We start from the raw sequence: 72089 nt of genomic DNA on the forward strand, positions 1-72089 counted from the left end.
CCTCTGCCTTGAGAGATAAGTTTCAACTACTCTTGATCCCTGATCTTTTGTATTGGAGGATTAATATTATTGTGTTTCTACATCATCATCCCTAAAAGAGGAAGTGGACTTTGATTATAAATTAGTTTTTCTATTTGAAGTATTAATGGGTTCCCCTGACTCTTGAGTGCCTTCCATCATTGCTTAATCTTGTAGAAGTTCAATAAATAGACATGAACATTGTTTCTTGATTCTGGATAAAAAATATAAGTTGCCTGTACTCTTGCAATGTGTTTATTTCTGGTTTTTGTTATTTTTGTTTGGTATGTGGGCCACACCCGGGAGTACTCAGGGCTTACTCTTGACTCTGCGCTCAGGGATCACTCCTGGTGGGCTCAGGGGACCGTATGGTGTGCCGGGAAATGAACTTGGTACACTGTATGCAAGGACTGTGACTTATCTGCTTATTTATATTCTCACTTTGGCCTGGCATCAATATTTCTTAAAATTTGTTAAAGAATAAATTCCTAGTAATCAGAATGATTGTTCTAGTCCCTTTCATTCACTTCGTTTAATGATTGCAGAAAACATGGTTCAAGTAATTTGACAGATTTACTAAGCTTAAATAGCTCTCTCTAGAAGTGACAGAAACAGAAAAAATTAGGTGTCTCATATCTACTTTATTTCATTATTTTGATCTTTTATGATTTTCAAAGACAATATTCTTTTGTTGAGATTCCTTTGTCGTGTTCTTGATGAAAATAAAGAAGATGTGGTACCTAAGCTAACTTGGTCTGAATTGCTGTCCTTTCCCTGGCCCAACGGACTAATACCTTCAACTTGCTTTTGCTGCCTTTCAGCTGCTACTCTTGGCACAATTCTGACTTGCCAACAAATACTGAACTTACATTTTGATATGTAAGATCTACTCTAGTCTTTCTGAAAGGTCTGGGTGTTGTAATAAATTCCTTGAGAGTCTTGCTCTTGTCCCAAGTGATAATGTAATAATCTATCATGTTGGACAATTGAAAATTTATATATACTAGACTGCTCTGGAACATTAGCTACACTGTCTTATTTTGTCCTCTTATGTTTCTTATTAGATAGACATTATTACTATTTTAGAGAAATTGAACGTTGATAAGATAAAGTTAACAAACACTTCACAGCTAAGTTAATTTAAGCAGAGCTGAAGATTAAATTCTAAGTATGTTGGACTCCAAAATACTTGATATTCATTTCTTCACTGTATCCAAAATAAAAATATTTTTTAAATCTCATTTTATCTATGTCATTGTAATTTCAGGAGTTACTTGTAATTTGTTTTCTTTATTTCTTTATATTCTATGTATCAGAGAAATTATGCAGCATTTGTCTTTCTTTTTCTGTTCTGTTTCACTTTAACCCTGTGTTTCAAATTAAGGAAATTTGAAGTTCAGAGAAGAAATTAATATTTCAAAGCTCTGAAATTTTAACACAAACCTCTGATTAAAAATACTACTCTTACATTCTGCTTACAGTCTAAGAATATTAATAACAAATATTTGTAAAAATACCTGAGAATGAACAAATAATTTATTTTTGGTCATTCATAAGATCATCCTATACTTTACTACTGATTCATAAAGAACAAAAAGTGACAAAGAAATTAAGCTATTCCTCAGCAAAATATAAATTCCAATGCAGATTTCTAGTCCCACATTTTATGTTATATTTTAAAATCATGCTAGCAAATACTTTAAGATAATGAGAAGGTGGGGAAGATGGCAAAGGAGTTAAAGTACTTGCCTGGCATGCTGCTACTTAGCCAGGATCCTCCTTTGATCTCTGGCATTGCATATGGTGGAGTGAGCCCTGAGCACAGAACCAAAGGTAAGCCCAAAGTACTGAAGAGTGTGGACCCCAAATAAAATCTAAAGCAAACCAACAACAGTCAAAAACAGGATTAGTGAGATAATAATCAGGACTTTAGTTTATCTTGTTGAAGTGCATAAATATATCACTGGAAGCAATTTTTCCACAGCTCTAATTGTTGCCTCAGTTGCGACAGTACTTTTAATAGATATTTCAAGAGCTTTACTAAAATGTGTTTGAACAAGTTTGGTACCATCAATATCTGCAAGGAGTGCTTGAAAAAACAAATATAAGTTGCAAGGAACATGAATATAAAAAATATAATCTATATAATTTTATACCTGTCTATATATCTCAAAACTTTTAATGGTACTTGAGGTATTTTTGCTACACTAATTTTTTAAGCACTTGCATAGAAATTCAGTCATATTTTATGTAAAATTACATATTTATATGTGCATGTATCATATGCTCTGAATATCCATGTCTATGTCTATTTAAAAAATCAATGTTGTGTGATTGGTATATGATAAATTCTATCCATTAAAAAAAGATGTTATAGAATAATGACAAAAGCTAGACTGGGTTGTATTGAAGAGTGTGTGCAAGAAGACAGTACATTAAGACAACTAGCATGAAACTTTATTTCTTAAAGAAAGAGAAAAAGGTAAGTAGCTGATGGAGTGTTTGGAGACAAAGAATTTTCTTTTTGGTCTAAGTAAGAAGGGATTTTTAAAAAAAAATTTAAAATTTTATTGAATAACCTTGAGATAGTTACAAGCTTTCATGTTTGGGTTACAATCTCACAATGATCAAACCCAATCCCTCCACCAGTGCACGTTCCCCACCACCAATATCCCAGGAACCCCGCCCCCTTTCCCACCCTCCCCCTGACTCTAAGGCAGACAATATTCCCCATACTCTCTCTACTTTTGGGTATTATAGCTTGCAACAGAGACACGGAGAGGTCATCATGTTTGGTCCATTATCTACTTTCGGTATGCATCTCCCATCCCAACTCGTTCCTCCAGCCATCATTTTCTTAGTGATCCCTTCTCTATTCCATCTGCCTTCTCCCCTCCACTCATGAAGTAGTCTTCCAGCTATGAGGCAGTCCCCCTGGCCCTTGTATGTACCGTCCTTGGGTGTCAGCCTCATGTGATGCTACCCTACACTCCACAAATGAGTGCAGTCCCTTTATGTCTGTCCCTCTCTTTCGGACTCATTTCACTTAATATGATACTCTCCATGTTTATCCATCTATAAGCAAAGTTCATGACTTCATCTCTCCTAACAGCTGCATAATGTTTCATTGTGTAGATATACCAAATTTTCTTTAACCTGTCATCTGTTCTAGGGCACTCAGGTTGTTTCCATATTTTGGCTATTGTGAACAGTGGTGCAATGAATATATAGGTACAGATGTCATTTCTACTGTGCTCTTTTGCATCCTCAGGATATATTCCCAGAAGTGGTATTGTGGGGTCATATGGAAGCTCAATTTCTAGTTTTTGAAGGACTGTCCATATTGTTTTCCAGAAAGGCTGAACCAGTCGGCATTCCCACCAACAGTGAAGGAGCGTCCCTTTTCCCCCACATCCACACCAGCACTGGTTGCTTTTGTTCTTTTGAATGTGTGCCAGTCTTTGTGGTGTGAGATGATATCTCATTGTTGTTTTGATTTGCATTTCCCTGATGACTAGTGATGTGGAGCATTTTTTCATGTGCCTTTGGGCCATTTGTATTTCCTTTTTGAGAAAACTTCTGTTCATTTCTTCTCCCCATCTTTTGATGGGGTTGGATGTTTTTTTCTTATACAATTCTACAAATATCTTGGATATCCTGGATATTAATCCCTTATCAGATGGGTATTGGGTAAATAGTCTTTCCCATTCTATGGGCTCTTTCTGTATTTTGGTCACTGTTTCTTTTGAAGTGCTGAAGCTTCTTAGTTTGATGTAATCCCATTTGTTTATGTTTGCTTCCACTTGTTTGATCAGTGCTGTTTTGTCCTTAAATGAATGCTTTTAGCTTCAATGTCATGGAGAGTTCTGCCTACATTTTCTTCTATGAACCTTATAGAATCATGTCTGATATTGAGATCTTTAATCCACTTTGATCTAACCTTTGTGCCTGGCATTTGTAGGAATGGATTTGAATATTTAAATGTTAAAAGGAAGAAGCCATTTAAGAGGAAATAGTGGGGCTGGAGCAACAGCACAGTGGGTAGGGTGTTTGCCTTGCATGCAGCAGACCCGGGTTCAATTCCCAGCATCCCATATGGTCCCCTGAGCACCGCCAGGGGTGATTCCTGAGTGCAGAGCCAGGAGTAACCCCTGTGCATCACCAGGTGTGACCCAAAAAGCAAAAAGAAAAGAAAATAAGAGGGAAGTAGCAAAGATTTCACTCCCACAGAAAGGGGAGTGAATGAGAGAAATTTTGCAGAGGGCTCTGGTGGGGTTGTTAAGTAGCTAGAGGGCACGCATGCAGAAAGGTCAGGTTCTCTTCCTGGGACCACCAACGGTTTCCTGAGCACTGCCAAGAGCAATTTCAAGGAACATGCTGGGGAAAGTCCCTAAGCAGCACCGGGCCCCCCAAACATAAAAAACAGAAGTTGCAGAGAAGATCTGGGGAGTAAGACCCAAAGAATAGATTAGTAGATAAAGTCAAGCAGAAGGGTGGATAACCTCTCTGTGCCAACTAGTAAAGGAGAGATGAAATCAGGCTCATTTAAGTTTGCAGGTTTGGCAGCTCCTGCCGGGAGTTTTGAAAAAGCGATGGTTTCAAGTATACTGCTCAGGTAGGAAGGTGAGATCCTTCAACTGAAATACAGGGCAATCTTTGTGTAAATGGTGGTAGAGGAAGGCTCCAAATTTGAAGAGAGGAAACCTCAGAAGTGTGAGTTGTTTTAAAGAGAGGAATACAATAGAATAGTAGAGCACTACAGAAAATCATTCAAAGGAGTAACCATGCATTTAAATGACTCGGATCTACCCAAAAGTTTGACTTTTTCCAATACTGTGGCTGCTCCTGAGAAAGCGGGATATTTGCTTAATCTGCTAGAGGAGAGAAGAGCAAGAGAATCTAGGGAATTAGTGTCCTGTAAACAACGTACCACGGAGCCAAAGTAGGAATAGGAATTGAAGCAAGGGCCGGAAGTTTGAACAGAGCTAGACAAAGGCAGCAACGGGAGAAACACTGAACAGTCTTGAAGAAAGGCGATGGGTCTTAGACCTAAAGATTTCTGAGTAATTTTAGCAGTGGAACAGTGTTTGATTAGTGACAACATCCAAAGGGTACTCAGTGCCATGGACCTGATGTTGGTGGTCCCCACAGGTGGCTTATGTGAGTTGGGGAGGAGAAAGACGGTCACTTTCTCCCCATCCTCCTCTGCCACCTGGGACCCAGGGTTACTGGGTTCTTGTCTCACCTAGCAGAAAAGAATTTCAGGAGTAGACAAGCAGCAAAGTAAAAGAGATGTTAATTGGAGGCTTTTGAAGGGAAAGAGGAAGAGCAAGTGGGAGAGAGGGGAGAGTAACGTGCTCAAGAAGAACCCGGACTTCTCCAAGGGCAGAGAGAGCCCCTACATACATCTCAGTATTAGACATGAAAGCATGAAAGTCCACGTCTCAAGAGGGGAGATGCAGTGCCACATGTGCTGGGTCACGTGGGCGCGAGCAGCACATGGACTTGGCAGCATATGCTCGTTCAAGGTGACTTTTATAGGGTTTCTCCAACTGCCCCCATGCGGGGCTTCTACCTAGGTCAGAGTCCATTGCTAAGGCAGTAACCGGGGCGTTGGGAGTGGTGATGGCCTTTGAAATTCCTTTCCTGGACTTTTGTTTCTGCAGGAGCTTCTCTGGGTCTGTTGCTGGAGATAGGTGAAGGTCTTATCAGGCCCTAGATCTTGCTTTTTTTCTGTTTTCTGTAAGATTGACTTTCGCCATTGCCTTGGGAGGGGGCCTTCCCTATCGGCCTTCCTGCCTCCATCACACCTATTATTCCGTGCACAAGACATCCCCAACCCATCATTGAAAAAGAGAAAATGAGATATTGCTAGATTTTGATTTCTTCTAATGTAAGAAGCAGCTTGTTGTTACTTCCACACGGATTAAAAATTTAAACTTTACACTTAAATTTCATCAGTGACACTTGGTGATTCAAATGATGTGAATGAAGTGAGTTAAAATAAAAATCCTCGAGAGATGATAAATCACGGCATTTTTGCTTTTAATCATTGAAATGTTCATTTACATCTCTAGGTGAGAGGAAATGGCTGTAGCAACTGGTCTCTGTGGAAAGTCTTTCTGACTTGCTTCTTAGCCGGTTTGATAGCCACAGCAATTGGAGTACTCATCGTCTGCCTGGTGAATAGTAAAGCAAATGGCAATCCCTCCATTATTATCCAGATACCCTCAAACAACGGACAAACTGGAACAACCTCTACGACTGCTCAGTCCACAGTAAAAACTACCCAACCCACCATCTCATCCACTAAACCTGTAGCCACCACTTCAACTGGATCAGCATCCACAGCACCCGAGTCTTCAAGTAAAGCCACAGATACAACCCCTTCAAATGGACCCACATCTTCACCCGAGTCAACATCAGCAGCAACTTCCCCTCCAAGTGAAGCCCAAACTACAACTGCTTCAAAGGAAACTTCATCCCCTCCCTCTTCACCAAAACCAACACCTGCAGCACATGACCGTTCAAAGAATCTACCCCTTTAAAGTGAATCTACATCCTCTTCCTCTTCATCTGGATCGACACCTATAGCAGCTTCCCCTTCAAGGGAAACCATGGCGGTATCCCCTTGAAATAAATCTCCACCCTCCACCTCTTCATCTGAATTGACAGCTGTGTGGCTCCCCTTTCGATTAATTAACTTTTAGTTCTTCTGATTGTCATAAATTAACCTTTAGCTCCCATTTACCGTGGGCTCTACCCCCTAATAAAAGCTATTTCTTCTGAAATAGGTGAATCTATAGGCACTACCATTACTACAAATACTTCAAACTTCAGGCCATTTGAAAAACAATAATTTAGGCACCAAATAATGCAAAAGTCATCCCAAATTTCACTGAAAATACTCAAGCATTCAAAATTATTAAAAAATTTTATTTTTAGAAAAGTGAACATTTTAAGTAATGGAAAATCTTCTTTTAGTTTAGTCAAATAGGTAGAGAACATAATTTTTGTATAAGAAAAGTCACTAATTTTTTTCATTAAGGGAAATTAAAAAATTTTGCATACAAGATTTTATAGCAAAGGACCAAACATGAGAACCTTTCAGTATCTGTATTGCAAACCATAATGCCCCAAAGAAGAGAGAGAATATGGGGGAAAATTGTCCGCCATGGAGCCAGGGGGAGGGTTGAAAAGGGGGGGGTATATTGGGAACATTGATGGTTGAGAATGTGCAGTGGTGGAGGAATGGGCATTTGATCATTGTATGACTGAAATTCAAACATGAAAGCTTATAATTGTCTCTCACGGTGATTCAATTAAAAAAAAAGGAAAGGGCCGGAGCATCCCTCACTGAGCCACACACCCCATCCCTTACTGAGCCACACACACCATCCCTTACTGAGCCACACACACCAGCCCTTACTGAGCCACACACACATCCCTTACTGAGCCACACACACCATCCCTTGCTGAGCCACACACACCATCCCTTACTGAGCCACACACACCATCCCTTACTGAGCCACACACCCCATCCCTTGCTGAGCCACACACACCAGCCCTTACTGAGCCACACACACCATCCCTTACTGAGCCACACACACCATCCCTTGCTGAGCCACACACCCCATCCCTTACTGAGCCACACACACATCCCTTACTGAGCCACACACACACATCCCTTACTGAGCCACACACACCATCCCTCGCTGAGCCACACACACCAGCACTTACTGAGCCACACACCATCCCTTACTGAGCCACACACACCATCCCTTACTGAGCCACACACCCCATCCCTTACTGAGCCACACACACCATCCCTTACTGAGCCACACACACATCCCTTACTGAGCCACACACCCCATCCCTTACTGAGCCACACACACATCCCTTACTGAGCCACACACCCCATCCCTTACTGAGCCACACACCCCATCCCTTACTGAGCCACACACACCATCCCTTACTGAGCCACACACCCCATCCCTTACTGAGCCACACACACCAGCCCTTACTGAGCCACACACACCATCCCTTACTGAGCCACACACACCAGCCCTTACTGAGCCACACACACCGTCCCTTGCTGAGCCACACACACCATCCCTTACTGAGCCACACACCCCATCCCTTACTGAGCCACACACAACATCCCTTACTGAGCCACACACCCCATCCCTTACTGAGCCACACACCCCATCCCTTACTGAGCCACACACCCCATCCCTTACTGAACCACACACACCATCCCTTGCTGAGCCACACACACCATCCCTTACTGAGCCACACACACCATCCCTTGCTGAGCCACACACACCAGCCCTTACTGAGCCACACACACATCCCTTACTGAGCCACACACACCATCCCTTGCTGAGCCACACACCCCATCCCTTACTGAGCCACACACACACATCCCTTACTGAGCCACACACACCATCCCTCGCTGAGCCACACACACCAGCACTTACTGAGCCACACACCATCCCTTACTGAGCCACACACACCATCCCTTACTGAGCCACACACCCCATCCCTTACTGAGCCACACACCCCATCCCTTACTGAGCCACACACACATCCCTTACTGAGCCACACACACCATCCCTTACTGAGCCACACACACCATCCCTTGCTGAGCCACACACACCAGCACTTACTGAGCCACAGACCATCCCTTACTGAGCCACACACACCATCCCTTACTGAGCCACACACACCAGCCCTTACTGAGCCACACACACCATCCCTTACTGAGCCACACACCCCATCCCTTACTGAGCCACACACACATCCCTTACTGAGCCACACACCCCATCCCTTACTGAGCCACACACCCCATCCCTTACTGAGCCACACACACATCTCTTACTGAGCCACACACACCATCCCTTACTGAGCCACACACACCATCCCTTACTGAGCCACACACACCATCCCTTACTGAGCCACACACACCATCCCTTGCTGAGCCACACACACCAGCCCTTACTGAGCCACACACACCAGCCCTTACTGAGCCACACACACCAGCCCTTACTGAGCCACACACACCATCCCTTACTGAGCCACACACACCAGCCCTTACTGAGCCACACACACCGTCCCTTGCTGAGCCACACACACCATCCCTTACTGAGCCACACACCCCATCCCTTACTGAGCCACACACACATCCCTTACTGAGCCACACACACACATCCCTTACTGAGCCACACACCCCATCACTTACTGAGCCACACACACCATCCCGAACTGAGCCACACACCCCATCCCTTACTGAGCCACACACACCATCCCTTACTGAGCCACACACACCATCCCTTACTGAGCCACACACACCATCCCTTACTGAACCACACACACATCCCTTACTGAGCCACACACACCATCCCTTGCTGAGCCACACACACCATCCCTTACTGAACCACACACACCATCCCTTACTGAGCCACACACACCATCCCTTGCTGAGCCACACACACCATCCCTTACTGAGCCACACACACCATCCCTTACTGAGCCACACACACCATCCCTTACTGAGCCACACACACCATCCCTTACTGAGCCACACACACCATCCCTTGCTGAGCCACACACACCGTCCCTTGCTGAGCCACACACCCCATCCCTCGCTGAGCCACACACACCATCCCTCGCTGAGCCACACACACCATCCCTTACTGAGACACACACACATCCCTTACTGAGCCACACACACCATCCCTTACTGAGCCACACACACCAGCCCTTACTGAGCCACACACACCAGCCCTTACTGAGCCACACGCACCAGTGGCTTCGCCATTTCGGAAGTTTGCTCCCTGTGCTGTCCAAGACTCTGAACTCTGAACCCGCCCTCTGGTCCTGTGACCCTGGTGGCAACTTGCTCTTCTCTGTCTGCTGCTCCTCTCTTCTCTCCCTCTCTCCCAGGGGTGGTGGGGAAGCCTCTTCCAGCCTCTTGGGTTCTCTCAGCTGGTTTTGGGGAGCACCAGCTCTTCTGGAGTAGCTCCCCCACCCCCCAACTCTCCTTAGCAGCTTTTAGCAGCCTCCGAAATGCTACTGACCGTGGCATCTCTCTGCTGGGGTCACGGGTTCTCCAAGCCTCATCTCTAGAGCAGGTGGCTTCTAACAAGGGTGTTCCTCGCAGCAGCTCTCACTGGGGGACAGTCTACTGCCTCAGTCTCTCCCAGGGACCTTTCTTGTAGTGACAGAACAAAGTTGAAATGAAGCAAGGCACCGGCAGCAAGTGTTGAAGGTCAAGTGTTGAAGGTTTTGCTATATTCCCTGGGCCTTCCCTAAAGATCCTGTCTCTAATGTCCTATTGTTCGTACCAGTACCAAGAACTCATTGTTCTCTGGGCTTCGTTGAGGTATCACATATAACCATGAACTCATTCCCATGCTAGGCTCACAAGTGCAAGTGCGTCACCAGGCACATAGCTCTTCCAGGCCTAAGCCATGACTGTGTTAAGAAACAATCCTAATACTTTCAATCAAAGGTTCATACAATCCCACTGTCTTCTGTTCTCCTTACATCCTGATGAGAAACTGTTGGTCTCATTAAGGAATCTTAGACAAGATATGTCACTTCTCTCATTTTCCATTATTGCAGATTTAAATTAATGACACCACAGACACACAACTGCCATGTGTAAAATGTACGTCCACAAGTATTCCATGCATCCTAATGTTGCCCCAAAGAAACTTTAGCACTAAATGATTTTAATAGAAGAAAATTTAAAAGCATCATATAGTGGTTGCACCCCTTTTTTTCAAAGTTGTTTTTCATAGAATCTGCAATGACTATGTGGTTAAATTAATGTAGATTAGATTTTTTTTAATTGTAGTTACTTAGTTGAAATAAACCTTCACAGGTATTTGTAATGTCAAGACAGTCTTGAGAATCACTGGTACAAAGGACAGAGTCTAAGGATTCCATTTGTTGCTGTGATGTAAGTTCTCATAGTACTAAACATCAGAACCATGTTCTAGGCATGAAAGATAAAGAATCATAGACTCAGTTATGCACACAAAATTTACTTAACCAGTAAATACAAATTTTCTATAGGTAACAAGTCTCAGCATTAGCCTATTTAATCAATTGATTTAGTAGATATTTCTTTCTACTCACAAAGACAGGAAGCAGTTCTAGTAAACAAGCTGATCCTAAGAGTAATTCATCACTGAAGCTGCATTATTCTTGTGACTTAAAGAACCTCTGACTGCTTCTCCCAGTCTCCTGCAACCCGGGGTCACACCCATAAGCCACCTCCTGCCACGCCAGGTAATCTCATCAGCCACCCTCCAGAACTCACGGCTGCTTCTCCCAGAAGGGAGCATAAAATGAGGCCCCCATAACCATACCACCGGACTTTTCACTAAGCTGTTTTCACTTGGGGCGCGGGGCGGGGGTGAGCGGCAGGGTGAGAGCCCTCCCCGCCCCAAGGGACCCAGCCCTGGCAGCCGACCTCCACTACCCAATTTCTGCCATGCTCTAGGCCACTTTCCACACACTTAGGTTGAGCCTTACACATGAGTGAACATATTCCTGGACCATGTGGCCAACACACCATCATAGAGGGAAATAAATGTATATGTCTCTCAGAGAACCTGGCAAGCTACCAAAAGTATCCTGTCCACACGGCAGAGCCTGACAAGCTCCCCGTGGCATATTTGATATGACAAATACAGTAACAATAAGAGGTCTTCCCCTGACCCTGAAAGAAGCCTTCAATCATTGGGAAAGACAAATAAGGAGAGGCTGCTAAGATCTCAGGGCTGGGACAAAGGGAGACGTTACTGCATCTGCTCAAGTAAATCAATGAACAGTGGGATGACAGTGATACAGTGATAAAGAACCTGGTAGTTCTGCTGATGTTTCCATAATTTGTAATTCTCTTGGCGGTAAGGGCTGAGCTCTCCTCCTGAACTGGGTTTGACCGTGCTAGAGATGGGGGAGATATGAATATAGATCTCAGGGATCTAGTGCTGGGCAGAGGAAATAACTCAGGTATGTGAAAAGCAAGAAGTATTGCACTGCTGACTTCCTCCTCACCTAATCAGGAATTATTATTTTGCCGTTGTTGTTTTTGGTGCTGGAGACTCAGTCCAAATTCTCATCGAGGGGAGGTAAATGGGGGAGTTTTTCTGAACCTACTTTACTATGGCCGGATTCGGTGTCAGATTGTCTTTGGTTTATATTTTTGTCCCTTTCATGTACTAATTGTATCACTCATTTATTTATTTATTTTTAAAAGGTTTGGGTCAAGTGTTTTATTTGGTTGGATGATCAAACTGACTTTCAAGTAAAAAAAAGAACTATACTAGTACATGCTATATTAAAAGTAGTTTATAAATAATTGTAAACAAAGAAAATCTCAGGGATTATAATATAAATTTTAGAAACATTATAAAAATTGTCACAATATTCACACATCACATTTATATATAGAAACTACTAGCTTTCATGTGTATTCATATGTACCACAATTAACTGGAGGAGATTACGGAAGAAAACATCTCCATGCACTAGAGAGGCAAGAAATTTATCACTCATTTAGATCTTAATTTATCCATTCAATAAATTATCCACTCAATACTTACTTCCTCAGCCACTTCTACACTGGATGTTCAGGGACTAGTAAACAAGAAAAACAGGATTCGAGCTGTCAGTTTACATCACATTAAGAGAAATGGGTCATATAAAAAAGTAAAAGCATAAATGAACATTATAAGTAGCAAGTACCATAAGGTTATTGTTGAAAATAACAAATAGTCAGACTGGAGGGGGCGATACTTCTTTCTCCAGTTTTCCCTGTCAGAAGAACACGGTCTATCTAAATTTGGGGTCACATAAGTCCTATCCTGTGCCTTGTGGCCTATTGACCAGCACCTCTGCCTTCTTGCCACTAGATGTCAGTAGCTTCCACCTCTTCCACCAAAACTTGTCTCCAGACATTTCTAAACGTGGCCAGTGGGAGGAAGCAAAACCATCCGCTGCTTAAGATGAGGTCATGGTAGCATTGGGGAGAAGGGCTTCCCCGGGCCCTGGCCATCTGCTTCTCTGGAAGGGCTTCCTGACTTTGGCTGCTGACTTGGTTTCTCTTGTGGTCTCAGACGCACAGCTTTCCCCAAGCCTCAGCTTACTAAGGCACGTTGTGGGCCTCAGAGGTGCTGGAGTTTCCTCCCCGCCCTACTGCCCCCCCCACCCCACCCCACATTTCTCATGGAAGACCGGAGATGCTCCTCCAGGTGCTCTCAGCCTCACTCTAGTCTTGAATTCTCAGGTGTGTTTCCTCTCAGAATCCTCTTCCTGGACCCGGGCGTCCCACCCCGCTTTAGCTGCCAGTGCATTTTGTTTCTGACTCTTGTGAGTCTCAGCAACCCTGGCCCTGGCACCGTCTGTGCTCCCAGGGCAGACCCTGGCAGCTGGCCCTTGCTGCCGCAGTCCCGGTTTCTCGCTCTGACCCTGACGAGGAGATGGGTCGGTTCTAGTACCAGAACTGATCACTTGAGTCCTGCCCACAAACGCCCGGGTTGCTTGCGACCTGAGCCTTGCTCACTTGCAGTGCTCTCACGCACAAGCCCAGGCATTCCTTCCCTAAAAGGCAGCCCTAGTTCTTGGCTGGTGCATCCTTCTGGAATGCTCTTCTAGTCTTTAGCGGCTGAAACTTTACTCCTTTCTGTCTGTCTCATTTCCGTGTCACTTATCTCCAGATTTCAGCATATACTATGTTGAAGCTTTATAATGTCTTTCCCTTTCTTAACATTGTCCCAGATATATACAACTTTTATGGTGAGTGCACGGAAGATAGTGCCTACTATTATTTTAGGTACCTGCCAAAGAACATTCCAGAATCTCTTCAGAATGAATCTCTAATAATTAAGCAGTGTCCACACATATTTGACCATTTGTGTTGTTGTTTTTCAGATCACGTGGGGCAGTGCTCAGGGCTTACTCCTGACTCTGTGTTCAGGTATCAGGCCTGGTGGGGTTCAGGGGACAGTATGTGGTGTGGGGACCAAACTGGGGTTGGCTGTGTGCAAAGAAAGTGTCCTACCCACTGAACTATCACTCTGGCCCCTCTATTTGACCTTTTCAAGACCATACTTTTGATCTACATTTTATTTTATTTTATTTTATTTTGCTTTTTGGGTCACACCCGGCAATGCACAGGGGTCAGTCCTGGCTCATGCACTCAGGAATTACCCCTGGCGGTGCTCAGGGGACCATATGGGATGCTGGGATTCGAACCCGGGTCGGCCGCGTGCAAGGCAAACGCCCTACCCGCTGTGCTATCGCTCCAGCCCCTTGATCTACATTTTAAATATTTTAATATTAATATGTTTAATATTTAAATATTTTAAATATTTTAATTTTAAATATTTTTAATCTTTTAATTTTATTTTGCGCGTCATCCTTGCACAGGGGCCATGCTAATCTTTTCTGTATCATTCCAATTTTAGTATATTTTCTGTCAAAGTGAGCACTAGCAGAGCGGATAGAGTGTTTGCCTTGCATGCGGCTGACCTGGGTTCGATTCCTCCATCCCTCTTGGAGAGCCTGGCAAACTATCGAGAGTATCCCGCCCTCACGAGTCTGGCAAGCTACCCATGGTGTATTCGATACTCCAAAAACAGTAACAACAAGTCTCACAATGGAGATATTACTGGTGCCCGCTCCAGCAAATTGATGAACAATGGGATGACAGTGCTACAGTGCTATAATTTTATTTTATTTTAAGACACACTCTGATCTTTATTTTAAACTCCAGTTGCCATAGGCAGGTAACGTTTGCTGAGGGAAAACAGTCTTGAAACTGGAAGCAGGTTAAAGGCATGGAGACTTTGACACAAAGGACCCATCTCGGGAGCCCAGAAAGCCATTGAGATGTGGAGTTCCAGGCCCAGTGCGGGAGTTTCCTGAGAGGAGAGATGGCTGGGCCCCCTGGGAGGAGAGGCCGGGAAGAGAATACCAAATGGCCATCAGCTGCTCCCAGCTCTCCCCCTGGGCTACCACCTTAGCAATGGCATTCAGGAGAAGTGAATATAAACCAATCTGAACAAAGGAAGCATACACATGTGTTGCCTTGATGCAGGTGGTGCTAATGCCCAGTGGCCCGGCCACATAGTGCCCATGTACATGCTGCCCACATCTTGAGATTTGGACTTTCCAATGAATGTGGGATGTGTACTGGCTCTCTCCATTTCGGAGAAGCCCATGTTCTTGCTTGACTACCTCTCTCTCTCTCTCTCTCTCTCTCTCTCTCTCTCTCTCTCTCTCTCTCTCTCTCTCACACACACACACACACACACACACACACATTCTCCCCCACCCCCATTCCCCTTTCTCAAAATTTCCAAATAAAAGCTGTTTTGATTTCACTACGTGTCTCCTCCTAAAATTCTTTTCTGTGAGGGCAAGGCAACAGACTCGAAAAGGCCTGGGTATGGTCTAACTAAGACTGACTCTCCCTTCCTGAAAAGAACTTCTTCATTTTCGCCCTGCAGCCTGAGTTCATGGCTCCTGGAGAAATCAAGTTGTAGGGATCAATTCCCCCACCTCGCAGAATGAGTAAATGTCGGGCATCGCTTGATGGCTACCTCTTGGGGTGGGCTGTAAAGTCCGTGCGGTGCACGGCAGACTTTCACCAGTCCTAGATTTCCCTGACTTTCCTGGGGTTTATAGAGGTGGATCCAATGAAAGTAGATTTTCTTTTCGAAGCTTCTGTCTCTCTCCTTCCTACCTCCCATAAGCGATGGAGGAAACTTCATTGGCAGTGCAGTGCTGGAGATCACTGGGTCTATTTTATCTTGAGCAGTGATGGCATCACTTCCTGGTGTGGGTCCATAATTCTAGCAATTTGGGGCTCATATTTCTGGTCATAGATTTTCTTCCATATTCTTATGTTTGTTTTTCAGGTTTCCAATTCCTTTGATCTCTACTTAATCTTGGCTAATTCAAATCCTTCTTACTGACTATTGTAGCTAACTTTCCAATTAATTGACTAAGAATTGGAATGCCACCTGAACTTGCCAACCTGGCTTCTGTAGCACTCAGCACGCTGGTTCTTTTAATTTTTACTGAGTCACCGTGAACTAGAGCATTACAAATTGTTCATGATAGCAGCTCAGTCATACAACGTTCCAACACCCATCCTTCCACCACTGTAATTTCCCAGCACCAGTGTCCCCAGTTTCCCTCCCGGCCCTTCACTCTTTAGCCACCCCTCCCCCAACCTGCCTCTATGGCAGACACCTCTCTTTCTCTCGCTATTTCTTTCTATCTCTCTCTCATTTTAGGCATTATGTTTTGCGATACAGATGTTGAAAGGTTATCATATATATCCCTCTACCTGCTTTCAACACTCAATTCTTGTCCAGAGTGATCATTGCCAACTAGTGTTGTCATAATGGATCCTTCTTTATCTTAACTACCCTCCACCTCCTACACCCCTGACCCACCACTGACCAGTCCTTCTGGCCCATTTTCCCTGGCCTTAGATATTAGTTTCATACTGTTTTATTTTCATATCCCACAAATGAAGTCAGTCTTTCTATATCTGCCCCTCTCCTGGCTCATTTCACTTAACATGACACTCTCCAAGTCTATCCATTTGTAGGCAAATTTCATGAATTCATTTTTCCCTAACAGCTGTGTAGTATTCCATTGTGCAGATGTACCATAGTTTCTTTATTCATACATCTGTTCTCAGGCACTCAGGTTGCTTCCAGATTCTGGCTATTATGAATCGTGCTGTAATGAACACAGAAGTGCAGATGTTGTTTCTGTCTGTTTTTGGACCCCCAGGGTATATTCCTGGAAGTGGTATTGTTGGATTGAATAGGAACTTAATTTCTATTTTTATTTTGAGGAATGTCTACATTATTTTCCAAAAAGGCTGGACCAGTCGGCATTCCTACCAGAAATGAATGAGGGTCCCTTTCTACTCACATCCATGTCAGCACTGGTTATTCCTTTTCATTTGTATGTGTGCCTGTATCTGTGGCATGAGATGATATCTCATTGTTTTGTTCTGTTTTGTTTTTGATTTTCATCTCTCTGATTAGTGATGTAGAGCATTTTTTCATGTCTTTTGGTCATTCACATTTCCTCATTTCTTCTTTGAGGAAGCTTCTGTTCATTTCTTCTCCTTAGTTTTTGATGGGATTGGGTTTTATTTTAATTTTTTTCCTAGTAAAGTTCTATAGTGCCTTGCATATCTTTGATATTAACCCCTTATCAGATTGGGTGAATAGTTTTTCCAAATCCATGGGCTGTCTTTGTATCTCTGTTGCTGTTTATTTTGAGGTGCAAAAGCTTCTTAGTTTAATAGCCCCATTTGTTAATCTTTGCTTCCACTTGCTCAGCCTGCGATGTTTAATCTTTGCAGATGCCTTGAGGTTCAATGCATGGAGGATTTTGCCTATGTATTCTTCCATGTACCTTATGGATACAGGCCTGATGTTGAGATTGTTAATCCATTTTTATCTGACTTTTGACAGCACACTGTTTCTAGAGAGAAAAAAAAAGATAACGACTAGTGACCTTAAAAGTATAATTTATGGGGCTGGAGTGATAGCACAGCGGGTAGGGCGTTTGCCTTGCACGCGGTGCACGCGGCCGACCCGGGTTCAAATCCCAGCATCCCATATGGTCCCCTGAGCACCGCCAGGAGTCATTCCTGAGTGCAGAGCCAGGAGTAACCCCTGTGCATCGCCTGGTGTGACCCAAAAAGAAAAAAAAAAAAAGAAAAAAAAAAACAAAAGTATAATTTATTCAGGATCGCCATTGCTTAAGTCATAGCAACTTCATTTATATCAAGATAAAAATGCTGCAATGCATACTATAATTTTTTCCTTCAAAGCTAATATTAAAGGCCTTTTTTCAGGAAGCTGATGTTGAAAACAATTTTATATAAAGATAAGACCAATCACATTTTGGACCACTGTCAAAGAGACTGAAATTCAAATTTTTTGCAATATCCCAGTGTAGCCAAGAACACTTTCAAAAAGGTCTTATTTCAGTCCAGTAAACATTTTAATAACTACTAACACCTTGGAGGATATAATTATATTAGGATTATCTAATATATATTATATATTTTTATATATTATATAATACATATATTATATAATATAATCCTAATATAATTATATTAGGATTAAGTCACTTAACTCTAATTTTCATTTTTAAGAATCCAGTGTTTTGAATAATTCACTTACATACCAGCAATGAATAGAATCATTGGAAATATGGAGGTATCTGGCTACTAAAAAACTACATCTTTTTGGAAAGGTTTCTCTTTTGGCACAGGGATAATTCCAAGGAGGAATTATATGATTATATATTACCATATATAATATATAATATGATATCATATATTATGTCATATATAATATATAGTGAGAGTCTCCTGCCCTCATGCCTGGCTGTCTTCACCGGGGCCCCGGCGGGGGCGAGGGGGCGTGGATTGAGTTTCCCTCCCTGCCCTGAGCAGAGCCCCAGCAGACAAAGACCTCTGGAACCGAGCCACAGCCATGCTCGAGGCCACTCTCCACATGCTCGGATGAGCCTCACACATGAAGGAACCAGAAGAGGAACCCACATGTGCAGGACCCGGGGCTGAGATCTCCAAGCCTGCTTGGATCAGGACTGATCCTCTACCCAGATCTCCCTTTTTCCAGTAGCTAGGCAGTCACACCCACAAACTGACCCGGGCCCGTGTAATCCCATCAATGGCCAAGATCCAGAGACCATAAAACAAAGTTTCCCAGAAGCAAATGCAGCCACTTGACCTCTTATTGTCTAGTTCTCCCTCTCAGAGAACCTGGCAAGCTACCGAGAGTATCCTACTCTCACGGCAGAGCCTGGCAAGCTCCCCATGGCAAATTCAATATGCCAAAAACAGTAACAATGGTGGGTCTCATTCCCCTGATCCTTAAAGAGCCTCCAATGTGGCACCATTAGGAAGGACGACGAATAAAGAGAGGCTACTAAAATCTCAGGGCTAGGATGAATGTAGACATTCCCAGCGCCCGCTTGAGCAAATCAATGATCAACGGGATGACAGTGATACAGTGATATATTATCATTATTGTTGTTGTTAATATTCTATCATTGTGATTCCTTTGTATTTAGGTCAAAATCATAATATTTGGAGTAGGCAAAGATGTACTCTTTCCCCTGAAGAGAACTTGTTAAAACCACAGAGACATAGGAAATGATTAGAATAGCTATTAAAGCAAACCAAAGCAAAATTTTGCAAAGGCTGATAAAAGCAAGGCTCAAAGGCAAAGCAGAGCAACTGGAGGGGAATGTTATTAACTGGAATGGAACAGAAGAAGGAGAAAGAAGGAAGAAAGGAAGAAATAATTGGAGGACACTTGCCACAAGAACTTAAAGGGCCCTTGATATCTCCCTAGGAAAATCAGAGCAATGGTCAATTCCTGGAGGCTATGGACCTGAGTCATTTTAGCAGAGGATAAAAAAGCTTAGGGTTGCTGAAGGTGGAAAAAAGTAGCATAGGACCTTATCAGTCGCTGGGACAGGAAAAAGACACAAATTTAGGTTATGCTAGAGAGAGACCTAATCACTTCTCTTGCAGGATACTTGGCTACTGTGGGATTGGAGGGAATCCCCCTGAAATACCCTACACCTCTCACATTCTGGGGGCCCTATAGGCATGGGTCACTGTATTCAGTAGAACTAGACATGAATGTTGTCTCTCTAAATAAGAAACAACATTTGGTCTTTTCTCTACCTCCTACCTGCTCCTAAATGGAAGATGCTAGAGTTCAGAGGAGGGAAAGGAAATGTGATTATGGTGACACAACCAGAAAAATCTCACACCTCCACATGATCTTTAGATGCCTACCATTGAAGCCCCTTGTTACCTTAGAGATATTGGGAAAGGGAATATGGAAGGGGGAGGGATGAGACAAACACTAAATTGAATAAACCATTAAAAGTGTGTGTGTGAATTTGTGTGTGTGTTTTGTATTTAATAGGCTAAGACTGGGACTTAAACACCAAAGGAGATTTTATTAGCACAAAGGAACAGGAAAGAGGTAGATGTTGCTAAGGTGTCATTAAGCACTCTGCTAACCTCTGGCAAGGAAGAATTCAATACAGTATCACTGGAAGCAGGTTTTGGAAAATAAATGCTCATTTCATGTTTATATAAACTTGGAACACCCAAGAAGTTTGTTAGATATAGTACTGTCCTACTTAGTATCACTTTGGATAATCACAGAAGTAATGGACATTAAAAATCCTGCACTGTAGCATCTTAGCACTGTCATCCCATTGTTCATCGATTTGCTCAAGTGAGCACCAGTAACATCTCCTTTGTGAGACTTGTTGTTACTGTTTTTAGCATATCGAATACACCACAGGTAGCTTGCCAGGCTCTGCCGTGTGAGCGAGATACTCTCGGTAGTTTGCTGTGCTCTCCAAGAGGGATGGAGGAATCGAACCAGGGTCGACCACGTGCAAGGCAAATGCCCTACTTGCTATGCTATCGCTCCAGTTCATTTAAAATCCTACTTACCAAAGTTTTAATTCTACTTGTAGGGTTGAACCACAGTTACATTAATCTTTAGTTATTTATTGAAATTATTTTTTTCAACTTGCAGCCTGGGAATATGGAAATATTCATTTCTACTTGATCTCTCAAACCATTCTCCCTGCTTCCATGGGGAACATGTTCAAAAATATAAATTGGATTGAATGACAGGTATTCAAGGAAATCATGTGACTTCAAATAACCTTCAGAATATAGTTTTATCAACCATTTCCTAAGCTGCCAGCTCTTCCTGGAGCATCCCCTCTTCTTTCTTCACCTGAAGCACTTCTTGCCTATCCCACAAAATTCAGCTGCTTAATGCTGCATATGGCCTCCCCCTATATCAGCATTGGGATGGATGGCTTAGCACTCCAGTGCCCAAGGAGTATCTTTAATAAAATACACACCACACTGTATTGTAATCACCATGTTTGAAAGCTCATCCACCTTCCAGAAGTTTCTTGTCCTTTGTCTCTGAACCCAGAGCACTTAGGTCCTTACCTACACAAAGCTCATATCAACAGGTGTTGAGTACATGAATTCATGGACAGATATATGAGATATGATTCTTTAGCAATCAACTGGATTTTTTTTTTGCTTTTTGGGTCAAACCTAGCGATGCTGCATAGGGATTACTCCTGGCTCTTCGCTCAGGAATTACTTCTGGCAGTGCTCAAGGGACCACAGGGGATACTGGGAATCGAACTCGGGTCGGCCATGTGCAAGGCAAATGCCCTATCCGCTGTGCTATTGCTCCAGTCCCAATCAGCTGAATTTTGCCAGCAAAGTCACCTCTCATAAAAGGTTTTATGGAGCAAAATGTTTAGCAAGATTCCCAGTTGTCAAGTTAAAACAGCTTATGACAATTTGTCCAACTCTCATAAATTTCAATTGGAAGGTGCAGTTGTCAGTGACTGAGGTCCCATTATAGATTATTCATTTAAGGGGTATGGTTTAATGGAGAATTAAATTCTTAACAAGAATTTAAATTCAAATAAATCAATCGCTTTTGAGAGCAAAGAACAAAACACTAGTGTAACTTATCTGGCAGAATTATTTAATCGATGGCACAACTTTCCAAGTCATCTTCCTTGCAGTGGGGAAGAGCGTATTCCTTCTCCATATTTCTATTTCATTGACTATAAACTGGCTTCTCAATCCACTCTATCAGTCTTCCTTCCGATTTTGTCACATATCTATAACTTTGCATAGCAACTACAACTTCTTAGAGAATGTTTAAAATAGAATTTGAAAAAGAAATCACGAGAATATAAAAGGCATTGAACAAAGTGATAATTTTCTGAGCGAGGATTTTGAAATTGGTTGCAATGGAATAGGAGGAAAATACAAGATACATACTACAGATGTGGAACAATTTTAAATTAAAACTGTGAGTAGAATAATATTTCTAACTCATAACTTATACTTGAGCTTTACATCTGTCGTGAAATAACTTTCTATTGATAAATCAATGTATTTTGCAACAGTTTTTGTTTCACTTATGTTAAGATTAAAAATAGAGTTTCACATGTAAAGATTGATATGTTTATAATTTATAGACTTCTTATGGGCTGGAGTAATAGCACAGTGGGTAGGGCATTTGCCTTGCATGCGTCCAGCCTGGGTTCGATTCCTCCACCACTCTCAGAGAGCCCGGCAAGCCACAGAGAGTATCTCGCTCACACAGCAGAGCCTGGCAAACTATCCATGGCGTATTTGATATGCCAAAAACTAGTAACAAGCGGCCCCACGCGAGATCGACCCCGGAGGCAACTGAACCACTTTGGACACGAGCGGCGCCCCCAAAATGCCTCCAAACTGTGTGCCCGGAGCTTCTGGCCCAGGCGCTGCAGGCAGGGTATGGTCTTTTCTCTCTCAACTCTTTCTTTTTGAACGCAGCGAGGCTATAGCCGGTTTTTAGACTCTACAGGAAGCCCGGGATAGCCGATGGGCGGGACTTCCGGATCCGCCCTGTGCCGGCCGACATTTAAGCACAGAGCCATGTGGGGACGCTCCTTTGCGGCCCCGCGTGAGATCGACCCCGGAGGCAACTGAACCACTTTGGACACGAGCGGCGCCCCCAAAATGCTTCCAAACTGTGTGCTCGGAGCTTCTGGCCCAGGCGCTGCCAGCGAGTGATGCAATTACCAAAAGAATTTTCCCTGGACTTCATATAGAAATCCAAAACCGCGAGGCTGCGATACAGCCGCCCGACCTAATATCTCTTGATTGTCAGCAACGTGTAAATGTTCCTTTTTGGCAGGGCTTACCGTGGGGGGAAACTCCAAACAATAGTACTAAGTTTTTTGTTGAAGGGTAAAAGATTGTAGCGATAGAATTTTAGGCAGAATTTTCCCTGGACTTTATATAGAAACCCAAAACCCCGCGGCCGCGGCAGCCTAATGTCATCTAAGCATCAGCAATATGAAATGGTTCCTTTGTAATGGGTTGGACTTTGGGGGGACCATAATAGGGTTAAAGTTTGTAGCGACGTGTAATTTCTGGCTGTACTTTCCCTGGACTTTATACAGAAATTCAAAGCCGCCAGGCCGCTGCCATGGCCGCGCAACCTATTGTCATTTAATCATCACCAATATGAAATGGTTCCCTTTTAATGGGTCGGACTTTGGTGGGAAATCCCAACAAGAATAGTAAGTCATTTGCTGAAATATTGAAGGCCACCAAAGTGGTAGCCATCTCTATAGACTGAACTAAGCCATATCCCCACGCCGGCTGAGAAGAAATATCCTTCTTTCTCGGGAAGAAACGCGGCGTGGCGTTAACCATAGTATGATGTCCATTAAGCTGACACGGACCTGGTGGCATGGGAATGGGATACAAGGGAATAAATTATTATGTACTGGGAACAGCGGGACGCTGGTGGAATCTCGAGCCGGGGCCGATACCAGCGTATTACTTTTGGTTCCAGAAACTGCTTGCAGACATTCTACCAGACTATCAACTAAGCCAGAGCCCCATGCCGGCTGATGACGAGAAATAACCATCTCTTTTGGTTTGTTTTCCCTTTGTCAGGCAGCGTGGTGATTACTAAACAGGCGTGATCTCGGTGGCTCGGGACGAGGGGGGAAAAAAATAGAAAAGTTATGTAACAAACAGCGGGACTTAATATCTCTACATTCTCAGCAATGGAGAGCCATCAAATGCTTCCTTGACAGTGGGACTGTCTTCTCGTTTTTGGGGGTAAACCCTACCAACAATAGTGAGTTATGTGTTGAAACATGGACTGTAACCAAGATAAAGCGTAAATGAAGTGAAACTTATCACTTACAAGGGCGGGGACTGGGGGGGCGGGAGGGGGCGGGAGTATAATGGGGTGGTTGGTGATGGAATATGGGCACAGGTGAAGGGAAGGGTGTTTGAGTACTGTATAACTGACATAATCCTGAGAACTTTGTAACCCTCCACACGGTGATTCAATAAAATTTAAATTAAAAAAAAAAACTAGTAACAAGAAGTCTCACAGTGGAGACATTACTGGTGCCCACTTGGCAACAGGATGACAGTGACAGTGACAGACTTCTCATTCTGGATCTAATTGATAATATTTAAAATATATTATTAAGCTGCTTCTTGAATTCAATTTTTGGTGATCATTATCACAGAATTGATATCATAGTTCTACAAAACTAACTCTGCAAACACGATGAAGTCAAGATAGAATATATGACTTCAGTGAATAATTTTTAGATAATTTTTCAGGACTTAGCCAAGATTTTAAACTATAGCGTCAGATGGATCATAATTTTTCTATACCGGACAAAAATTTATTAGAAAATAGCTTTCCTACCAGTTTATTATAAATAATTTATTGCCACCTCAATACATACACTAAAGACCACTGCCTTTTCCTGGATTCTGCACTGCAGGTATATAGATTATATTCGTGCTTGTAATTCCCATATAAGAAAGATTTTGAATTTGGAGTCAGAGTTTTGAATTCTAAGAGCTGAAATCAGATGATGGGAGACAAGCAATTCAGTCAATGTCTTATGAATAGAAACTCAATACCTACTTTCTACAACTTGTTTTTTGCTGATAGAGTGAAAATTTTCCCTAAAAGATTTCTAATTGGTTATTCAGTGTTTTTACCCCTAAGTTGAATAATCCTAAATATTGGCAAGAAAATAAAAGATTATAAAGGCTAGCAACTGTATAAACACATGCTCAATAAACTCAATAAACTGAGCATGTTGCAACTGTAAGCTAATTGTACTTACAATAAAAACCAAGATGTGCAAATGTTTAATCCCCAGATCTTAGGATAGTGCTAAGTGCTTGGTTAGGAAATATTTGCTAAACTTGTTGAATTAGACCTTGATTTCTTTCTCTAAGACATCAGACTTTGGCATATAAGGTCCTGAAACTACTTTAACCAAAGTTCTTTCTTATAACATTCAGATCTTCAAATTCTGTCTCACCCAGAAATTCTCACCAGTAATTCTTGATCTGATTGCCAGTCTCATCTTATTCTCTACTCCCTTTCTTCTAGTTCACCCCAAATTATTTTTCATCTACATAATTTTTATGTGCATAATGGCGATTTTACCTCTAAACTTAAAAGTTCAATATTTTTTTACAGCCACCACAACCACAGTATGTACATCAAAACAGAAAAAAGTGCTACTTCTCTCTCTGTCACTGATAAATCATGTCCACTTTAGTTTTATCTGTGTTGCTAATATAGGGATTTATGATAATTCATGCAGGTAATTTTATGACAACTATCGAAACAATAAAAATAGCACTCTAGGTGCCTGTCCTGTGGGCACCTGTGTGATAAAAGGGGCTCTAACAGTCACTGGGACAACTGAATCAGGAACAGTAATAGTGTCCAGTAATAATGTGTCCAGTAATAATGGACACAACCTCTCAACAATACTTTTAAAATCATCTATCACTGATGCATTTATTCATTGCTCCAACCATCAGATCATCAATACCTGGATAACTGGGATACGGTGATTTTGTATCAGTTGCTATAGTTTAGGTTTATATCATCATCGTTGTATTGTCCCTTCAGCTACGTCTCTCTGCTACAGTCCTCATGACTGTCTCTATTGTCCTATTTATGAGTCCTTAGGGGCGAGGAATTTGGTCACAGACTTACTCCAGACTCTGTGCTCAGGGCTCACTTTGGGTGATGCTTGAGGAAATCATATACAGTGCTAGGATTGAGCCTACAACATACAAGAATCTTACCCTATTACTATGGTACCCCTTACTTTTGACTCATAAAATGAATCCTGACTCTTAAAATGCTACGGTGAGTGAATTATTAAAGAGGGAGAAGAAGAAGAAGGGAGACACTGGAAAATGAAATCAGAGGACAAAGGTGTCGAAAAGAAGGAATCCTCCATGTTGTCCATCCACAGGAAGGACTAATACCAATAAGAAAAATACATAGGGGCTGGAGCAATAGCACAGCGGGTAGGGCATTTGCCTTGCACGCGGCAGACCCAGGTTCAAATCCCAGCATCCCATATGGTCCCCTGAGCACCGCTAGGCGTAATTCCTGAGTACATGAGCCAGGAGTAACCCCTGTGCATTGCTGGGTGTGACCCAAAAAGCAAAAAAAAAAAAAAGGATATGTACAAACTTAATTCAAATTAGCAAGAGGAAGTTATTAGAAAATCACAAAGCAGTTAATTTGGGTGGGGAAGCAAGGGAGGCAAAGTGGGTGGGAGGAAATGAAGGGAACAGTGTACTCAGTCTTTACAAAATTCTAGGCTACAATATTAAAAAAACAAAAAAATGCTGGGGAACTAGTACAGGAAGTAGGAACTTCATTGTACCTACCTGGCATTGCGTATGGTCCCCCAAGTTCCTCTAGAAATTACTCCTGGGCATGGTTGGATGTGGCACCCAAATAAACAAATATTCTCTCTAAACCAATACAACAATTAAAAGGAGCTAGAGAGCTAAAGTCTTGTCTATTTTTGTTGCTTTTTCTATTTATTTCTAGATCAAGAAACTTGAATATATTTGTAGATTGAGATGAATAAAGAATTAGAAGAAGAAAGAAGAATTAGAAAATACTTATTCTATATTATATGTGAGACCATCATCATGTATATAAAAGTTACTGGTGATATCAAGTCATCTAAAGTTGTTCTAGTTCATTTTTTCTTTTGATACCTAATTATTTCTTAATTGATAAACACTGTTCCTGATTTCCCCTACAGAGCATCCAATTTAGTGATAAAGGTAGAAAAAAAAGTATTTATAGATAGTAAGTTCAGCTTATGTGTTATGGGAAAAAGTTTTAAGTAAAATAATAGTATGATAGGATTTCAGAGTTATGCAGGGCACTAATTTGTAAACATTGTCCAGAAAAGCAGAGACCTTAGAGACAGACCTCTCGGGCACCTGGGAGTATGTTATGCTTAGGCTGGCCAGAGTCTAGCAACATCAGATTGAGTGAGAGGCAGGTTGGAGTAACAGAAGTGAACGGGGAAAGTAGATAGTGCAGGGCTCTGCCTACTGCTATCAGGGCCACTTTCTATCCTAAACAAAGTGGGAATTCATCAGAGGGATTTTATCCAAGCAGTAACACAAAAATATGCACTTCAGCTATATGAAAAGCTATATGGTGAATAGCCTAGAAAGGAATATGGATAGAATGAAGAAAACTAGTTCAGAGGAAAATGAAAATAATTGAGGTGAAGAAAGATTAAACTTTGGACCAGCAGGGTAGCAGTGGGGTACTCAAACATGCCAGGATTTGGGGTCTAGTCCGATGGCAGAGTCATTGGCACTTGTTGATGGACTGATTACAAGAGTGTTTTGCAACCCTTTCTCTACCTTGTCTCTTTCTAACCTTTTATTCTTTCCTGTGTCTCCCTCACACCATCCTTTATGATTTGTGGTCTGTTCTTGGGATAGTCAACAGGCCCACAGGGAGTCATATGATCTGTGGAGAAACACTGGGTATGGAGCTTAGGAGGAGGAAAACAATGTCTGAGTTAGCAAAAAGGATTCAAGAGATTTAGCAGAAACCAATACTGAAATGGATGTAGACTCCTTTGTGGACCACCCCAGTGGTAGATTGGAAACCTGTAGGGCTGCACCCAGAGATGCTTTGGGAGACAATGTCGTGGTTGGGGATGGAACTAGAACTGGTCTCAGGCGTGAATCTCAGTCCATAGGATTAATCTCAGGTTCCAAGTCTCTGAGAGTATAATGAAGTCTGGTTTCTTGAGTGACATTGGAGTGCCATCGCTTTCCAGATTCAACACTTCCCGATCCTCATCTGCCCCACAGTGGGCATTGCTATGAAAGTCCAGCTGCACTCTTTGGCACCTTCGGCAGGAAGGTCAAACTGATGCCAGCACCACCTGCATGGAGATTCTCACCCCAGTGAAAGTGAAAACATTTCCCTTTCACTAGCTCTCCTCAAACCGCTGTTTGCGTGAACACAGTGGGAACTTCTTTTCTCAATAGCCTCATACAGCCAGCCATTATTTATTCTGTCTGGTCTCATGGGGTTCGTGTGTCATTATCAGTCTTAAAATCAAGTCAAATTTTGGATGACTTGTTTCAACCCATTGCCACAGGATATCCACAAGAGACACAATAGGTTTTGTAAAGTTATTATAGAGGGGCTTTGGAGGCAAGATGGTGCCAGTGCCCCCTGAACTCCTCTAGCTTTCCCGAACCCAACTCACCATCTCGCCTTAGACAGCATGCAGCCCAGCACACCAGGCATGGAACTCTATGTGTGATCCCTGCTAGAACTCTATGTGTTATTCCTGCTAGACGTCTCCCGCTGTTTTGCAAGATTCAGACAGAATGCATGAGTCTGGGGGCGACGTGGGTTGCGCAGATTGGAGGCAAGATGGCTCTGACACTGCCTGAACCTCTCACACTCTCCTGAACCCGGCTCACTACCTTGCCTAGACAATGTGTGACTTAGCACACCAGGCATGGAACTCTACGTGTGATTCCTGATGGACATCACCAGCTGTTTTGCTTGCAAGATTTGGACAAAATGGCGTCGCCTGAGCATGGAGAAACCACAGCGGCTGCCACAGCGTTGCTGCCTGCCCTGGCCAGACCAAGTCACAGTGCTTTGGACATAGTCGTGGCGGCAGTATGTGCAGTGGCTCATCCACTGTGGGGTGCTGTTAGTCAACCACCCGGTGACCTGGGAGTCAGTGCAGGTGTTTGACCTGGCACAGACCCTTCTCGATAGGGTCCTGCTCTGCCAGCTGCTCAACAACCTGCAACAACCTGCACTCCATCAACCTCAGGAGGTCAACCTGAGGTCACAGATGTCCCAGGTGCTGCCCAGAGATGCAGGCAGGTGCATGTTTGTCAGAGTGCAGATCGTTACAACATGCCAGTCAACCAAAAGCTTTCATTCTGTAGACCGGGAATACCTGTAAAGGTGATTAGAGGCCCACTCCCAAAGCCTCTGTCCCTCTTGGAGAGCCCAGTAAGCTACTGAGAGTATCTTGCCCGCACAGCAGAGCCTGGCAGGATACCCATGGCGTACTTGATATGCCAAAAACAATAACAATGATAGTTCTCATTCCCCTGACCCTGAAAGCGCCACCAATACACTATCAGGCTACACTAGTACATGACAGGGACAAATGGAGACATTACTGTACCTGCTCGAGCAAATCAATGAACAATGGGATGACAAAAATATAGTAATACAGTGATTATGGGAGGAGGGATAGAGTAATAGTAAAGGTGGTAGGGGGTTTGCCTTGCACATGTCCCGACCTGGGTTTGTTCCCAGCATCCCATATGAGCAATGCCAAGAATATTCCCCGAGTGCAAAGCCAGGAGTAAACCCTGAGTCTCATCAGGTGTGACCCAAGAAGCTCCCCCACCCTCAAAATACATCTAAGTTGTCTGCTAATACATCAGAGGGAACATGTAAGGTGAGGTAGAGGGTATATGTGCCGGGTATTTAGAAGATACTTCCACCCTACACTTAAGGAGTCAGACTCATCAGGACAGTATTAAAAGTGATTGACTCCCTAAGCTCACCTACAATGTGAGAATAAGATGAGAGGCAGTCCAAAATCTGATCCTGGAAATTCAATAACTAGAGGCTGGAGAGAAGACGAGACATGAGCAAGGATAGGTGTTGCATCACCTCCGAGAACTAAAAACAACACTAAGGGAATCGGGGGCCAGCACTGTAGCCTGGTCTATATTCCTCTTTTCAGAGAGTTGACTGACTGAGTAGAAGAAAACAAGATTTCTGGCAATGGGGGAAATGTGCGACCATAAACACACAGGGCAAACAACCACAGGATTTTGAAGGATTTTACACATATCACGTTTGCTTTTTTCCCCTATAGCATCGCATTAACCCATATTTATTAATATCCAGCTAGTACTATGGTTTAAAGATTGAGTGTTTTTTAGTAATAGAAAAATCTGGTCTACATCACCACCTTGACTTAGTACCTGAAAATGTTTGGTAATTATATGGATACTGCATTGAACACCAAGATATCTTTTGGGGTGCTGATAAGCAGTGTGGCTGTTTGTTCGGGTGACTTGGAGAACAGAAGAGTTGCTGTAAGCAGCCACGAAGCATCAGGGTTGTGGTCTAGGTTATCAGGATGCTGACTCACTCCCAGAGCTCCCCTCTCTGGCCTGCCTTTAGGCTTGATTATGAGGCTCTTTTCTTTCTTTCTTTCTTTCTTTCTTTCTTTCTTTCTTTCTTTCTTTCTTTCTTTCTTTCTTTCTTTCTTTCTTTCTTTCTTTCTTTCTTTCTTTCTTTCTTTCTTTCTTTCTTTCTTTCTTTCTTTCTTTCTTTCTTTCTTTCTTTCTTTCTTTCTTTCTTTCTTTCTTTCTTTCTTTCTTTCTTTCTTTCTTTCTTTCTTCATTTAAGACATTAGAGCCTAGCTTCTGAAGCTGTGGGCTGCAACCCCTTATGGGACTGTGTATTCAGTCCCCGAAAATCTGGCATCAGTAAAATCTTCTGAAGGCACAGCAGACAAAATCTGTTACAAAATCAAACACGTCATGAATCAGAGGTGCGCTTACCCAGGTTTTAGGTGCAAAGGAACCACAATCAGAAAAAGCTTAGGAAGCCCTGCTATGGAGAAATGTCTCTCGGAGCTCGGGCGAGGCTGGCTTGTGGGCTGTGATCGTAGAGATGCAGGAAGTCCTGTAGGGTGGAGCAAGGGAAAGACTCTTCCTTAGGCTATGCTACTTGTTTCTCCTATTCACAAGATCCCAGGATGAGAAAAATGAGGCAGCGGGATTAAGATCATGCCTAAAGCCTATCACGATCAGTCATGTGCCGGGACCCTCAGAAATAACCTCTCACCTTGCTGCTCCTTTCTATGTGCTCTCAGTGTTGCTCTTTCTCTTTACCTTTCGAGCTCCAGGATCTCCACCATCTGTTCCTCAGTCACCCATTCATCCAGTAACCTTTTGGAGCAGAGCATTTTCTGGGGACAGTAGCAATTAAGACGGGCAGCATTGACTCAGAGATGATGTGCGAGAGAGAGTCTCAAATTCTAGGTAGGAGCTCTTTGAAGTATATGGAAAGCAAGGGTTGCAGCTGTTTTCGTTGTGACTGCAAATCAGACCTCTAATAGAGCATGCTTAGCTATCTTTTCTCCACTCCCTCCCTTTATTTTATTTATTTATTTATTTCTAATGGAATCTCTGTGAGATATAGTTACAAGTTACAGTTCATTATTGGGTTTCAGTCAAACAATGTTCTAATACACATTCCTTCACCACTATAAATTTCCCAACACCAATGTACTCCGGCCACCCTCCCACCTGCCCCCCAGCCTGCCTTTATGGCAGGCAATTTCTCTCTCTCTCTCTCTCTCTCTCTCACACACACACACACACACACACACACACAAACACACACTCACTCTCTATCTCACTCACTTTCTTTCTGGGCATTATGGTCTGCAATACAAGTACTGAGAGGTTATCATGTATGTCCCTTTACTTTCAGCTCTCAGTTCTTATCCAGAGTGATCAGTTCCAAATATCATTGTCTCACTGGCCCCTTCTCTATCCTAACTGCCCATATCACGCCCTTCCACTTCTGGAAAGATTTCTAGCATGAATCTGAGTGCCTGAGAACAGATTAATGGATAAAGAAACTATGGTACATCTACATAGTGGAATACTATGCAGCCATCAGGAAAAGCAAAGTCATGAAATTCGCTTATAGATGGATGAACATGGAGAGTATCATGCTGAGTGAAATAAGTCAAAAGGTAGACAGACATAGAATGATTGCATTTATTTGTAGTACATAAAAAAGCATAATATGAGACTAATAGCCCAGGCATTAAAAATAAGGGCCATGAAGACTGGTCCACTGATGGAAGCTTGCAAGCTTAGCTATCTTTTTTTTTTGGCTCACACCTGGCAATGCACAGGGGTTACTCCTGGCTCTGCACTCAGGAATCACCCCTGGCGGTGCACAGGGGACCATATGGGATGCTGGGAATTGAACCCAGGTCGGCCAAGTGCAAGGCAAATGCCCCACCCGTTGTGCTATTGCTCCAGCCCAGCTTAGCTATCTTAAGGTTATTATTAACCTCCTTTGTAAAATGTGACCACCATTGTATTTCATTTGCCTATTGTAAGCATTGACACACTTAAAATCCTAACAGGAGTTTTGTAGACGTGAATAAAAGAATAAGAGAGCAACGTCATTACACTGACCTTTGTAATGGATTTAATTTTTGATGCTCAGATACTACTTTTGACTCTGTGCTCTGGCATCACTCCAAGGTGAGACGCTCCATGAGATGCTCTGGCATGCAACATATGTGCTCTGGCTCATTGAGCTATCTCTCTGGCCTCACACAAGATTCATGTTTTGTCCTAAAGGGAACTTCAGTCTTTCTGGTTCATCAGATTTGTAAGTAATTAATTGAATGCTAATATTTTAAGGTTTGATGGTAATATCTTTAATAGGAATTATTTCTAACTATTATTTTAATCTTATTCCACAAAAGGTAATGTGCTCGGAATTGAAAGGCAAACACAGTAGGAGTTTCAAGAGGCTCTTCTAATGCTATGTGGTAAAGGCCGTGTCAGAAATAAGACTCGCATGTCCTGAGAGTTGGCAGAACAGTGGCAGACCTAGAAGTGAGTGACTTCATTTTGTTATTATTTTGGTGACTACCAGGCTTCTTTAGCAAAACCAAATCTAGACGCAGACACTCTTTGATTCCCATATGGGACTTTCCCTTACTGGGAATAATGACTCCCCCAAAATGCTTATGGCCAAATCCTACCCTATAAATGATTCTTCCAATGGAGAGATTTGGCGATTAGTTAAGAAACTTGGATGGGAAGATTATCTTGGTTTAGTGGGTCCCAGTGTAATCACAAGTTTCCTTTAAGAAGGAGGAAGAAAGCAAGAGTTTGTAGTAGCCTGATAATGGTGCAAGAATTAAAGATGGAACAAGGAGATAAGGAACACTGGTACTATTGAGAAACAGAAGCAAGCAAGGAAATGGACCCTCTACAAGAACTTTCCAGACTAATGTAGCAATGCATTCCTTCTCAGTGTAACTCCTTGCTCGTGGGATCTCTTTGGCTATAAGTCCCATTTTCTTTACAAATCAATTGTTATTTGCAGGCATGAGAAGTTGTCTATCTCTGGTTCTTTTCATGTCTCTTATGAAGTAATCTCAAGATGGGTAATAATTGCTGGGATGGCTGAATTACTGTGAACCACCAAATCACTGGCTTATCCTAAAATTGTGACTCACAGAATGACATATCATTTCCCAAGGTCTGTCAGGAATCCCAGGTATCCTGGGCTGGGTTATTTCTTAGGTAACCTGACCATTTAGTATACTTGCCTCCTGTTGACAAAAAAATATGAATATAAATAAATGTTTCACTCTCAGATGCATAACCATTAATTATGATAGAATTCAAATTAAAGCCACATGGATATTTTTATACTTACTGGATTGGAAATAAGTTTTTGAGGTCTGGTTTTCAGATAATTTCAAACATTGGTGATGATATAGAACAATGGTTTGCAGTCTGCAGATATAGAATGGTTGAAAGACTACTTGTCTACCTCCTTGGCTGTCATTATCAGCCATGGACCTGTATTTCATGGCAAGTGTTGATCCACAGGTATTAAAAGGTTGGTGAACACTGATCCAGTACTATGTATACTTTCATACATTCCTTGTAATAAAAAAAGAGTATAAACATTTAAAAATTATTTTGGTGTTTTCTAGTGAATTTGAGGTGTGTGCACCTTGTAACATCACAGGCAAGTTTTAGGATACATGGATAAAATGTTTGTAGGAACATCATTTTCACAGGAATAAGAACAAGTCAATAAATACACAGAAGTGTACAGTTTGATAGTTTACCACTTATGCTTCTGTAGATATGGATTTTTGTTCATTTGTTTTGGGGAGTAGATTTATGGAAATCCTGAGCCAATGATCTGTTATAGTTACCCAGTATTCATTAAAGTTGAGTAAATTGTGTTGTTTATTACTAAAAATCTTTTAATACATTTTGGGGGCCAGAGAGGTAGTACAGCGGGCTAGGAATTTGTCTTGTACGGGGACAACTAGGGTTATAGCCCTGGCACACATAAGGACCTCCATGGCCCACCAAGAATGATCCCTACAAGCAGAGCCAGGAGTAAGCCTTAAGCATCATGGGGTGTAGCTCCCAAAAACAAAACAAAAGATAGGGGTGGTCCATATCCCTGAGGAAATTACATATAAATATCTTTAATTACAATAGCTTGTGCTTAGTCTTAAAGCAGAGTTAGCTTGGGTGCATAAAATATGCAGAGTAGGAGTCACAGGATAAAAATGCTGAAATGCAGAAGGCAATTTAATTCTTTTTTAAAAAGGTGTGTCAAAAGATACAACATCTATCAAATACTGTTACTATGAATAGATGAATTAAAAAATAATTGTGCAGAAATAAAACAAGATGTTATCTGCATACTGACAACATGGGCAAAAAATGAGTAAGTAATGTATGTATATTTAGACCTTGATAAGGAAGCCTATGTCTAACAAATTATCTTGAATTGTCCTGGGTCCTTGAACAAATAACTCAACTGGTTTTTAGTTAGATTGAGTTGCTTACAATTGAGAAAAATGTGTTTTTAATGAAAAACATGTCATAAATTGGAAAGAGAGAAAATCATTTCAGAATAAATGGGTCAAGCATATGTAAATCAGATAATAATTAGATACTATCTCACAGCAGTGAGACTGGCGTGCATCACAAAAGAACAGAAATAATAAGTATTGGGGCTGCAGCCATAGTATAGCAAAGTATAATGTATGTCTTGCACCTGGCTGACACAGGTTCGATCCCCAACATCCTGTATAGTCCCTCAACCAATACCAGGAGTAGTAACTCCTGAGTGCATAGCTACAACCCCTTAACATCTCTGGATGTGACCCAAAAACCAAAAAAAAAAAAAAAAAGAAAAGAAAAGAAATGAAAGAAAGAAAGAGAAAAAAAGAAAAAATGACTTAAAAACAAAAAACCCAACCAACCAACCAAACAAACATAAAAAACCCCAATGAGTGTTGGCATGGATTCAGGGGAAAAAGGAACCTTCATTCACTGCTGGTAGGAATGTTGGCTGATCTAGCCTTTTGGAAAAACAATATGGATACTCCTTAAAAAGCTAGAAATTGAGCTCTCTATATTACCTGGCAATTTCACTTCTTGGTATCTAACCCAAGAGCCCCACAACTCTATTCAAAAAAGATATTTGCACTCCTATGTTAATTGCAAACTATTCACAATAACCCCAAATGACTCAAGTGCCAAAGAAAAGATAGCTTGAGAAAGAAATTATGGTATATGTACACAGTGGAATCCTACTTGATTGTAAGAAAAGATGAAATCAAGCAATTTGCTGTTTCCTATATGAATCTGGAGAGTATCATGCTGAGCGAAGTTTGTCACAGGAGAAGGACAGAAACAGAATATTCTCTCTCATATTCTGGATATGTATTTAAGAGAAAAGCAAAAGCACAAAGGCAACAGATACCGAGAACCGATCTTCAGGAAGTTTTCCATGGGGGAGGGGTTCTGGGATAAATAGGATGTGGGTGGACACTGGGACAATGATGGAGGGAAATGAACACTGGTGGGGATGAGATGCAAGAAACCCTAGGATTAGGAATATTGCAAAGTACCTACAATAAAATTAAAAAGCATAAATGAATAAAAAAATAAAATAAATATGGGAGAAAGCAGATATTGATTTTAAATGTACTCAGGGGACAATTATTGAAAACTTAAAATATAAAAAACAGTGTAAACTTCTAAGTTTGTTTTAACTTTTAAATCAAAACGAATGCTCTTTCAACAAAAACAGGAAAACAAAATAACTTGTTTTAAAAGTTACATGCACACCTTATGTACATTGTAGCATTTACAGTAGCTGAAATTGTTTGGAACAATCTAGATGCACATTGACAAATAAATGGACAAAGAGGTGATATATACACATAATAGGACACTACCCAGCCATTTAAGAAGACAGTGTCTAAAGGGAATTATATCAAATAAAATAAACCAGAGGCAGAATGACAAACATTATATAATTTAACTCAAATTTGGAGAATCAGAAATTGAACTATTTCCTTTTGACTTCTGGCTGAGTTTCAGAGCTGAGACGTGGAAATGCCCCCATTATCCATCTCATTTTTCACTATTATTTACTGCTCTGAACAGCTGCTATATCTGGGGTTTAAAATTGTCTCCTTAATCTTGATGCATGGATAAACTTTTTAATTTAAGATATATTTACAGTAGAACTAAGAAATTTAATTTCCCTCATTTCTCCTAAGAATCCTGAACCATTACCTCTACTTACATTTGTGAATTAAGCAAACTGAATAAATGGCACAATAAATCTAGGTAGATGCAGAGTCGTTGCTATGTTCCAATGCCTCATGATTCTGACTTATTTTTTTGGTGAACCAAGATATTTTTTATTGAAGAAAAATTTATTTAGAAAGATTTGAGGGGATAGAAAGAAAGAAATATATATTCAAGAAAGAACAGAGGCGTCCTCAGAGTGGAAGAAAGCAAAAAGAGGAAGATACATAGAAAGAATACTTCTAAAAAATGTTATTTTTAAAAAATGTATTCTCAAGGGAGAACATGGACTTGAAAAGAGCAAGCCAATTCTGACTAATTTTAATCAGCTTTATTTTCAGTACCTGGAAATGAGAAAGGTCCTGCCCTTTGTCACTCCTGAGGAATAATATTTTGGTTCCTGGTGGAGGAACCAAACAACATTTTGATTCCAAGGTCAAGATGGAGAACAATCTTTGAGAACAAAGCAAAAAGGCTCAGGAATGAGACCTTAGACAAGACCAAAAAATTGAAGATTCAAGTTCAAGGATTGACAATAGTTTACATGCTTGCTGAACCAGAGGACAAACTAGAGAAAGACGTGAGGGGATAGAAAGAGAGAAAATTCAGGAGTCTCCAGAGTAGAACAAAAGTAGAAGAGAAAGACACACACTCGGAGAGAATCTATTTTTTTTAAAAGTCATTTTAAAGTATTTTCTCAAGGAATTGAAAAGAGCAAGCCAATTCTGCTTAATTTTAATCAACTTTTTTTTTTACTAAGTAGCAAGAAAATTGGAACAGTTCTTGCCCTTGTCATCCATCACCGACCAACAACATTTTCATCTTTGAACAATCTTCAAGAATGAAGAAAGAAAGGCATGAGACCTGAGAGCAGACCAAAAATTTTGGATTCAAGTTCAAGAATTGACAATAGTTTATATACTTGAAGAACCAGAGGGCAAACCAGAAGATGAATATGGGTTCAAAGATACACAATGACTGATGCAAAAAATCTGGCGCTGCAATGCAATCCAAGTTCCCAACCGAGAAGCTTTTAAGTGCCACAGTCCCCAAAGCTTTCATGAAGCCAAGCGGAAACCTCAGGATTAGAAGCGATTTCGTCTAGTGTTGATAGAGGAGACAACATCAACCAAATTACAGCCCTAATTACCTTAAAGCCATTACATTTTCACCAGGGCACAAGTCAAGCAAGTGCCTCATTTTCTATTTGATTCTTGCTGCGCCATCAGGTCTTGACACCGGAAGTTTCTAGACATCAGTCAAGCCTAGACCAAAGGCAAATGGACCTTGCAGATGACTTGCCTAGAGTAATTCCAGATTTTTATGACTGCAGAAGAATGGTAGAAAATTGGAGAAAATCCATAATGACTTGTGTAATGTGAATTTTGTTAGAGCTTGTCTCGTATGTACTCGTCTTATATGTACTTATTAACTCAGAGACATTTTCACTTGCAGTTGAATTTATAAATAAATGCCATATTATCATAATCAGTTCAAAGATAGAATATTTCCAAATTCCCTTCCTGTGATGTCCGGTTATAATTCAACTTTTCTCCACCTCCTGCAAGGTAACTACTATTATGAGTTTTAATGGCACGACAGCACAGCGGTAGCTTTTGCCTTGCACGCAGCCAACCCGAGTTGGATTCCTCCACCTCTCTCGGAGAGCTCTCCGAGTTACCGAGAGTGTCTCGCCTGCATGGCAGAGCCTGGCAAGCTATCCGTGGCGTATTCAATATGCCAAAAACAGTAACAACAAGTCTCAAAATGGAGACATTATTGGTGCCTGCGCGAGCAAATTGATGAGCAATGAGATGACAGTGACAGTGATATTAATCATCCTCCCTAACACACATTTCTGTGTGTATCTCTAACAAGTACTTCAGTCTTAGTACGTCTCTAGTCCCTACTACCTTATATTTGTGAGACTCAAATATCTAATATACTAAGCAGTAATTTTGATGATCCCATTTTACATTTTGTTGTAACAAACAATATAAAATAAATTATTTCATGCTTTCTATGGGGGTAGGCTTGCAGGTGGGGGATATGGGAAATTGGGGACAATGGTAAGGGAAGGTCACACTGGTGATAAGCTGTTGCTTATCTAAGAAGCTTTGTATTGATCATTTAAATCTGAATGATAATCTAGCTGAATTAAATATTCTTGGTGAGGTTTTCATTTCACTTGTTTGTTTTGCTATATCTCACTATTCTCTTCTGGCTCAGAGAGACTCATTTGATAGATCGGCGGTGAATCTAATTGGCATGTGATTTCCTTTTTCGATCATGCTGCTTTCAGTATTCTGTCTCTATCTTTGGCTTTTCATTCTGGTTATAATGTCTTGGGGTTTGTCTATTTGGGTTTATTTTTGCAGGGACCCTTTAAGCCTCTTGGACCCTAATGACTGAATTTATCAACTCTGGGAAATTCTGATGTATGATGTTTTTAGTGATGATTTATCAAATTTGTCTTTATCAGGTGATTTATATATGGTTCCTCTTGAACTCACCCTCTGGTTCTCAGATGTGCTACTCATTTCTTTTGAGACTTCTGTCGGCTGTTTTTTAGAGGTTTTTTTGGTGCATCTCATCTTGGAAGCTCATCAGTCTTTTCCTCAGCTGCAATTATTCTGCTGTTCTGATCTTCTATTGACTTAAAATTTTTTTTTTAATTGAATCACGGTGAGGACAGTTACAAAGCTCTCAGGTTTAAGTCTCAGTCATACAATGATCAAACACCCATCCCTTCACCAGTGCACATGTTTCACCACCAAGAACCCCAGTGTACCCCTCATCCCACTCCTCACCCTGCCTGCGTAGCAGATGATTTTCACTTTACTCTCTCTTTACTTTGATTACATTCAATGTTTGGACAGAAAAACCATTATTATTATTATTATTATTATTTATTTATTGTTAAAAATTTTATTGAATCACCATGAGATTGCTACAAGCTTTCATGTTTGGGTTACAATCTCACAATGATCGAACATCCATCCCTCCACCAGTGCACATTCCCCACCACCAATATCCCGGGTATACCCCCCCCCTTTCCCACCCTCCCCCTGCTTCCATGGCAGACAATATTCCCCATACTCTCTCTCTACTTTTGGGCATTATGGCTTGCAACACAGACACTGAGAGGTCATCATGCTTGGTCCATTATCTACTTTCGGCATGCATCTCCCATTCCAACTGGTTCCTCCAGCCATCATTTTTTTAGTGATCCCTTCTCTATTCCATTTGCCTTCTCCCCCCCCCCCCGCTCATGAAGTAGGATTCCAGCTATGGGGCAATCCTCCTGGCCCTTGTATCTACTGTCCTTGAGTGTCAGCCTCATATGATGTTATTCTATACTCCATAAATGAATGCAGTCCTTCTATGTCTATCCCTCTCTTTATGACTCATTTCACTTAGCATGATACTCTCCATGTCTATCCATTTACAAGCAAATTTCATGACTTTGTCTCTCCTAACAACTGCATAGTATTCCATTGTGTAGATGTACCAAAGTTTCTTTAACCAGTCATCTGTTCTAGGGCACTTGGGTTGTTTCCAGATTTTGGCTATTATGAATAGTGCTGCAATGAACATATAGGTACAGATGTCATTTCTACTGTGCTTTTTTGCATCCTTGGGATATATTCCCAGAAGTAGTATTGTAGGGACATATGGAAGCTCAAATTCTAGTATTTGAATGACTGTCTATATTGTTTTCCAGTAAGGCTGGACCAGTTGGCATTCCCACCAACAGTGAAAGAGTGTCCATTTTTCCCTACATCCACACCAGCACTGTGTAAGCTCTGAACACAACTGGAGGTGGCCCAAATTGTTATTTTTGGGCCACTTCCAGCTGTGCTCAGAGCTTACTCCTGCCTCTTTGCTCAGGGACTTGGATGTGCATTCAAAGATCACTCCTGGCAGTGCTCAGGGGACGATATGGGATGCTGAAGATCAAACACAGATCGGCTGTGTTCAAGGCAAAGGCTCTATCTACTGTGCTATTGCTTGCTCTGTCTGTAGTTAATTTTAAGTTCATTGAAGATGGTTATTTTTGTCTTCTGACTTTCACTCTTGCTTTGGAGGGGTCATATAACATTTTAATATAATATAGCAAGCTACATTAAAAATATGTGGGAAGTTTGTTCTTAATGCCAGCTTTCCTAGGTGCTTTGTCTCATTCTTTATCAGTCTGCATTAGATACCACTGAGAAGTTTAGTACGATAAAGAATCTGAGTTAGCGGACCATTTCACAATAGGGGGTTTAGAAACAACCAGAGAAACTGAATTAATGAGTTAGGACTTGCCTGTGCCCAAAGACAAAAAAACGGTAAGCACTAATCTTAAGGTAAGGCATCGTCATTTAATGTTTGCCTAATGAGAAATCCCGAGATTAAGAATTCAATCACGTAACCGTATTTTAGGAATATATCTCTTACACACAAGGAGACTTGTCTGCTCTTGAAACAGGATATGTTGCAATTCTAATAATATTTTGGAAATTCACATTACTAACCCTTTCCCAAAGTTGTTGGCTAATAGGAAATGTGTAATAAAAGGATCTTTAAGGTCTTCTATTCTCTATTCTGTTTTGTATTATACCTTGTCAAAGGGTCAACACTCAGATTGGCAGGAAAAACTTATTGCCCATTCCATCTTTTGCATAATGTACATTTTAACTTGTAAGAAGCAGAAAAACACCAGGCATTCTTTCTTTTCTTGTTCCCATTTATCTAAAAGATTAGGATATAATTCTTACATAGCCTAAAGCAATATATAGTGAAGAAGCTGATGAGATTTGCCTAACATAATCCTTGATTCTTAGTCAAGAACTACTGAAATGTAATACTTCCTCTTTTTATATTTTTACTCTATCTTAAGTAACATAATATTCTTTTTCTCCTTGTTTATTTTAGTATTGTCACTTATATTAGTAGCAGGGTAGTTATTACTTGCCATTCACTTAAATTTATCATGATCTAATAATCTCAATATTGTCTAATTTTTGGACAGTTTCGACCTTAGTCATCACCATAATCCTTCTATTTGCTTAAGCACAGAACTCTGCAATATTCATAATTAAGGAGTGGCCTTGTGGGCTTTTAAAAAGCAAAATCCAAATTCCTAACCTGTGAGAAATCAAGTTTCAGTTATTTCTTTAAAAGTTTAGTGAAATAAGAAGGGCAAGGGTTCACATCTGTTCAGAATCCTGGAGACATTCTAGCAGTTTAGATAATCTCTGCACATTGTTTTTTTGATGGCAGCCAATGTTTTATTTTTCCCAAATAACATAAATCGTGTACTTTGTGGTTGAATTTGGACAGTTTCCCAGAAAATAGATGACTATTGTTTTCCATAATCCAGAATGAATAAATAAAAAGTAATTAGTTTAACATAAATCTAGTATTTCCTAATTTCTAATCCCAAAGTGAGTGCAGGCATCTTTGGAGCAGCATTGAAGATACCAGAACTTTCGGGATGGACAGAAAACAACAGCGGCAAACTATGGATATTGAACAAAATGCAACTGAGATGGTGAGTGTTGAGAATGCCTGACAATATCCTTTATGGCCAATATTCTTACTCACAACATTCAGTTTTTAGCCCTTCAAGAAAAGTTAAGCTCCTTTCCTCTCCTATGTTTGCTAGTACAGGATTGCTATAGGGATTGCTAAATTTTGATTTTTATAGCAGAAAACAATGGTAGACAATTAATAATAGACAAAGTTTTAATAGAAGACTTTAAATGTTATGTTGGTAGCAGATATTAACAGGGCTATTTAGATGTTTATATATTTTGCTCCAATTCAATAAAAACATTTGTTTTCATGGACCTATTGGTATTTAAAGTAGTAGTTGATGGATAATGTCTCATGACTGAGGGAATTGCACTTAAAATGTGTACCTCTAACAAAAAAATAAATCAAATTTACTAGTAGGTATAAAGGGTTTTTTTTTTCTTTGACCATTTAAATAAATCTGGATCTTTATGTAAAAGTCCTTACTTGTTGCTGGTGTCAGAATTAGAGACTGAATTCACATTTCTCACACAGTTTTTTTCATTATTAGATATTACATTTCCAAAAACTAGAGTTGTAAATTCAAAAAAATGAAAAAATGCAAATTGATGAAAACTCACACAAGTTTTTAGTTTGTACAAGTTCTAATTGTCATGAAATGAGTGTCCATATTTTGAATACTGTTATTTGTAAGTAAATGTAAACTAATTGAAGGTACTTATATGTATACTCTAGAATTTCTTTAAACTTGTCTTTATCCTATAGTCTATCCATGAAACTGATTACTAAATATCTTCATCTATTATTTCTTATTGCATCAAATCAGTGAATTGAATGTGTTTATATTTTGCATTATTATACCTAAGTTGGAAACAAGAAAGAAATTATTAATATGAAATGAAAGGTGAAACAATTATATATTAAATTATGCATTTAAAAACATTCCTAGGAAAGAAAAATGAATCTTATAGTTTATGTCAGCTTGCATATCTGAAACAAATGAGGAGGAAAAAAACCAAAGATAGGATTGGGTATAATAACTGCTTTACAACTTGAAGGTTCATTTGTGATCATTTGTGGGATTAAATAACAGACTATCATAATCTTAATTTGTAGATTTGTCTTATTTTAAGGAAGTTGTAAAATGTTGCTGTATTAATATTGTAATATTTATATCATACCATTTGATGTCCTTTTTCTTAATAAATGAGTTATTGTGTTCATCTAGAATGCCAAAAATATTTATGCAATTCAGTCTACCAATTCAGTTGATTAATTATGCTAGAATACTGAGATTTTGAGAAAAGAAGAAATGATTAGAAATTCTTACTTTTTACTAACATGACAAATATACCTTTTTAAATCCCCAAATAAATGTAGCCACATTTTAAAAGCCACTGGTAGAGATATATATCTGCATATTTGAAAACATTTGGGAAAAATAGAAATTTCTTGTAAAATATGATCATCTTTGATCCATTACTTTCAGAAAAATCAATTAAAATTACGCTTCCTTTACCTTTGTCCTCTGCCATTTAATTTTATTCTTTAGGTTAAATTAATTTTGCCACGTAATTTTTGGGAGGTGAATTTTACTCAAGGCTTTTCTCTACAAATTCTGTAGAGACCTTCATGAAAATTCAAAAGACTGAGAGCTTAGACAACTGACGTTTTTAAATTAATCAACTTTTTGATCATTAGTAAAGTTTTATAAATTTTATATAATTTATGTTACTGTTAAGATCAGTTTCTACTATTCATACATGCACATGAAACAACAATATAAAACATTATATAGACATCTTATATTTTAATTATCAGTTAAGTAGTTGTTACTTTTGATATAATTTGATTCTATGGGATTTTATTTATACAATCACATCATCTAGAAATAACAAATTTTATTTTCTATTTTTATTATTTCTATATACTCATTACAGCTTCTAGAAAAATTATCTAATATTTCTGGTAGAAGATAGTTCACTCTTCTGAATTTAAAGGAATCTGAGTATCTATTTTTGATGCTTCACTCTTGATGTGGCTATTGTTCTGAGATAAACTTTATATCACATTCTTTTACTTTTAGCTCTTAGATATTTGTAGTATTTGTTTTTGTCAGAGCTGGTTGCTAAAGCTTTGTTAAATGTTCCATGGACATCTGTGGAGACAATCATTAAATTTTCCTTCTTTGTTCATTTTGGTGAAAAAGAATGTATTTGTATCATTCATACCATTGGACCATTACTGAAGATTCAGATTCTTTGAGCATGTGGTTGTGTCTCATTTGATGTATGCTGGATTCATTTCATTTTCAAATGTATTTTAGATACTTTTGTTCCTAGAAAAAAATGAACTTTTTCATCCTTAGTAAGTGCTCAAGGTTATGTATTTATAGTTACTTAAAAATTCTTTCTCTGCAGTTACCCAGAAATCCATACTGCTCAAATGAAGGCCCACCACACTGTGGCTGTAAATTTCCCAATGTGACCCTCCAGCCGCAGTGGGTAAGACTAGGGACCTGGGGACGGTGGGACATCGGGTGAGAGAGAGCAGGCAGGCCCTGCGCTCTTGGTCCCTCTGCGGACCAATACTGTCCTTTCACCCTTCTTTGGCCACCTGCCCTGTACTTCTGCATTGCCATTCTGCTGTCTTCTGGCTATCATGCGTCCTGTGACCCCTAAAAGTTTCTTCTTGCTGTTTTCTATTTGTTTAGACCGTGTTCCAGTCAGAGACAATTATTTTTCTATTTAGTCTTTCCAAATCTCACGAACTTCCATTTATTATTGTTCACGAAATAAAAATGTATTTAACAAATAATTTGCTAATTATAAAGTCTCAGCACCTGAGGTGAAAATGGGAAACAATCAGTGAGACAAGAATATCTGCAATTTTACATCACCCAAAGATAATCAGCCTAAATTTTTGACATGCCTTTTCATTATTTTCTACCATGGGAAGTAATTTAATAATATATTAATTTAATGTGATATATTTATGAGGTTAAAACATTTGCATAGAAAGGAAGCTTTATTGCTTTATTTATTGTTTAATTTAAAAGGGATAATTATTGGGCTAGTTTATCTTCATGGATAAAATAGACATAAAATACACATGGATAAAACACACGCATACACATACACACACCTGTGGACAAAGTGTGTGTATGTGTATGTATGTGAGTGTGTGTGCGTGTTTGAGATATAGGGAAAGAGAGAGAGAATAATTATACATGTAAATGGCAACATTTGGTATAATAAAAAGATTAGTTTTACTGTAGTTGAAATCACCATTACGTAATTTTCTAAAATCCCATTTTACAATCCCTTACAGGTCGCATCAAAGCCATGGTCTCTCTGGAAAACATTTCTGGTGTGTCTGTTGGCTTGTCTAATTGCAACAACCCTAGTTGTTTTGGTCTTATATTTTGTCCACTTCGGCAAAGCCCCCAACAATGGTAACAGCATCATCATTCACACAGATGGAAAGTCCACCCATGTCACCTGCATCTTTGATTCGGCCTCACCGACCCAGTCAGAACCTCAGACCACCTTCTCTACCACACCTGAGGCAAATCAGAGCTCTACAACCCTGCTGAGCACTGTCTACTATCCAACACCTACTGGACCACCATCTACGGTGCCGACTGTCAAAACCACGGTGGATCATGAAGTGGAAATTGAAGAATGATGTTTTGAGTCCTCAGCCTGCTCCAAAGCAAATCAACATCCGTTCTCTGAAAAAGCCTTGTCCACAGTGTTCTCTTCTCCCTGCCAAGAAGTTCCAATGTGTTTGGCTTCGTGAGATCTTGTGTCTCTTGCTCAATTATTTGCTGAATTCCCAGATGGTAATGACTCAGTGTTGGACCTCCTCATGTCCAAATAACTGGAAAAGAAAAATTTCAATGAAGTCTAACTTATCCAGCCTGGGGCCTAGAGTTTTCTTTGTATTCCTCCCAAAACAACAACTTCATTTATCACTAATAAGAATTTCAACGGCTAAAAAGGTTTCCAGCTGGATCCTGACCTTAACTCTCTGTATGTTGCTTCTTTTCATTGTTTGTAGGAGGCACTCCTTAGCCATGCTCAGGATATTAAAGACTGTTCTTCCTGGAAATTCTGATTCTAAGCCAATTAGGCCTGAGCACGTGTTCAGGCCCTGTGGTTCTGGAGATTACGTGGGTTACCCCACAGTGCTCAGGAAGGTTTCCAAAGACAAGTTCAGAAGTTTGGGGTCCTCCAGGGCTATCCCCTGCAGTACTGGGGGACCATGTGGTAGCATGTGGTGCTGGGTTGGCTGCATGCAAGGCCTACGCTTTAACCCTAAGCTTTCTCTCAGAGTCCTCTATGTTAATTCTTAAGTCAGTATTGAATACCTTGTTGATTGTCTCCAAATCTTGATAATTTTCAGTGATTGGAAAATGTGCAATTAATGTGGCTAATGAGTACAAAGACTGGAGTGATAGCACAGCGGGTAGGGCATTTGCCTTGCATGCAGCCGACCCAAGTTTGATTCCTCCATCCCTCTCAAAGAGCCCAGCAAGCTACCGAAAGTATTCCACTTGCATGGCAGAGCCTGGCAAGCTACTCGTGGCATATTCAATATGGCGAAAACAGTAACAACAAGTCTCACAATGTAGACGTTACTGGTGCCTGCTTGAGCAAATTGATGAACAACGGGATGACAGTGCCTCAGTGCCACAGTGCTACAATGAGCAAAAAATGTTGAGTCTGGGAACAGAACTGTAGGATATTTGCGTTCCATGTATGTGACCCTGGGTTCAATCCCTGACATCACAAAAGCATAAATTATAACTAATATAGTTCCTCATATTAGGAAATTCAGAAATGAGATCAAGGTTAAGATAACTAAGGAAGATTTCAGAGAAGGATTGGAGGTTGTTAAAGGGTTAAAGGGTTGGATTTAAGTAGAGATATTAAAATAGAAAATGAGAGACTCAAACAATTTTAATTTGAAACTACACTCAGAAACACATCACATGTCGCAAGAGATGAATTTTATTTATCTGTACTTTTCATAGGTTAATGTTTTTTCTCAGTCTCTAAGCTCCTGATTTTTAAAAAAGTGTTCTTATTTGGTGGGTATGTGGCAGTTTGGAGCATACCTGGCAGTACTGAAGGGGTATTCTTTGACTCTGTGGTCAGGAGTGATTCCTGGAGTGTTCTGGAAACCATATGTGATGCTGGGGATTTGAACTGGGGTCAGCTATCTTCAAAGCAAGTGACTTACCTCCTGTACTATGTCTCCAGGCCCCAAACTGGACTTTTAAGTTGTTTTATGCTTCATAGGGCAACTGTTAGTGCACATTATTTTTGATTCTTATTCAAGGTCACTTACATTCTGAGCATTTAATGTTTACAAGAAGGATGTGTACATTCTATCTAGAAGATGACAGAGTTTAATCAACCTGATGATTCCAACTAGACCTCCAAATACTGAGAAAGGGAAGATATCGAGAGAAATGGGAAAGTTTTAGTGAAACTCAGACCCAATCAATGAGTTGACAATAGAGCCTGACCATCAATTTAAAACTTCTAATTTTTCTTGTACACAATTAGGGGTTCTCAAAGTGTTTTTTCATACTGTTTCTGTTTTTTTGTTCTGAAGAGGTTTTCTAAAGCAAAATATTTTTATTCTATAAAGCTCGAGATTGATTTTCTATGGTAAGAATAGAACATTTAGGAGTTGGGAAGATTGCTAAACATGTTGGAGTAACACACTTTGCATGTGTGATTTGATCCCTAGCACTACATGGTTCCCTAAGTGCTACTGGGAATACTGAGCTGGAGGTGGTGTGCCCCTTTAGTTGCATTGACAAACATAAGACATACAGAGGTAGCAGAAAACAAGGAAGAAGTGCAGGACGTACCAATAGCAGGCAGACTGTGAGAGTACATGGTTCAGTTAACTGTTCTACAATAAGGTCAATAGTCTTCACCATTGAAGAAAGAACTAAAGGCCAGTACAGCTAAAACTAATCCCATAGAGATTTATCTAGCCTTTACTACATAGGTATTCATAAATTTTAGAGGCTAGTCAGCTACACTTACAATTCTTGTTCACATTAGAGCCTGGAAGCTGCACCAGTGAATATCCCAGACTTTTGAGCTACTTGGAGTGGAAAGTGCCAGCTTGACAAAACAAAAAAACAAAGAATTTGTAACACTTATATAGAAAAACAGCAGATTTTTTTTAAAAAAATCACAATAAGAGAGAAAAAAAAACAGAAACAACAGAACCACAAGGAAAACAGTAAGGTAGAATGAGTAAGTCCTTACTTATCAATAATTACAGGAATTATTAAATTGAATCCCAAAGTTCAAAAATGTATAATGCATAGATGGTCAAAAAAATGAGCAAACTAACAAACATACAAAATTACTGACCATACAGAAGAACTTATAAGAGTTAATGAGACATTTCAGCATTAAGGATACAGATAGGCCTAAGGTGAAGACATGGACAAAACCATCCATTTACAGAGTAAACAAAACAAAGCAACAACACTTATTTGAAACATAACAGAGTATAAGTCAAAAATAGTAGCAAGAAACAAAACAAAATTATCTTATGTTAAAAGAAGCAACTCATCAAGAAACTATAACAATCACAAACCTAAATGCAACTCAACATCAGAGTGCCTGAATAGTACATTCTAACAGTTCAGTAAATAGTGGGAAACTTAATCATTCCCCTTTAAACAACTAATACGTCAAAAGACAGAAAACACTGGATTTGAATCTTTCCTTAGTATTTCTTTCCTTCCCTTTTGCTGCTGTTGTTGTCATTGTGGCTGTGTGCCAGGGGCTTAGACTCTTAGTTTCTGTGTCCTAGGGATCACTCCTGATAGTGGCTCTAGTGGTATATTCCCAATTTACAAGCCCCACTGCATCACACTAATACCCAAACAGAGCAGAAGAAAAATTTGGAAACCAATGTGCCTATTATATATTAAAAAAAGTAAAAAAATAGAAAAGCAAATTAAGCAGTACAATAACAAGATCATGGTATAGCACAATAAAATGATCATATACCATGACCAAAAAAAATATTTTCCTTAACAGGAAAGAAGTCTATCAACAAAATGAAAAGGCACTGTTCAGAAAGGAAAAAAAACAGGGCCAGAGCTATAGTACTGTGGGAGGGTGCTTGCCTTGAATGCAGCCAGCCTGAGTTCAATCTTCTGCACCTCATATGGTCTGATCCTGCCAGAAGTGACCCCTGAGCCAGAAGCAAGCACTAAGCACTACTGGGTGTGGCCCAAAAGACCAAAAAGGGGAAATAATGGCAGAAAATTACAAATTATACATATGATAAGGGATTAGTATACAAAATATATAAAGAACTAAGACAAAACAAAACACTTCAAATGAACACCTTGATTTAAAATATGACAGAGAAACTGGACAGACCACTTCCTAAAGAAGACAGTAGAGGTTAACAGGTATAAGAAAGGTGACCCTGTTGCTAACAATTATTGACTCACATCACTAGGCACTGGTGGTGTCTTCCACACCAATAATCATGAAGAATGTGAAACACACCGCAGGGAGATGTCATCTCATGGCAATGAGAACAGCTATTAGCAAAGAGGTAAGATACAGTATGTGATGAAGAAGAAGAAACCCAGTGCACTGTTAATGGAAATGCGGTTTGGCACATGTTTGAAGGAAAACAGGACAGTGGTTCCTCCAAAAACTACAAGTGGAACTCTCCTATGATCCAGCAATCCCATTTCTGGATATTTATCCTGAGAAAATGGAAGCCAGTGCTTTGCAAACCTCTTTAACTTCATGCTCGTGGCAGCACTCGTCACGGTCTAGTCCATAGGTGGAAACAAGGGGCCCTTTCACGCATAAATGCATGAATAAAATGTGGCATATAAACCAAATGGAATTTTTCAACCACAAAAAAAGGTCAATATTGCCATTGGTGACACTATAAATGGGCCTTGAGACGTTACACTAAGTGAAACAAACCAAAGACAAATGATCTCACTTATATGCGGTAATCTAAAATCTCAAACAAAAAAGGAAAAGAAAATCAAGCTTATAGTAAGGGAAAAGATTGAGAGATGCTAGAGGCAAGGGGCTGTGTGCAACAGATGATGGGATCAAGGGGCGCAAGCGTCCAGCTATAAAGGCCGTGGGAATGTAGGATCCTGCGTGCCCACTACTATTAACAGTGCTGCATTAGCTATTTGAAAGTTCTGAAGACAGTAATATTTTTAAGCTATCACCATAAGATAAAACCTGAAATTATGGATGGTGAAGGATATGAACTGACCTAATGTGGCTATTTTATGATATAAACATTTCAAATCATTAAGATAATCATTTTGATGAGAATTCATGACATCTTTTCCACAGCGGAATGAATATATTTGAGGTGTACTTTTATTTTTTAAAAATACCATAAACACAGATTCATCTTTATTTAATTGTATTTGTTTCTAATTTGAAGCTGACAGTGGATGGGGTAGATTATCATTGACTATTTACTACACAATGAACTTTTTTTCTTTTTGTGTCATACCTGGCAATGCACAGGGGTTACTCCTGGCTCTGCCCTCAGAAGTTACTCCTGGTGGTGCTCAGGGGACCATTTAGGATGCTGGGATTCGAACTGGATGGGCTGCATGCAAGGCAAACGCTATTGGGACAGCCCCCAGTAAGTGTCATTTTCACAGGCTTGAGAGGATTTACTTGGGCTTCTGTCCTTGTCTGCATATACAGCTGAATTCTTTGGCTTTCCCATTGTTCTAAGGATTTTTGTGGGCGTGGAGTGGAGCTTTTTATCCCTAATTATCTGAGTACCAATTTGTGTGGTGAAAAACTGTCTGTTCTTCACTAAAAGGCCTCTGTTATTCAGACTATTTCCATTGCTCTGTAAAGATATTTCAGTGGAACATGCAGGCAGAGGTCTAGTTCCTGCCTTTTACGTTGCAGAATATTTATGGGTATCTTGGCACGAGAGGCCCTATGGTTTCCCAGTTGCCGCTGAGTGTGTGTGCTGTGGGTGAAATACAATAATCATAGATGATAAAGGGTATCCCTGAGGCCCCAGGATGCATGGGGCTAACTTTGCCCGTGTGAAGTGAGGTTGGGTGGGCGGATTTCCGATCGGGTCACCGCCCCCGGGGTGAAGGGATTTAAATTGGCTGCGCTGTCAGTCAGGCAGGGTCAGGCCAGAGAGGCTCACAGGGGTCCCCGTGCAGTTCCATGACGCTGGGGGCTGCTCCAAATCCCTAATTTCAGTATGAACCCTGTATAGTTTTAAAATCTCTCTCTCTTTTTTGGGGCGAGTGGGGGTTCACACCGGCAATGCATAGGGGTTACTCCTGGCTCTGCACTCAGGAATGCAGTGCTCACGGCGGTGCTCACGGGACTATCTGGGATGCTAGGAATCGAATACGGGTCGGCCAGGTGCTAAGGCAAACGCCTTCCCCGCTGTGCTATCGCTCCAAGCCCTTAACATCTCTTTTTATAAATGTTCTGGCAGTTACAGAATTCTTGCAGTGTCTAATGGTTGTGAGTCAGGTACAGTCAATTACAGCGTCAAAGTGAGCTCGCTCCAAGTGCCAGCCACACCTGATGAGGAATCAGAGGCAGGAGTTTCACCCGGCACAGATGGGCATCCCAGGTTCCTCCTGGGAGCAGTGGGATCATGCCTTCTGCTTGCGTGTATCCGCACGTGAACCCAGCCCTGTGCCTCAGACGGAGAAATTTCAGGGCAAACACTTGATCTGTTAAGGCGCTGGCTATATCCCAGGAACAGAAAGCAGCAAGAGATCATGGAAATGATCCCATTTAAAAGCTTCCCTTTTGAGATGAAAGACTTGAAGCTAGAATAAACCTGGACAAGTGCTGGGTGTGTTCAGACATAGTATAAAGGACTCGAATCCTGTTATCTGTCCCGGAGAGCATTAGTGGTGAAGCTGACATTACACAAACTCAGGTCTTGAATTCAACAGAAACACAAAATCTTTTGCTTCACATTTTCTGACTTGTGGTTTTATTTTCTTCCTATGTGATGAATGAGTTTAACTCAGATTTTATTAACAGTGATGTCATTGTTATGATTTATTTCCATCTGGGGAGAAAGTTATGTCCTACTATGTCATTCTACTCTCTGATTTCTTTGTCAAAATTTCACTTTTCATTTGTTTCTGGGAACCAGATTATCTTCTGGGTTTCAAAGAACACATTATGTTTGTCAGTGCTGTGTATAAAATGCTTAAGTTCTAAAATCAGGCAGTCTGGATTTGAAATCTTGGTCTCTCAGTAATGGTGTGATCTTTGGAAAATTATTTAGTTTCTCTGTATCTCAGTTTCCTTATCTAAAATGGAGATTACATAACCACCTATTTCAAAGGGTAATTGTGAAGAGATAGATTAGTATATGGAAAGTAGTTAGTAAAACATCTGGAAAATGTTTAGTAAATGTTAGTGGGTGTTAATCAATATGAGGCTAGTGTGAATACATTTTTGTGTAAATGAAATAAAAAAAAACTATTCAAAGGGGAGAGAAAGCTAACATGTTCAAAGGAAACTGTTTATGAGAAAAATGCAATATTTTCCAGAGAAACAAGAAAACTCTTAAGAGCAAAAGAATTACACTTGCCCCAAAGTAGGCATTTAGGTAGAATGACGATGTGATTTTCCTCTTACTACCTAGCATACTTCTGGTCATGTCTCTTCCTTTAACTAAGGATTGATAAATATTTAGAAATTTACAACCAATATTGACACTTGACCAAGAAAAATGGTACAAAATAGTGGAAGCTTCTGGAAAAGCATTATTATATTTATTTTAAGACTGACTGGTGGTTAGGGACTTGGTTTAATTTAAAAGTACATGTAGCAAAATCTTGTAGTCAAGCTTTGGGAAGACACTAAACACATTTTCTGAAAGTGAAAAGAGTTTACAAATATTAGCTATATTGTAAAAATTATGTGGATCAATGAGGAGCACATTTGTAAAGAAAATTGGTGTTTTTAAAAATTGTATTTATATTAATGAATATGTATGTTTCATTGTATCTTAACTGATATAGCACTTAATATTCTCACAGTTCATTTTTTCCAAGCAGATATTTGTAAATATATGTATTCAAACCAATTAATCTTGATAGATGGACTCAATTACACTGGTTATGGGGATGGTTAGGATAGAAAGATCAATTCAAATAATTCTTTATGTCTCTCTTTTCTCTGGAAGAATGTGCTTATCATGCCAAGACTTCTCATAAAGAAATGGCAACATATTCAAAAGAGCATCTCGTACCATTTTCTCTCTAAATTAGTAGTATGCAAATGACAGACCCCTTCCTGTATAAGAAAACATTGGCTTAATGAAGAGTGCTTCCTCCACCCAACAAATAGGTACCCATGAGAGAATCTTTCAAAATTATTGGACATCAATTTCCTGTATACAACGAGAGCATTGGGATTTTTTCCTAAAACTTTTGAAGATAGAGTGACATCAAGTGTATGAAAGCATTTTGCAACTATGAAGGTCTAGACCAGTAAAGATTTATGATATTTTGATCTCTACTCATTTTAGCAGATGAAGAGCTAGAAGGACTTTTAGCTTCAGATGAAATAGAGTGCAGTTTTTCTAGAGGAAGGAAGCTGTCCATTGTTTTTAGTAATAAGGGCATTTGGGGTAGAGAGACTTTGAAACCTCATTGCCCGTGTAGGCTGTAACCTTACCTTAACCCTATGCTAACTAAGTCTTGGATTCCTGGTCTAGAAATTAGACAAGACAGTTGCATGTAACATGTAAAGTTGAACTTTATCAGATCATGAAACTTTGGGTTTTTTTTGTTCTTGTTGAATTTTATTGTTTGTTTATTTAAAGGGGTTATACCTAGTGTGGCTGTAGGGGCTGATCTGTCTCTCTACAGGGGTTGAATATGATAATGTTTGGGAAACCTTACATGTGCTAGGGATTGAGCCCAGGTTTCCTGTGTGTAATACATACTCTTAGCATGTTTCACTACCTCTCGAGCCCAGAAACATGTGCTTAATGCAGTCATTTGCTATGAATTCAACATAAATTCTCAATAAATATTGTAACCAACATAAACATTTTACTAGCTGTAGAAAAATTAGTATCTATGAATATTTCAGATGACTTGGCTTCAATCAGCAGACATATTTTGGCCCTCACTTAAAGTGGCTCTTGAAATAAAAAAGCTCAAAGATATTTTTTGATTTAGGAATCAAGAAATTTATACAATAAAAGTATACCATTGTTAAGTATAACTGAATGCTTCCTAACCATCAACAAGAAAACAGGATGTTCATGTCAGTTTACCAAGAATTAGAAAAGTTTTCCTCTCTGGATCAAGTTCTCAAAACTGGCTCTGTTCAACCATCATCATTAGCAGTGTCTTAAACTTGTAAGAAATATAAATTTCCAGAGATCTTCGTAGATACAATAAATTAGAAGCTTGGGGTTCTGTCCAGCAATCTGAGTACTAACAAATTCTCTTCTGATTCTGGAGTTTAAGAATCTCTGCTTCAATATCCCTCCCACCTCCCAACCCATCCCCCTACCCCCCACCCCCCAACCCCCGCCTCTGTGGCAGGGCATTCCCTTTTGTTCTCTCTCTCTCCTTTTGGGTGTTGTGGTCCAAAATAGGGGTATTGAGTGGCCATCGTGTTCAATCTATAATCTACTTTCAGCACGCATCTCCCCTCCTGAGTGGGTCCTCCAACCAGAGCTTACTTGATGTTCCCTTCTCTATCTGAATTCACTAATTAATAAATAATAAATTAATTTAAAAAAAAGAATCTCTGCTTCAAGAGTTAGTAACTTATCTACTTGGTGATCTGGAATGCTTGTCTTGAAAGTTCTCCCCTATTTGGAACCACTCAAAAAGTACACTTTAACTACCTTGTTTTATATCTACCAGTATAAAAATGTCAGTGTCAATTTTGGAGAAAGGGAGGAAACTTAACTTCCAGGATACATTTATTCATTTGGAGCAAATCAAATTGTCTGTTAATTATTTTTGTGAAAGAATGTCAGGATTCTGGAGACAGGATGGGAGAAAAATGAAGAGCACTGATAAATAAAGAAGAGTCACCTGTAGACAACAGGTTCAGAACCTGCCCAAGGCAAAAACTCATGTTTATAATACTCTGCGAATTATTCTCTTGAATAGATAAATTAGTCTGACTTATTTGTAGGCTTGACTCTCACCTAGAGCAATTTTCATCCATTATCTACTCTAGACTTTGTAGAAACTCAAACACATAGAGTTTAGTTATGGCAAATAAAGCTGTGGGAGGGTTTTTCCTATACAATAGAGATTTGTAAGGGAGGAGGCGGCGCCCTCTGCCTTGGCTCTTTCAGGATAAAGGGCAGCAGAGCTAAAGAAAGGATCATGATGACTCGACTGCTCTCTGAGTCCATACACTGACAATGTCCTTGGGTTTTAAGCCATTTTGCTCTTCCATTGATTGGGCTCTATGGCCTGTGAAAGCTTTTGCTTCACAAGAAGGATGAACACAAAGGAAGGCTAGGTTGAGTCATCTAAGATTTACATCAGGTGTTGCAGGCATCCATGCTTCAATGAACTCTGGAAATACCAACTCCTTCCCACGGATTATAATTCCCGCCAGTCCCCAAGGTTCTCTTGTGGCGTGTCTTCCCACCCTCTGTTCTCAGCTTGTCAACAACTGCCAGAATGACCATTCATGAGTGCTTTGATGTCTCTGAGCTCTTTCCCTTCTCAGAGTCTTTAATTTCAATCTCCCTCTTGTCTAAAATGTTCCTTTCCTACTCTCTGCAGTTCTAATACCTATGCACTCTTGAGAAGTACCCTATAATGTAAATCGTATTTCTTAGTTATGCTATTTGGTAGTGCTCTGAGGTTTATTGATTGTTTGATTTTGGCCACACTCAGCAGTGCACAGAACTTACTCCTTGTTGTGTTCTCAGGGTTTATGCCTATAAGTGCCCAGAAGATCATATGTGGTGTCAGAGATTGAATTTAAGGTCAGCTGCATGCAAGGCAAGCACCCTAATTCCAGTAGCACCTCTCTGTCCCCAGTAAATTTCAACTCTATCAAAGTATGATATACATATAAAATTGTGAGATACTTAAAGCAATTATAATGGTGATTGGATTGTGAAAGTGTTCTTGCCCATATATTTTACACATACGTCACCTCACATATTTCTATGTTTAGTTGAACAGTTTAGTACACTACGGTCAGAAAATTTCAGTGACACACCACATCAGTATCAATTAGATTTACCTTATTCTACTCAGCTCTTATTCATGTTATAGTTGTCAGGTGTATGTATGCTATTAGCAGCCTCTCTATTTTCTTCATTCTCGGGGCCCTCCAACCAGTCTCCTACTCTCTCTCTTTATGAGTTTGATGATTTAAAAATAGATTCCACATGTAAGTTATACTGTATAATACCCATTTATTCTTTTCTGTCTATCTTCTTTCACTTAGTATAATGTCCTTGCATATGTCCTTGGATGTCTAATCACGAGTGGTAGTCGATTGGAAAATAGGCATCATATTACATAATGGAAAATTATTATATTATCATGAATAAAACTAATATATCTACTCATGTATTTGCAGACACATGGGTGTTTTGTATATCTTTTATTTGTTTCTTGGTCACATTTGATTGTACTCAGGGCTTGTGCCTGGCTTTGTGCTCAGGAATCATCCTGGGGGTGCTCAGGGACCAGAGGTATTTCTGAGGATCAAACTTGGTCGGCTGTGTGCAAGACAAGTGCCCTACACACTGCAGTGTCTCTCCTGCTCTCACTACCATACCTTGACAATTGTGAGTATTGCTGCAATGAACATGGATATGGAGATATGTCTTTGAATTCTGTTTTCATTTCATATATATACATATATACACACATACCCAGGAGTGGGGTTGCTGAATATATGGTATTTTTATTTTTAATTTTTTGAGGAATACCAGTTTTTGTAGGAATTGTGCTGATACACATTCTCATCAAAAATTAACATTTCTTCACTTTGCTCTTTTTTGTGCTAGTGATTCTAAGTGATATTTCATTATTTTGGTCCTTCCCGATGAGTGACACTGAATAGCTTTATACCTGTGAGCCATTTGTATGCCATTTATGGGAAAACATCTATTCAGCTCCTCTACCCACTTTTTAAAAAAATTTTTATTGAATCACCATGTGGAAAGTTACAAAGTTCTCAGGTTTATGTCTCAGTTACACAATATTCAAACACCAATCCCTTCACCAGTGCCCATATTCCACCACCAAAAACCCCAGTATAACCCCTGCCCTCGCCCCCCCACCCCCAACTGTATAATTGATGAACTTCACTTCATTTTCTCTTTACCTTGATTACGTTCCATATTTCAACACAAAACTTACTATTGTTGTTGGAGTTTCCCCCCAAGAAAGACAGCCCTACTACCAAGGAAGCATTTGATGATTAGTTTTCCATTGCTGAGAATGAAGAGATATGTAGCCCCACTGCTCCAAGTACATAACTCTTTTTTTTCCTTTTTCCATTTCCTTTTTTTTTTTCCTCTCATCCCCCTTCCCGTGCCTCATAGTATGGTGGACGCCACACCACGTTTTCCCTGAAAATGGAAACAAGCGGGAAAGAGGAATATTTCCTCTTCTTGGCCGGTGTGGGGCTGTTGCTTAGTTCACAGTCCAGCCTCTACCCATTTTAAACTTACTATTATTAGTTTTGCTATCGTGTTGCATGAGTTCTTTATATATTTTGGATATTAACTTCTCAGTTATATTTTGAAATATAGTCTTTTATTTGTATATATATTTAAATTTATTGATGATTTTATTTGCTGTACAGAAAGGTTTTGTTTGATTCTATTTCTTATTTTGCTTTCATTGTTATTTTTTTCAAATTAAGAAATTATTCCTGATATCAAAGACTTTATGCCCCTTTTTTTCCTTCTACATAGTTCTATGGTTCAAATTTTATGTTCCATTTTTATTATTTTGAATTTATTGTTGTGGATGGGGAAATAAAAAAATTGAACTTCATTCTGTTACCTGTGTGACTGTTGAGATTTCCCAGCACTTTATTGAAGCTATTATCTCTGTAATATACTTCTAGCTCTGTTGTCACAAATTAATGAACAATATTACCATCGGTTTATTCCTAGGATCTTTGTATTCTGCTATGAACATATATGTGTATTTTAATGTCAATGTCTTACTGTTCTGATTCTGTAGTTTTGGAAGAATTTAAAATCATGAAGTGTGAAATCTTCAAGTTTATAATTTTCCTTGATTGCTTTGGTTTGGGAGATCTTTGGTAGTTTCATGCATTTTTTGGAATTGTTCTATTTCTGTGTAAAAAAAAATTCCACTGGGCATATGAGAGGGATTGTATTGACTTTGTAAACTGCTTTGGGCTGTATGGAAACTTTAATAATATTGATTTTTCCAATCCATGATCAAGAAATATATTTTCACACATTTTGTTTTTTTTTTGCTTTTGTTTTTGTTCCCAGAAGAGAGCGATGCAGAGTCTCCTGCCCCCGGGCCAGGATGTCCTCACCAGGCCCCTTGGAGATTCTCTCCCCGCCCCAAGCAGAGCCCTGGCAGCAGAAAACATCCAGAACCCAGCCACAGCCATGCTCAGGGCCACTCTCCACACGCTCGGACGAGCCTCACGCATGAAGGTAACTGGCAGAGAAACCCGGGGCTGAGATCTCCAAGCCTGCTTGGACCCGGACTGGGCCTCCTCCACTCAGATCCCCATTTTCTGCAGTCACACCCACAAACTGGAAAGCTCCCTATGGTGTATTCGATATGCCAAATGCAGTGACAATAACGGGTCTCATTCCCCTCATTCTGAAAGAGCCTTAAATACAGCACTGTTTGGAAGGACGTAGAAGGAGAGGCTGCTAAAATCTCTGGGACAAATGGAGACATTACTGGCTCCCGCTTGAGCAAATCAATGAACAACGGGATGACAGTGAGACAGTGTTTCCTTCAGTTACTTTGGTCAATATCATAGATTTTAATGTACAGATTTTAGTGTACAGATCTTTCATGTCTTTGTTAAATTTATTCTTAGGATTTGTAATATTTTTAAATGCATTGTAAAAGGGATTGTTTTCATATTTCTCTTTCTAAAAGTTAATTATTAATGTATAATGATCTGATTTTTGTACATAAACTTTTGTATGCTGCAACTTTAAGATTCTAAGTTATTTTGGGTGGAGTTATAAGGCTTTTCTCTAAATAATTCCATGACACACGGAAATAATATTGTATAATTTCTTTCTGATTTGCTGACATTTAATTTACTCTTCTGGGGGAAGGAGGACTTAATTTCTCTTCATAGTACTTCCAGTACTGTGTGAATAGAGTAGTAGTGTGGATATCCTTATCTTATTATTTATTTTAGATAAAAACCTTTCAGTGTGATAAAGTATGATATTAGCTTTTCATATGTGAACTTTATTATGTCACACAATTGTAGAGTATTAGGGTGGGCACATTTTTATTACGGAATTATTCAGTCTTCCACAGCACCAATGGAATACTTTGTATGCTCAATTATAATTCAGTCTAAGCAATCCTAATTCTGACTCTTGTGGAAGACCACCAAACATTTTAATAAATTTATAGACGAGAGTGGAGGAAGACCCCTCTCAATGTCTGCCTTTATGTTCATTTTGCATTTGCACAGTAGCTAAAAGCTTTCCTGCATTATGGCTGACAGACACATACATAGATGAGTACTAGAGTCAGGAAGAACCTGCAGTTACTTTCCTGAAAGATTTGTGAGAATGTATGTTTGTTTCATTCCTCTTCCAGTCCTGTAATAACTACGGCTCCTATCTACCACTCTTTTCCTTGAAACTGAGCCATTCTTTTGGACCAGGTTTGGTAGCAGGGGCACCCAGCACCATGATTGTGGGCAAGATTGCTTGACATTCTCTTAGGCATAAACACTTAGTTCCCTTAGCTCACCGCTCACTTGCAGTGCAGTGGGGAAAGAGGAAAACGAAGGGGGGGGTATTGATAGAAAAAAGGAACCCCTTTTCCTTGTTGCAGTGAACACCAAACAGACTGAAATGTATATTAGCCGCTGTGATCTTTCTATCCTTCACTTTTCACTGAAAAACAGAGGGAAATCAAGTGTCATTCATTTGTCCAACAGAAAAAAATCAAGATCAGGAACCTTGATCCATGGGATTAGTCCATGGGATTAATTTCAAACAAGAAATTTACTCAACACAGGGATTATGACGATAAGGGCACTGATAATAACAAAGATAAAATGTAAACAACTGATAATTCCTCAGAGTAAGAAGGAAGGTCTTTGTAGGGGTCCTGAGTGATAACACAGAGGGTAGGGTGCTGGTCTTGCACACAGCTGACTGAGTTTGATTCCTGGCATCCCATAGTGTTTCCCGAGCTCACCAGGAGTGGTTTCTGAGTTTGAGTCAGGAATAATCTCTGGGCATTGCTGAGTGTGGCCACCGCCCCCCCCCTCCCTCAACCAAAGAAAGAAAGTCTTTGTAGTCAGTCAGTGGAAGTGAAGTTCATTTGAGAAAACTATATGGACAGATATATTGTTTTCATGAGTTTTTTTTTTTGTAGTTGTGTCTTTTAAGAAATACGTTGGAATTGTTCCTTGAGATTTGTTATGAGTAATACATTTAACTAAAACTTGGAATTTAATTTTAGCAAAGAGTCTTTAGCTTGGTCCAGAGCTTTTTAGCATAACACCAAATCTGTTTTTGATGTTTTGATGAATATTATATTCTCCCTTGGATCATGATCATTCCTTCTCCCCTCAATAAATAAATAAAAACAAAATTGAAATTCATTGACCAATTTTAGGGCCAAATGTTAATACTATTTTTGTTTAAAGGCCATGCCTCAAAAGTTGTGCTCAGGGTTTATTTCTGGCTTTGTTCTCAGGGATTACTCCTGACAGAGCTTGGAAGACTATGTAAGGTATGGGGGATTGAACTAGGGCAAAAGGCTTTTATTTATTTATTTGTTTGTTTGTTTTGCTTTTTGGGTCACACCCTGTGATACACAGGAGTTCCTCCTGGCTCTGCACTCAGGAATTACCCCTGACGGTGCTCAGGGGACCATACAGGATGCTGGGAATTGAACCCGGGTCGGCTGCGTGCAAGACAAATGCCCTACCCACTGTGCTATCACTCCAGCCCCGAAAAAGGCTTTTAAAATGTTTAAAAGACATATGGACCAAGTTGATAGTTGTAAAGCTTTGACTATTATGCAAAAACTGGATGTTTTCTTTAGACACAACAACTTTCAGACTATCTGAATACATCTTAGACAGGGAACCTTTTTTTAAAAAAAAAAAATTATTAGTGAATCACCATGAGGTATTTACAAACTTTCTTGTTTGCATTTCAGTCTACAATGATCATTTACCCACCCCTCCACCAGTGCCCCTTCTCCTCCACCAATGTTCCCAGTATCCCTCCCACCACCCCCACCTGTCCACCGTCTCCCCATCCCGCCTTTGCAGCAGGGCATTCCCTTTAAGACAGGGCACCTTTAACCCACGGGCTACCAAGTGACACATTGTGCCTTGTCCTCTGCAGTTCCCAGGAGACAGCTCAGCGAGGGACTCCTCTTCCTCACCTCTAGCAGTTCTTCAACCACTAGAGACCTACAGGGTTTCCGGGAAACAAAAAACAACTCTTGCTAAATGGTTTAGTAACTCGAGGCTTTCTTTAATAGTTGAATTATCATCCAGATGATTAGAGGGAAACCGACCCATTAAGCAGTAACTCCAAACCTGAACGTGCTAGTTCAGTAGGAATCATTCCTCGGATTTTCAGAGAATTTTTCTTTGAAGATATAAGAGCAGCTAAGCACCAATGTCAATTGGGACTCATTGGAGAGCCAGCCCAAGTGTAATGGGGGTAGTACTTATACTCTAAAAGACACTTTAAGTGGGATAGAAGAACTAAATACGGAAGTACTTCTCCTTGAAGGACTATTCTTTTGTGTTGGGAAAAAGAGAAATAGACAGGGATCTAAGTACCTCTATAAACTCTAAAGGAATCTTGATCAGCCTCAGACTAAAGTGAGTTGGTTCTTACATAAGTAAATTCAAGCATTTGTTGTGTGTAGTGTCCTAACAATATTTTTCTAATTAGTAAAATGTTTTATTCTAAGGAAAAAAATTTAAAGTGTAAACAATGTTTTTCTTATTAACATACAGTAGGAAGCACTATATTTTGGTATTATACTGCATGGTTTTTATTTTTTTCTCTGTAGATATTCTCTCCACTCTTCCCCCTCTGCCCCCCCCCCATGTAAGAAAGTGCCTCCTGTTTTTGGAGACTGCTTTTTTTTTTAACCTACTTAGAAATTTACAACAAAGTCTCCCCATGCCAAAAAATATTATTCTATAGCACAATAATTTTAAATGACTCTAAAATAATGTATTTTAAGGACTCCTGATTTAGATGATTTTCTATATTTGGATGTCTAGATTGATTTCTATTTTTGTGATAAAGATCAACATTGAAATGCATGTTTTAGAATACATGAATAATTTTTCACACCAGATAGGTTTTTATATCTAAAATATGAGCAAGGGGGGAGAGGCGAAGCTACAGTGCAGCAAGGAGGGCATTTGCCTTACTTACAGGCGGCCAACCCGGTATGACCCCCAGCACCCCAAATGGTCCCCAGAGCCCAGCAGGAGTGATCTTTGAGTACAAAGACTGGAATAAACCCTGAGCACCAGGGGTTGTGGCAAAACAACCTAAATAAATAAAAGAAAATAAAATAAAATTGTGCAAAATGTTTAAGACATTTTACTTTATTGTTCTTCAGAAAGTTTGTACAAAGTTTCTTCTTAACAAACAAGAAAATAAAAAAAAGGTTTTTTTTACAAATAAAAAAAGTGTCTGGAATCTTTATAAAATTGATTCATCAGATTTAACAGTATCAATACAAAATCCTGCTACAATTGATGAGAATATCAGTTAAACAGTATCTAAGTGTTTTTATGTTATGATCAATAATTCTGGACAATGATGTTTTGCTCGTCAATTACCTATATTTGTATTACCTATATTATCTATATTCTTACTGAGGTGTAAGCAATATTTATAGGGTCCATATCCAGCAGTTTTCAGGGACAGCTCTGGAAGTGCTGACGCAGTTGTGGCAGTGCGCTGGATGGCAAGGATGGCACATGGTGCTGGCAATAAATTCAGAGTCTCGCATGTGCTCTATCCTGTGAGCTATATCTGGCTCTATAAACAATGTTTAAATATTTAAAAGAGAATTACTTGGGGTATCATATATAACTATTTCCTCACCTTGTAAATTATACTTCAAGTAAGCTTTGGTAATAAAAGTTAGAAGTATAAAATTGTATCTGCAGATCTTGAATCTTTATTTTTCTGCTGTAAGTACCAGACTTTTAAAAAATTTAGAATGTTAATACTAGAATTTCTCCAATACTAAAGAAAATATACATATATGCATTTATGTGTGTGTATGTGTTTGTGTATGTGTGTGTATACACTTCTCCTTCTCCTCCTCCTCCTTCTTCTCTTCTTCCTCCACTTCTTCTTCTTCTTCTTCTTCTTCTTCTTCTTCTTTTTTTTTTGTCATACCTGGTGATGCTCAAGGCTTACTCCTGGTTCTGAAATCAGCAGTCTCTCCGGGCGAGCTCCGGGAGCCATCGGGGTTCTAACATGCACTGGCGGTGCGCTGGCTGTGTGCAAGGTAAATGTCCTACACGCTGTGCTATCTCTCCGGTCCTTAATGTGCCACTTCTTACTATAATCTTTAATCCATCCAAATTTATTATGGTTGATTTTATAAGACAAGGTTCCATTATCTTTCTTGGTGGAGTCGTTCAGCAACTTGGAGGAATTAGCATCTGAGAGACCACCTATAGAAAAGATGGTCTAAAGGAATGCTGGAGTGATCGCACAGCATGTAGGGTGTTTGCCTTGCAAGCAGCTGACCTGTGTTCAATTCTTCCGCCCCTCTCGGAGAGCCCGGCAAGCTACTGAGAGTATCGCGCCCTTATGGCAGAGCCTGGCAAGCTACCTGTGGCATATTGGACATGCCAAAAACAGTAACAACAAGTCTCACAGTGAGAGACGTTACTGGTGCCTGCTCGAACAAATCTATGAGCAATGGGATGACAGTGACAGTGACAGTGAAAGGAGTGGAAATACCTGTGGGTTTTGTGGTTTTGGTCTTCGGTTAGCTATATCCCAAAGTATATGGGAGGAAAATTCCTTAATTTGTGTCTCTGAGCTTTAATAATGCCCACAAGATGTCCGTGTTTCCATTTTGAACTAGAAATTGAGTTAATTTGATCTGAAAAGATTCTTGTCTACGTTGTCTGTACTAATAGGCTTCTAATATAGCTCTATCTATGCTCAATATCCCTTTTGCTAAATTGATTGAGCTCTTTCTTGGGTTATTTAGGACTCACTTATCTTTTTATCAACCTTTTCTGTTTGCACATTTTCTTCATAAATGCAGGATTCCTTTTTCTTTGTTGTTTTTATTCTGTAGATCTGCCTCTAACCAATTATGCAGAAAGTGTGAACATACATATTGAATGCTTAATGTCTCTGTGATTTGGATGTTCCAAAAAGAGCAGACTCTTGATAAAGTTTGAAAGTTTTAAATAGCTCTTTCATAAAAACGTAAGTAGTGTTACACCTACTTTAATATTTTCACCAGAAAAAAATTATGCCAGAAAAAATTAGTTCAGTTTATGGAAGCTATTAAGTAAATAATCTTTATGTTGCTAATAAGCATTCTACTTTCATATAAGATATTTTCTTAGGGAAAATGTACTTTTTTCTATTATGAATACAATTTAACTTCTCAAAATGGGAGAAGTAATTATACTTGAAGCCCTGTTTACTCATGTTATAAAAGGTATTAAAAGGAGAATTTGGGGGGTAATTTTCAGAAGATTACCTCTGCCTTGGTCAAAAAGAAAACAAAGTTTGTGAGGAAATATTTTAAAGGAAATATTTATTTAGCCAAAAGATGGATGTTAGAACTTTCTGGAAAGCCAACCCTAGTGGTGGAGGAGAGACATCTGGTGGACACCAGTTGGAAAGAATGTGTCACCAGGCCCTAGGGAGCATTTGTAAAATACATCTTCACAACAATAATATGAATCAATTAAAATAGCAGAGGGAAAGTATGTTAAAGATTTAAATTCTTACTCCATTGTCTTCCATAGCAACTTTTAAGTATCTTAAAATCAAATTTTAAAATGAGATATGTGCTTTTATTTTTGTAGCACGCTAGTAAGCACCTCTAAATGTTTATGTTCTTTGCTCTGATTACAAGTATTAATACATTCACTTGGGTATAATATAAACAATGATGGGCTATCCAAGAATATGAAAGAAAATTTTTTATAATTGTTTTATTCTGTATTGCTCTCATTAATTTATCACATTTAAAGAAGACAAGAAAAAACAATCTAATTTCTGGAAAAGTGGCACTACTATATTATCTAAAGTATATAAAGATATATGTGTAACTTTAACAAAGATGTATTCATTATAGTTTATAGAAATTAAAACTAATAAATAATTTGCATTTTTTTTGCTAGGGGAATGGTTAAATAATAGAGGATTTCATGACAATGACACATAACTAATGCAAAGAACAAGACAGATTTTTATCTCCACTAAATTATCTTCAGAACACATGATAGAATAAAATAATGTATGTAAGAAGGCTATATGTTAATATGAATATTATCTTGGAAGTTTATGAGATAATTGATAAAGCTCTGAACGGTCAAGTATTAAACTTTCTATTCAATGAATACTGCAGGTCTCAATCATTACAACTAAGAGAGTGAATTTTTGGGATAAAGAAAAGTATGATATTTTTATCAATATGAAAACATTGGGCTGGAGTGATAGCATAGTGGGTAGGGCATTTGCCTTGCACGTGGCCGACCTGGGTTCAATTCCTCCATCCCTCTCAGAGAACTTGGCAAGCTACTGAGAGTATCCCTCCTGCACGGCAGAGCCTGTCAAGCTCCCAGTGGCGTATTTGATATGCCAAAAATAGTAACAATAATAAAAAAATAAATAAATAGTAAAAAAATAGTAACAACAAGTCTCATAATGGAGATGTCACTGGTGCCCGCTCGAGCAAATCGATGAGCAAGGGGATGACAAGTGACAGATAAAACAAGTGATAACTAGGCACAACTCCTGAACATCTTTGGGTGTGGCCCCCAAATAAACAAAAAGTGTTCTAAGTGATTCATTATATTGGTGGACATTATACATGGATTTTGCAGCTAAAAGTCTATAGAAAATGTTTTAACAGGAATTTTTGTAAATTTTAGGTGCCTTAATATCAAAACTCTAAGGAGTCATCTTTATAGTATTTTAAAATTAAGATTATTAGTTTGAAATTTGAATATTGAGGACAAAATAAGAGTTTGGAATCTCCTCCTCCTCCTCTTCCTCTTCCCCCTCCTCCTCTTCCTTCCCTTTTCCTTCCTTTTCTATCTCCTGTTCTTCCTCTTCCTCCTCCTAAGAACTGGTCTATTCATCAGATCTCTGACTACACATAAAGTGAGGCTCATATTTGTGTGCTGCTACCATAACTCCACCATGGTAATTCTTCTACTACAAGGGTATGCTTCTCAGCTGGTATTTTTTTTTTAATTTTTTTATTGAATCACCAAGTGGAGGGTTACAAAGTTCTCAGGATTATGTCAGTTATACAATATTCAAACACCCTTCCCTTCACCAGTGCCCATCTTCCATCACCAACCCCCCCAGTATATCTGCCGCCCCCTCCCACCTCTCTAGTCCCCACCCTTGTACGTGATAAGTTTCACTTCATTTGCGCTTATCTCGATTACATTCCATATTTCAACACACAACTCACTACCGTTGCTGGGGTTTCCCCCCAAAAAGGAAAAGACAGTCCTATTGCCAATGAGGCATTTGATAGTTCTCCATTACTAAGAATATAGAGATATTAAGTCCTGCTGTTTGTTACATAACTTTTCTTTTTCCCCCTTGCCCCGCGCCACCGAGTTCACGCCTGTTTAATAATCGCCACACTGTCTGACAAAGGGAAAAAAAACCGAAGAGGATGGTTATTTCCCGTCATCAGCCGGCGTGGGGCTCTGGCTTAGTTGATAGTCTAGTAGAGTGTCTGCAAGCAGTTTCTGGAACCAAAGGTCTTGCGCTGATATCGGCTCCGGCTCGAGATACCACCAGCGTCCCGCTGGTCCATGTACCTAATTTTTCCCCTTATTTCCCATTCCCACGCCACCAGGTCTGTTTGCTTAATGGACATCACACTATGTTTGACACCACACCACGTTTCTTCCCTAGAAAGAAGGATATTTCTTCTCAGCCGGCGTGGGGATATAGCTTAGTTCAGTCTAGAGAGATGGCTACCATTTTGATTGCCTTCAATATTTCAACCAAATACTTACTACTCTTGTTAGGATCACCCACAAAAGTCCGACCCATTAAGAAGGAACCATTACATATTGCTGATACTAAGATGACATTAGGTAGCGGCCGCGCGGTTTTGGGTTTCTGTCTAAAGTCCAGGGGAAAAGTTGAAGGAGAGAGAGAGAGATTTCCGCACGGGGGACCTGGCGGAAACTCTCAAGTCACATACTGCAGGTTGCTGGTGGGCTGCTGGTGTCCCAAGCAGCTGCCGCCTCTTCGTTAGTCATTCTGGGGGTGCGGGCGCGGAGAAATGGGAAAGCCCACGTGGCTGCACTCTCTTTAAGTGTCCGATGTGGGCGGAGACCGGTACTTCCCCGCCCTCGATCCCCCGCCAGCCGCGCCGCGCATTTGGGTGCGTCTCTCCATTTTGTGCTCAGAGAAGTGGGGTAGATGCTGTGCTGTGCCCCGGAGAAGTTGAGGGAAAGAGAGAGAGATTAAAGAAAAAAAAAAAAAAGAGAAACGCCGGTCCCCCGCTCGGGGGACCTGGCGGAAACTCTCAAGTCACATACTGCAGGTTGCTGGTGGGCTGCTGGTGTCCCAAGCAGCTGCCTCCTCTTCGTCAGTCATTCTAGGGGTGCGGGCGCGGAGAAATGGCTCAGCTGGTATTTTAACTACTGCCTTGCAAGCCATGTTCACGTTTCAGTATGAAACTCAAATTTTAATTCTTTGAAACTTTTTCCCTATTTCCCCTTTTTCTCTACGAGCTCAGACTTATTTTTAATATAGATTCATAAGTGTAAGAGCACTTCTCTCAATCATATTTATTATATGAAAACAATACATAGAAAATTATATATAACATATATATGTTAATATATATTAATGCTGATTTCCGACGCCTTGGCAAACGAGACAGCGTCCCTAATTCTTGATTGTCCACGAAGGTTGGAACTCCAGATTCCTTCTCTCACTTGAGTGAAACGTGGTACTCCAAGCATAGCTCTTTTGATCCCTCTTTGGGATACATGAATAGCATTCTCATTCTGTATTCGTAGGGCCCAGGTCTCTGAGGTGTATGTTAGTGCAGGAAGAACAGTGGAGTCCAAGAGATGTGCCTGGAGCCGGAGTTTCTTTGTCCTCTTGACCACTTCTTCGACACACTTGAAGGTGTTCCGTGACACCCTCTTCCTCCTGCGCAGTTCAAGTGCCAGGTCGTTTGTCATGTTGAGTTCTCGACCTAGGTACACATAGCTGCTGCATTCAGAGATGTTTGTTCTGTTGAAAGCAAATGGAACATCAGGAACTATTGTCTTTGTGTCCACACTCACGGTCAAAGTCAGCCAGCATTCATGCTGCTTGGCTGATATTTGGTGATATTAGAACGATGTCATCAGCAAAGTGGAGGTGGTGTAGTTGCCAACTGTCTATCTTCACTTCCATTCCTTCCCATTCCAGTCATCACATGATGTTCTTGAGGGTGGCACTGAAGAGTTTCAGTGAAATGGTGTTGCCCTGCTGAACTCTTCTCTTTAGGTCAATGATCACTTCCTTGTAGAATGGTGAGATCCTGATGGTGAATCCATAATACAGCTCACGAAGGATCCTGATGTATTGAGTTTTAACACCCTGTTTGGCTAGGGCTTTGATGACCACTTCAGTCTCAACAGAATCAAAGGCCTTCTTTAAGTCAATGAATGTTAGACAGAGTGGCATCTTGAACTCTCCTGATACCTCAATGAGCTTGGTCACCGTGTGGATATGGTCGATCGTGCTGAATCCTTTTCAGAACCCAACTCGCTCACATGGTTGTCCTTCATCTAGTGTTATGCCTATTCTATTCAGGATGACTCGAGGGAACAACTTGTAGATGATGGAAAACAGGCAGATCAGGCGATAGTTGCCAATGTCGTGGATGTCTCTGTTCTTGTACAACAGGACAGTCCTGCTGGTTTTCGATTGGGATGGAAACTTGCATTCAGATAGGTAGTGTGTGAAGAGCTGAGCCAGTGTATTGACGAGTACTGGTGGAAGATTCTTCAGGTGTTTGGGTTTGACCTTGTCTGGACCGGGTGCTGTATGCTTCTTTATTGACAAAATGGTGTGTCGGATTTCAGAAGGGAGAATGCTGGGAATGACATATCTGTACTAGAAATTTGGTATGTGGGCAGGTGGATGTGGCTATCAAAGATATCCGAGTAGAAGTTGTGGATAACCTTTTCCATTGCCCTTCTGGAAGATATGATAGATCCATCAGGACATCGGAAGGCAGTCGTCTTGTTTTTATAGTTGGCAAAGGACAGGTGGGTGTTGCGAATACTTGTCCTGGCTTCTGCCACATTGGCCACCACTGCTGCTCTTCTTTCTTTGAGGTCTTCCTTTATCGCTTCTCTGCACAGCTTTGTGAGCTCGAACGTTAGCTTGTGGTTGCCTGAGGCTTGTGCCAAACCACATTGGTGAATGAGCTCGAGAGTTTCCAAAGACAGGCCTCTGCTTGTGGCTGTCCCACTCTTGGCATTTTTCATGCAATCATGGAGGTGCTGAACCAGTCGATTTTTCAATCCAGTGACATCATACTTGATCTTCTGCTCTTGCACCATCAGGTCCTTGATCCATCAATTATCCTTTACTAACACATTATATATTAATAGATAACATAAAATATATTAATATATAAAGTAGTTATGTAATTAGAAGTATTTTTTCAGCTTATCTGTACATTCTGGGGATGCTTATACAACCAGATCTCTGACAGGCATTTATTGGATGTATGAATAGAAGAATAGAAAATTTTCCTACCCTGGTGCAGATTCTTTGAGAAATGATGTTTAGACTACTTTCTCAGCATTATTTACAACTGGGCTAGTCATGTGACTAAGTCATGGAAAAATGATAAAAATAATCTTGATGAGCCTTGGAAACTTGCTGTTCGCTTCTTGGTGTGGTTATATGTCCTGACTGATTGAATTCTCAGTTCTCTCTGTGAACTTGGAAGTCACATGGAATGGCAAAGCTTCCATCAGCCCTTTGGAGGGGCTCTGGCCTACTCGCTTTAATTCAAACCATCTCCCACTGTTTTATGAGTATCTTTTATAAAGCCAAAATATTCTTATATTTTTTTTCACTATGTACTAGCCAACGCTAATAAATTGATCAAAAAGGATTTGACTTGTCTAAATGATTCAGTCCTCTTTCACAATTCTGTCTAAACTGGAGATCGATGTCTAAGGACTCATCCATTTATGTATTTAGCCAGTTTCAGTTGGGTAGTTCACCATCTGCCACATTCCCTGCTGTGTGCTGAAATTACAGCAGTGTAGAGGAAGGCATGAGTCCTGCCCTCATGCACAGTAAAGAATGATGGGAAGCAGTAATAATAGACGTGAAAGCAAACCCCAAATATTTTTAAGTTATGGTAAAGTACTAGGGAGGAAATGAGTATCAGAGGAGAATAGATCTTCAAAAGCTAATACAAGGACAATGCAGATAGCAATTGCTATCTTTCAGGGAAAGAAGTCTCTGAGAAGGTAATTCTGAACCCAAGACACAAGGTGAGAAAGATCTGCTTAGTGAAGACTGGAGCTTACACCATTCCCAGTAAAAGGTTGTAGCATAAAACTCTATAGTCTGGGAAATAGCTTGGCTAGCTCAAAGGATGAAAATAGGCCAGTGTGGCACAGGGAATGAAAGATGATATTGAGCTGGGCAAAGATGAACCTCAGAGCATTTTGAAGCCAGATAAATATGCCAACATTCTGGCCCCCTATTCATAAATCTACTGTTGGACTAACTGAAGGATGTTCAAATCTTCTGTTTGCTTTACTCAATTATTTCATCCTATGCATACAGATGTCACTGAGATGGGGAGATGCGGGGCCAAGAGCCAAAGTGGCCTGATGTATCGATTTAAGTAAAAAATTCAGTTATCTGGGTAACAAAACAAATTTTAGAAAATAAAATAATTCCATTCTAGGAAACACTATTTTTGCCCTGCTTTATAATTATGTAATTATTAATTAATTCTTCAAAAGAATAAACATCTCTTCATGAGTTAATTTCACAATTTATCATTATAATTTATTGACAAAATTATCTCTCACTTTAATACCGCTTTACTTGTTTCTTGCATTTGATTTCTCAAAGTTTGCATCATTGGTTAATATATTGAGGATTTATCTTTTTGTAAATGTGCCAATGACTTTGCATTTCTACAGCATCTATTTAGATGATTTTCTTAACAACCATGTCCAAGCTTAGGTTAGCCTCAGTGCTGCTGTGACAAATTGTTTTGCCAGTAGTTACAAGTGTAATTATCTCTGTAAATGTCTACAGTTTTATGCACAATATACTGCCTAACGGATTCTTCTCTGAAAGTCACAAGTCAAGGACACCTAAAGTTAAAAACCACAGCACATCACTTAAATAACTTTATGTCACTGGAAGAGATAATCTCCCATCTTAGAAATCTTAACCACTAATGGGGATAGTTTGAGAAATAATTAGGTGGGTTTCTTGGCAAATTCAGTATTTCTAGAGCTTCTGGCTCAGCAGCCTCATAGATAGTTGTGTTGGCTAACTCACGGTTTTGTTCCACTGCCTCTTTTTCTGAAAATGACCTCATTCAATATGAGAA

At 40.0% G+C, this 72089-nt stretch overlaps 1 protein-coding gene and 1 non-coding gene across 2 annotated transcripts; one reads left to right on the top strand and one right to left on the bottom strand.

The window, feature by feature from the left end:
- Window positions 1-14412: 14412 nt before the first annotated feature.
- On the bottom strand, window positions 14413-14522 carry LOC129402845 (U6 spliceosomal RNA). The gene has a single exon (XR_008628883.1). It is a non-coding gene; the product is annotated as a U6 spliceosomal RNA (small nuclear RNA).
- Window positions 14523-28607: 14085 nt separating this feature from the next.
- Window positions 28608-45679, top strand: DYNAP (dynactin associated protein). Its single transcript, XM_004616166.1, has 3 exons — window positions 28608-28709; window positions 44413-44496; window positions 45323-45679. Exons 1-3 carry the CDS (start codon window positions 28608-28610, stop codon window positions 45677-45679), a joined length of 543 nt encoding a protein of 180 aa, XP_004616223.1.
- The last annotated feature ends 26410 nt before the right edge of the window (window positions 45680-72089 follow it).

The sequence above is a fragment of the Sorex araneus genome, chromosome 2 (genome assembly GCF_027595985.1).
Source record: "Sorex araneus isolate mSorAra2 chromosome 2, mSorAra2.pri, whole genome shotgun sequence".
NCBI classification, from domain to species: Eukaryota; Metazoa; Chordata; class Mammalia; order Eulipotyphla; family Soricidae; genus Sorex; species Sorex araneus.

What these genes read in the sequence shown, in the direction of transcription:
- DYNAP (XM_004616166.1), top strand. Translation starts at nt 28,608, where the DNA reads ATGGCGTCGCCTGAGCATGGAGAAACCACAGCGGCTGCCACAGCGTTG. An exon ending in TGGACATAGTCGTGGCGGCA is followed by an intron (nt 28,710 to 44,412) that starts GTATGTGCAGTG and finishes CTTTCTCTGCAG; the next exon opens with TTACCCAGAAATCCATACTG. An exon ending in TGACCCTCCAGCCGCAGTGG is followed by an intron (nt 44,497 to 45,322) that starts GTAAGACTAGGG and finishes AATCCCTTACAG; the next exon opens with GTCGCATCAAAGCCATGGTC.